Source organism: Polypterus senegalus, chromosome 3 (assembly GCF_016835505.1).
Source record: "Polypterus senegalus isolate Bchr_013 chromosome 3, ASM1683550v1, whole genome shotgun sequence".
In the NCBI taxonomy this organism is placed as follows: Eukaryota; Metazoa; Chordata; class Cladistia; order Polypteriformes; family Polypteridae; genus Polypterus; species Polypterus senegalus.
In genome coordinates, this window is record NC_053156.1 from 243,390,694 (window position 1) to 243,462,782 (window position 72,089).

Genomic DNA, 72,089 nt, shown 5'->3' on the forward strand with positions numbered 1-72,089 from the left:
CGCCCTGCCCGGGGTTTGTTTCCTGCTTTGTGCCATGTGTTGGCTGAGATTGGCTCCAGCACACCCCTGTGATTAGGATATAGCGGGTTGGATTGCCACAGAGATTAATATTAATTAATATTAACACGTCAATATTGCTGCAACTTCCTTGTCTTGTCTTTGCACATTGTCTTGTCTTGTTTGTGTTTTAATAAAAATTTTTTATTTTAATTCTATTTTTAATTTATTATTTACACTTCATGTTGTTACACAGTGGACTGTGAGCTTTGCACTTTCGTCTGTCTGTATACTTGTATATGGTTAAGATGACAATAAAGTTCACTTTGACTTTGACTTTGAGAATACATAAAAAGAAGGCATTCATATAAAATATGCAATTTGAAGGCATTGTTATATCAAGTGTACAATTTCCAATTTCAGCTGAAAAGATTGCTTGAAGTCTGATTTATACTGAATTTCACAAAGTGATATAATCTAAGAGAAAGTGGTGAAATAAGAAACTTAAGTTGAAATCACTTACCCCATTCGGCCACTTTGCTCGATCCTGCCTTGAATTTTCACAACGATGATCTCCTTGTGAGCTGCAATGTCTGCAAGAGGTAACAAAAAAGAGAATGTATGCATACAAATGCATTGAAAAGGAAACACAAGCAGCAACACCTTGTGTGACCAACAGGAGGTGCTGCCAGTATGTAAGTGGTGAATTCAGGATACTTGTTCAAGCATGTTACTTTATCTCAAGCTTTCCAATCTGTTAGAAGGCAATATATAGCTGTAGCGTTTCATGTCATACCTCCTAAAAGGTACTGTATAGCCCAGTAGGTGCAGTACGTCTGGACCTCACAGTATAACACCTGGAGCTACCAGATTGAGCATTACTCATATAGCAACGGGACTTTGTGTTATACAGGCCCCATTTAACTTTCATGTCGACAATCAGTGTGACCAAAAGGTAAAGGAATTCATGAACCTCCTGGACTCTTTTGATTTGAGGCAGCTCGTAAATCAGCCTACACATAAAGCAGGTCATACGTTAGACTTAGTGATTACTAAAGGACTTAAAGTTGATATAAAGCAGGTCACTGATATTGGTCTATCAGACCATTTCCTTCTACTATTTAATATAGAAATAAAGATAGAAAACGCTCATGAGAAGCATTTTGTTAAAAAACGCTTCTTTGACTCATCAGCAGCTTTAAAGCTTACAACTATTCTAAGCAATCAGTCCGTTTATAATGCCAGCTATAATAGCGAGGATAATGTAAATAGTAAAGTGGAAAACTTTAACTCTAAAGTAAGAACTGCTGTTGACATAGTTGCACCTGAAAAGACAGTTAAAAAATCCTCTAGTACTGTTATTCCATGGAAGACCCAAAGAGTGTCTGATTTAAAAGAACATGTCGTAGAGCTGAGCGTAAATGGAGGAAAACTAAACTAACTATCCACTATGAAATATTAAAAGTTAAAATAACAGAATACAATAACACTGTCCTTCTTGAGAGGCGCTGCTATTTCTCTAATATTATAAATAACAATTCTAGTAATCCCAGAGTCTTATTTTCAACAATTGACCGTCTGTTAAACCCAGGGAACACAAAGGAATGCCCCAGAATACTTCCAGTGAAACCTGTGAGAACATTGCTGTATTTTTCACTCAAAAATTAATGATATTAGAGATAACATAGTATATCTCCCCAACACTGCAGAACCTCCAAAGCCCGGTACTCCGTTATAAACAAATTAAATGCTTTCACCAGGATAGATTTACCTGAATTACATAGTATAATCTCTCAACTGAAATCCTCCACCTCGTCCTTGACCCAATACCAACCAGGTTTTTCAAAGAAATATCAGGCGTTCTAATTGACAATATTCTGGACATAGTAAATTGTCATTAGATACGGGGTCTTTCCAGACTGTCTTAAGACTGCTGTAGTTAAACCCCTTCTTAAGAAACATAATCTTGACCCCTCTGCCTTTGAAAATTTTAGACCCATTTCTAACCTGCCCTTCTTAAGTAAAATTTAGAGAAGGCAGTCATTATGCAGTTAAATGACCACCTAAATAAACATGCTATTCTTGATACTTTTCAGTCAGGCTTCAGAACAAATCACAGTACAGAAACTGCACTTGTTAAAGTAGTAAATGACTTATGGGTAAATGCAGACAGAGGCCATTTATCTGTTCTCATCCTCTTAGATCTGAGTGCTGCATTTGACACCATTGATCATAATATTCTTAGAAATCGCCTTAGTCAATGGGTGGGCCTCTCTGGCAGTGTCTTAAATTGGTTTGAATCCTACCTGGCAGGGAGAAAATTCTTTGTGAGTTGTGGTAATCAAATCTCAAAGACACATGATATCCGATATGGTGTTCCACAAGGCTCTATCCTGGGTCCGCTGTTATTCTCAATCTATATGCTTCCGTTAGGTCAGATTATCTCAGGTTACAATGTGAGCTACCACAGCTATGCTGATGACACACAGCTGTACTTATCTATAGCACCTGATGACTCCGACTCTTTCGATACACTAACACAATGTCTTACTGGTATTTCTGAATGGATGAATAGTAATTTTCTCAAACTAAATAAAGAGAAAACTGAAATTTTGGTAATTGGCAATAATGGATTCAGCGAGGTTATCAGAAATAAACTTAATGCACTAGGATTAAAAGTTAAGACGGAAGTAAAAATTTAGGGGTAACCGTTGACTGTAATCTGAATTTTAAATCGCATATTCATCAGACCACTAGGACAGCATTTTTTCATTTAAGAAACATAGCTAAAGTTAGACCTCTTATATCATTGAAAGATGCTGAGAAATTAATTCACGCTTTTGTTTTCAGTAGACTAGATTACTGTAACGCACTCCTCTCAGGACTACCCAAAAAAGACATAAATCATTTGCAACGAGTGCAGAATGCAGCTGCTAGAATCCTAACTGGGAAAAGAAAATCCGAACACATTTCTCCAGTTTTGATGTCACTACACTGGTTGCCTGTGTCATTCAGGATTGACTTTAAAATACTGCTTATGGTTTATAAAGCCTTAAATAATCTCGCTCCATCTTATATATCGGAATGCCTGACACGTTATATTCCAAATCGTAACCTTAGATCTTCAAATGAGTGTCTCCTTATAATTCCAAAAGCTAAACTTAAAAGAAGTGGTGAGGCGGCCTTCTGCTGCTATGCACCTAAAATCTGGAATAGCCTGCCAATAGGAATTCGCCAGGCAAATACAGTAGAGCACTTTAAAACACTGCTGAAAACACATTACTTTAACATGGCCTTTTCATAACTTCACTTTAACATAATCCTGATACTCTGTATGTTCAATTCTTCATAATAACTATTCATGGTGGCTCTAAAATCCGTACTGACCCCTACTCTCTCTTCTGTTTCTTTTTCCGGTTTCTTTGTGGTGGCCTGCCACCACCACCTACTCAAAGCATCATGATGCTCCAACAATGATGGACTGAAAGCCAGAAGTCTACGTGACCATCATCATCAGGTCCTTCCATGAAAATATGATGATTTATGTTAGGTAGAATGCCCAGAGGGGACTGGGCGGTCTCTTGGTCTGGAACCCTACAGATTTTATTTTTTCTCCAGCTTTGGAGTTTTTTGTTTTTCTGTCCACCCTGGCCATCGGACCTTACTCTTATTCTATGTTAATTAATGTTGACTTATGTTTATCTTTTATTGTGTCTTCTATTTCTCTATTCATTTTGTAAAGCACTTTGAGCTACATTTTTTTTGTATGAATATGTGCTATATAAATAAATGTTGATTGATTGATTGATTGATACAGTTCTTACTAAGACATATCTAAAAGCATTAAGAAGCCAATATTTAAGAGTCCTCTCCATCAAAACTGAGCTTAGATTTTGGAATGGAACTTTTGGCAAGGGCGCAGATGATAGAAGGAAAGAAGGAAAGCAGACCTGGGTGTGTAGAAAGTGTTTGTTTTTGTGTTTAAGTAAGGGTAGCAGTGGAGTGCTACACAGATTATTTGCAAATGCTCTGTGGGGCATAAAGTCTTTTATGATCTTCTTTTTTTCATACATGTGTATTCTTTGTGTTTGGTTAAACTTCCTTTATAATAACCCCCCTTGCATTGTTATAGCTTGAACTTGAATCTTTTTTGAGTTCGGGAAATAACTTGAGAGTAGTCTTAAAAATCACAGCATATCTTGCTCACTTACTAGTCATGTTTATTTTAGTTGTGTGTGAAACCACTGCTGCCAGGATGGGATGTAAGAAATACAGGAGTAGCAAAAGAACTGGACATTTAGAAAGTAAAAGAGCTCTTCATCACTAAAACAGATGTAGAAATGTTCTTGCACTGAGCTTAGCATCCAACTGTATCATCAGTCAGCACTGCTGGTTAGAAAAGGAGCTTGTAAGCGTTTATGTGATAAAGACGTGTATGTATAACTTGATTTTTGGCAAGCACACAGGGAAAATTATGTAGGGGGTGGACAGGCCTACTTTCCCTAAAACAATACTATATATCATTTTGCTGGTATATGTTAATATTACTGTGGTGGGCTGGCGCACTGCCTGGGGTTTGTTTCCTGCCTTGTGCCCTGTGTTGGCTGGGATTGGCTCCAGCAGACCCCGTGACCCTGTAGTTAGGATATAGCGGTTTGGATAATGGATGGATGGATGGATGGATGTTAATATTATTTAAACTTCTAGATTCTCTGTAATACTAAAAGTAGCATAGGTACAGTTTAAGTAGAAACATTTTAAAAGTACTTGCAACAGTGTGTTTTGAGACTCTCAGATGGCTTAGAATAGTAATTATCATTGATCCCCTTCTGTATGTAGAAATCACCTATTGTACTATGAAAAACTCCAGGATGAAAACCAAGAAAGACAGCATTGATGGTATACCTCAGGAAGTAGAATCCAGATGTTCATTATAAACTTAATAGTCAGGAGACACAACAACAACATTTATTTATATAGCACATTTTCATATAAACAATGTTGCTCAAAGTGCTTTACATGATAAAGAAAGAGAAAAAAAGACTAGATAAGAATTAAAATTCGGGAACACTAATTAATATAGAATAAAAGTAAGGTCCGATGCCCAGGGAGGACAGAGAAAACAAAGACAGCTGGAGAAAAAAAAAATCTGCAGGGGTTCCAAGGCCACGAGACCACCCAGCCTCCTCTAGGCATTCTACCTAATTTAAATGACCTTAATCAGTCTTCATGGCATTCAGGATGATGATGGTCATGTGGACTTCTGGCCTTCAGTCCATCAATGTAGGGATATCATGGTGCTTTGATCAGGTGGTGGTGCAGATTGCCACCACAGAGAACCGGAAAAAGAACAGAAGAGAAAGTAGGGGTTAGTGCGGATTTTGAAGCCACCATGAATAATAATGATAATTAATTGAATATACAGAGCATCAGGATTAAACTAAGATGAAGCTATGAGAAAGCCATGTTAAAGTAATGTGCTTTCAGCAGTGTTTTAAAGTGCTCCACTGTATTAGCCTGGTGAATTCCTGTTGACAAGCTATTCCAGATTTTAGGTGGATAACAGCAGAAGGTTGCCTCACCATGCCTTAGATAAGTATAAAATAAGTGTAAAATATTTTAAATCTCCAGAACTCAGAAACAGATAAATAAGGAGAGCAAAAGAAGCAGTTTCACTTCTTCTTTTGTTGTTTTGCATTATTTAGGTGTTTCTATGGTTTTGCATCATGAATTTGGTTGATCTGTGCTTAAATGATCTCTTGCTATCCCTAGCAAATAAAAAAAGGTTCACACTTACAATCTACAGAATAAGACCAGGGGCCTTATGTTGCGTAAGAACGTTTCTACGTTCAAATCGCAATGTATAAAACCTAAACTTGCCGTAAAGCTACACACATTTCCACGGTACCTCATACCCTGTCGTATGCAAGTTCTTCACTCTGTTTTGCAGACTGGTGGCACCCAGCGTCAAAGCAGTGCTACTGTTCCTGTGTGGTTTATCTTTCTTTTTCAGATCCACATTACTGACGCGGCTTTATAAATACACTGAAATTAAGTGCATATTGTTTATTAGATAGATAGATAGATAGATAGATAGATAGATAGATAGATAGATAGATAGATAGATAGATAGATAGATAGATAGATACTTTATTAATCCCAAGGGGAAATTTACATAATCCAGCAGCAGTATATTGATACAAAAAACAATATTAAAGAGTAATAAAAATGCATGTAAAAACAGACAATAACTTTGAATAATGTTAGTGTTTTCCCCCAAGGTGGATTTGAAGAGTTGCATAGTGTGGGGGAGAAACAATCTCCTCAGTCTGTCAATGGAGCAAGACAGTGACAAAAGTCTGTCACTGAAGCTACTCCTCTGCCTGGAGATGACACTGTTCAGTGGATGCATTGGATTCTCCTTGATTGACAGGAGCTTGCTTAGCGCCCATCGCTCTGCCACAGATGTTAAACTGTCCAGCTTCACTCCTACAATAGAGCCTGCCTCCCTAACAAGTTTGTCCAGGTGTGAGCCGTCCTTCATCTTTATGCTGCCTCCCCAGCACAACACCCCATAGAAGAGGGCACTTGCCACAACCGTCTGGTAGAACATCTGCAGTATCTTATTGCAGATGTTGAAGATTGCCAAACTTCTAAGGAAGTATAATCGGCTCTGACCTTTCTTACAAAGAGCATCAGTATTGGCAGTCCAGTCCAATTTATCATCCAGCTGCACTCTCAAATATTTATAGGCCTGCACCCTCTGCACACAGTCTCCTTTGATGATCACGGGGTCCATGAGGGGCCTGGGCGTCCTAAAATCCACTACCAGTTCCTTGGTCTTGCTGGTGTTCAGGTGTAAGTGGTTTGAGTCACACCATTTAACAAAGTCTTTGATTAGCTTCCTATACTCCTCATCCTGCTAACTCCTGATGCAGCCCACAATAGCAGTGTAATCAGCAAACCTTTGCATGTGGCAGGACTCTGAATCATATTTGAAGTCTGATGTATATAGGCTGAACAGGACCAGAGAAAGTACAGTCCCTTGCAATGCTCCTGTGTTGCTGACCACAATGTCAGACCTGCAGTTCCTGAGACGCACATACTGAGGTCTGTCTATAAGATAGTCCATGATCCATGCCACCAGGTGTGAATCTACTCCCATCTCTGTCAGTTTGTCCCTAAGGAGGAGAGGTAAGATGGTGTTGAAGGCAATAGAGAAGTCCAGAAACATAATTCTAACAGCACCACTGCCTCTGTCCAAGTGGGAGAGGGATCGGTGTAGCATATAGATGATCCGCTACCATCTTCTCCTGGTATGCGAACTGCAGAGGATCGAGGGCTTGGCGGACCTGTGGCCTTAGGGGGGGTGCAGCAGCCGCTCTATGGTCTTCATCACATGTGACGTCAGAGCAACAGGCCGGAAGTCATTCAGCTCACTAGGATGTGATACCTTTGGGACTGGGGTGATAAAAGATGTTTGCCAAAGCCTCAGGACTCTCCCCTGTTCCAGGCTCAGGTTGAAGATGCGCTGTAGAGGACTCCTCAGTTCCAGTGCACAGGCCTTCAGCAGTCGTGGCGATACTCCATCTGGACCCGCTGCTTTGCTGGCACGAAGTCTCCTCAGCTCTCTGCTCACCTGCGCTGCTGTAATTGTGGGTGGGGATGTCTCTACTATGCTGGTATCAACAGAAGGATGGTTGGAGGATGCAGTACTCCGAGGTGAGAGTGGGTTGGGGTGGTCAAACCTGCTAAAGAAGTTGTTCATTTGGTTTGCTCTCTCCATGTCTCTCTCGATGGTGGCACCCCACTTCAAGCTGCAGCCGGTGATGATCTTCATCCCATCCCACACTTTCTTCATGCTGTTATTCTGCAACTTCTGCTCCAGCTTTCTCCTGTACTGCCTTGCCCTGAGCTGGACTTGGAGTTCCTTCTGCATGCGCTTGAGCTCATGCTGATCACCGCCTTTAAAAGCCCTTTTCTTCTGGTTCAAAAGGCCCTTGGTGTCACTTGTAATCCATGGCTTGTTGTTAGCATAGCGGTGTATTGTTCTTACTGGAACTACAATGTCCATACATCAGTTGTGCATTCAACAGCCTCTTTAATGTTCTCACTATGTGACCCCAGCAATATATCCCAGTCTGTAGTTCCAAAGCAGTCACTCAGAGCCTGCTCTGCCTCAGGGGACCACTTCCTGAATGAGCGTGTGGTTGTAGGTAGTTCCCTCACTCTTGGTTTGTAGTGAGGCTGAAGCAGAACCAGGTTATGATCTGCTTTCCCAAGTGCAGGCAGCGGGGTGGCGCTGTATGCGTCTTTAACGTTTGCATACAGTAGGTCAATAGTCCTATTTCCCCCGGTGTTACAGTTCACATACTGGGAGAAGGCAGGTAATGTTTTGTCCAGCTTCACTTGGTTAAAGTCTCCAGCGATTAGCACATGCGCCTCGGGGTGCTGCGTTTATAACTTAGCAACTGCGGAATGGATGGCGTCACTCTCTATCTCCGCGTTCGCTCGAGGGGAGATGTAAAAAATGACAACAATGACGTGTCCAAACTCTCTGGGCAAGTAATAGGAACGCAAACTTACAGCCAACAGTTTGATGTCACTGCAGCAAGTGGAGATTTTAACGTTTACATGTCCTGAGTTGCACTTTGTATTGTCATAGAGAGCGACACCCCCTCCTTTCTTCTTCCCGCTGGTATTTGCGTCTCTGTCCGCTCTAACTGTGCTAAACCCGGGTAACTCCATGTTAGCATCTGGAATGGTAGTTGTTAGCCAAGTTTCACTAAAACACAGCAAGCTGCATTCTCTGTAGGTTTTGACATTTTAGTTTAATATTAGTTTAATGTATCTGATTGTAATTAACCTATAACAATATAATGGTCCACGGAATGGTCAAACTATTCCAAAAACCATAGCTGCTTTAGCGTTGTTACTCTCACTGCACCTTTTTCTTCATCTTTCAGCTGCTTCCGTTAGGGGTTGCCACATCGGATCATCTTTTTCCATATTACTCTCACTTCACCACTTGGAGCAGCTGATCGGAAAGAGAATTATCGGATTACAGCTTCAAGCACACGCTGCCTCAGCCATGCTTCCTATTTGAACTGCTTCTCACATGGTAAACGCTTCAAAAAGAGTTTCATCCCAAAAGCTCTAAATGCACTTTATCAGTCCATCAACTGCTCCTTGTAGAACTGTTTGTACTTATAAGTACAATTACCTCACTGTAAACTTGCGATACAGTTATAATATTGCACAATCTGAGCCACTTTATAAAGCGCATATTTACATATGATGACGATATCATTTTTAAGATGAAATGCAGCAAAATATGTTTATTATATTATACAGATTAAACTCTAACTTCATTTAAATAATCTATACAGTAATCCCTCCTCGATCGCGGGGGTTGCGTACCAGAACCTCCCGCGATAGATGAAAATCCGCGAAGTAGAAACCATATGTTTGTATGGTTATTTTTATATATTTTAAGCCCTTATAAACTCTCCCACACTGTTAACATTATTAGAGCCCTCTAGACATGAAATAACACCCTTTAGTCAAAAGTTTAAACTGTGCTCCATGACAAGACAGAGATGACAGTTCTTTCTCACAATTAAAAGAATGCAAACATATCTTCCTCTTCAAAGAATGCGTGTCATGAGCAGAGAATGTCAGAGAGAGAGCGAGAGAAAAGCAAACAATCAAAAAATCAATACGTGCTTTTAAGTATGCCGAAGCACCGCGATAAAGCGGCATTTTGTAGAGAAGCGTCCGTATCCTCTAGGCAAACAGCCTCTGTGCAAACAGCCCCTCTGCTCACACCCCCTCCGTCAGGCAGAGAGAGTGAGAGAGACACAGAAAAGCAAACAATCAAGCACTGAGCGGGAAGCATATCGTATATCATTGAGGAGTTTTATTTAATATGTGATACATGCTCTAAATTGGGTAGCTTCTAAGCAATCCGCCAATAGCGTCCCTTGTATGAAATCAATTGGGCAAACAAACTGAGGAAGCATGTACCATAAATTAAAAGACACATTGTCCGCAGAAATCCGTGAACCAGCGAAAAATCCGTGATATATATTCAGATATGCTTACATTTAAGTGAAGTGATGGAGTGAAGCCGCAAAAGTCGAAGCGCGATATAGCAACGGATCACTGTATTGCTAATAATTAAAGGACACGGTGTCACTACACTAGCAATGATCTGGCGCTCCGTTCACAGAATGTTCCTGCCTCACACTTTATGCTTTACTGGGACTGGCGTGAAGGATAGAGTAATTAAACATGTACCACGAAGATATTTCAATGCTCCTTAAAAGTTTTGAAGAATCGGCGTTCTAAGCTTACAGATGGCTTAACGTCTATTACAGAGCTGATTGTGTGGCGATTGGGTATTTGGAGAAAGAAAAGGAAGGACAGGAATTGGAGATAAGTACGTACTGCTGCAATAAATTATTTCATCGAAGGTTACGCACAATCTGTGCGCCACCATGTTTAATAACATGCTTTAACTCCTATCATCATGAAAATGATATCACGTATACATCTCAGTATTTTATTTATTCAGAGAGCTGTAATATCACAAATATAATGGATTTTGTGTCATGTCGGAGGAAGAGAAAGCCTGTTTAAGAAGCACATAGTGATTCACACACATAGAGCACATAGAAGATCAAATACATAACAAAGCATTTAACGTGCTACTTTAGTTAGGATGAGATTTGCGAAACTAATAAACAATTTTAAGATGAAGTTTATGATGATCTACATTAATGACAAAATAAACTATGTGATTAAAGTGGAAATTTCGAGATTAAAGTTAACATTTCGTGCTTTTTTCCCACTGTGTGCCTATTTTTTCTCAGTACTCTAATAAGCTTTTATATTACACTCAGATGGTGGGCTACGACTTGCCTTTTCACGGCGACTTTGATATCTGACAACTTCTTTTTTTATTTCGGGCACTGTGTGACTTTGTGAACTTGAGCTTTTGAGTTTCTCCGACACTCTGTCACTCGATCAACTTCCTTTTGTTGTTTATACCACTGTTTAAACCAACAAATAGTAAATTTTTCCTTGCCTCCACTTGGTATTCGCTTAAATTCTTATATTTTCACCCGTGCTTTTCCCATTGTCTTTTCACAGCACGCTGAGCTTAAGGGCTATTTATATTGATTTGCATATTCAAAGAGGCGTAATTCTGGGAGGAGTTGGGGTGGGACAGCAGGCGTGTGCACGAGTGTTAATTTTCACACTGACCGGGATTTATGCAGAGGAAGAATGTGAAAGTTGGCGAACGCACAGATTCCTGCCTCTGGAATTTTTTGTGCATAAGCACATTTCGGCTTTTGTGCTTACGTCATGTTATAGTGCAAATTCTACGCACGGTGTTATGCATGAGGCCCCTGATGACCAGAACAATAATTAAAATACAACTCACATATTATGCATTTTGACAAGTCAAGACATTGATTTAATTGCTGTAAAATGATTTTAATAGCTATTTATAATGACCTAATAAAAATAGCATTAGTTATGTATGAAAACACATTTACCAGCTATTTAGAGCTTCAAGGAGGGACAACGCAGTAGCAGTGTAAAGTCTCACCAATGTTTGGTTTCGCACTCGCTAGTCAAACTCTGTTCTGGAAGCCTGCAAGTCAGAGTTGTTTCCCCAGGGGTCGATACTGAGGGGTTATTGGTCACTGCAAAGATAAAAAGATGAAGAGAGTTTTGTTGAGTTTCTGTCATATACACAAATAGTTTAAATTCATAGTTGAGTGACTAAAGTTCACATAATAACTTGGCAAAAGAGTGAACAAGTAACGTCTAGAAGCGTAGAATGCATTCATGCACTAAGATGTTCACACATGGTGCATGTCTCTGTTTTTCATGATTGGTAGTCCCAAGAAGACATGCATAAGGATTGGCCAGGAGGAAATGGCTGACTATATAAAACTGTGGTCAGGTCACTAGGGGTTGTCCATTGACTGGTCTTCAGGCTACTTGGTGTTCTGAGCTGTGCTAAACATTTATACCAGTTAAGAATCAGTGCCTTATTTTGTACATACTGTTATATACAGATTTACTTCTTTTTGGCTATATTGCTTTTGTGTCTGATTGTACACTTTTGGATTTTTGTTTTTTTTTTCTGTCCGTTCTTCATGAACTGTGTAGGTGTAAAGAGGAAGAAAAAAAATTGCTCATGTTTCTTTTTTCATCACCTTTGATTTGGATCCACTGTAATTATTGTAAATAGCACCTGCACTTATTTTTGCTGGCATTCTTGCAATGAACTTTGCATATAATTGCAAGACATTGCATTTGTAAATATAATAAACACATCTGGAATAAAAATGGAATCTCTGTTTTTGAACAACAATTTTGTCTGACTTTTTAACCAACTGGTCACACAGTTACAACTCCAGATGCCCAAAGTCTGAATCTGTGCAAAGGTGCCATTGCAGAGGCCATCATATGCATCAAAATCAGAAAAACAAAACAAAATATTAATCTTCATCTTCTGGTATCAATACATTATAACCTCAGTAAATATTGTATATGTGAATTTTGCTATCTGAATGTCATTTTTTTTTCCTCACACATGAATAGCATTTTGTGTATTTAACAGTTAAATATAACAGAGCACTGTGTGTATTAGTAGGTTTATTCTCAGTCACGTAATGACTGATAGCAAGCCTTATATTCACATAGAGCGATTAATTTTGTATAGAATAAACAGAATTTTGATTATTGCGTCCATCCTAAAAATCAGTCATGTATTAATGCACATTACCTCTTAGCTCACATTAACATATGTAAGCAAGGGAATGTTTTTTCCGTCATAAGCTGTTGCAAAAAAGATAGTATATGATTAAAATTGAAAGAACAATTGCTGCAATTTACAAATAGAAATTCATTATTGTGCAAAATATGTGCAATTTAATGCAAGTGAATAATAAAACTGAACAAAATATCCACTCCTCATGTTGAAAACATTTTTCTTGTGAGAAACCAATGCATTGGGGACCTGGGTAACCTAATTTTTCACTTTTTCCAGGACAAAAGCTTGTACCAAATATCATTTTCAGTTTCATATTAAATAAAATTAATTGGAACTGGATTAACCATTAATATCTTTTATAATAATAAGCCTTACAGCTTACAATCAGTAGCTTCTAACAAGACCAAATGGATTGCACTGGTGTAAAATGCTAAAATTTGTGTAGTTTTGTGATTGCCAACAAGTGTTAAAAGTCAATTGTTGAAAATGAGGTATACTCAAGAATGATGCTGTAGTTAGCGAAAGAAAAAATCAGGGAATCTGTAAATTTAATCTGTGCCAGTGCATACTGCTCAATCAGCATTTCATATATTAGGTTTGTAAATATATTGTAAACAGTAACAAGTACTGAAAAGGAGAAACAGTGCAATTAAAGATTGCAGTAGGAGTGTGATTGTCCTCTTACACTGTTGTAAGGTCCAAATAAATCACCTCCAATCCGTGAGGAAGATTTACTGTAGCTAGCTGTAGGTGTGTTGAAAACTATAGCTGCCATGGGCTTCTGTTCTACACAGTGGTGAAAATAAAAGCAGTGCAGGCATAACTTTGAGGAAAGATGGACTGGGTAATTTCAACAATGTCTAATGAGGGTCACTTAAACTGCTCAGAAATTAAATAAAAAAAAATTAACTTGGATATTAGTTATTGTGAACTTGTATGGATTTTATAGTTTACGAATAAAGTTAAATAAACATAACCAGTTAAAAGCTTGTCACATTGATATTTTAAAGTACGAATTTAGTACTTGAAGAATCTTTCATTATCTCAAGTAGTTGCATGAGGGTATGACGCCAAGTTGCAGAAAAAAAAGTCCTGAGGAAAAAGTATTTGTTTTATTGATATTGAATGTTTTAATTGATTGAGACTATATCACTTTCAATGAAAGGTACTTAAAATGTTATTCCCACAGTCAAAGAAACATTAAAAAGAGCAATACTACTGTACATGTTATTTATTATATGGTGGGCTGGCGCCCTGCCCGGGGTTTGTTTCCTGCCTTGTGCCCTGTGTTGGCTGGGATTGGCTCCAGCAGACCCCCGTGACCCTGTAGTTAGGATATAGCAGGTTGGATGATGGATGAATGGATGGATGTTATTTATTAATCGAGAGATACTGGCATTTAGTCATCTCACAATACCACATGCTCATTTGTTTGAGAGATTATTTGAGTAATAATATTCTTGGAGTTCAACCTCATGTCTCATGCCAGCAAGAAAGGCAATATTCAGTGTTAGAACATAAACGGAGAGTCCTGAAATTTACCTGGTTCAGTTCCAAGTCTTTTTTGCTTTCCCAGATTACCTTGGCCCATTGCTGTCTTTCATATGCAGTTGGCGTCCCCACCTGCTGTGCTATAAAAGGCAGTTCCAGAAAAAGTGCTTAAAAATGGATTATTTGAAAACCACAACACTGCTGGGTACTAGCTCTTAAGCAAATGCTGTTTCTCACATGTGTCCAATTATTTCCAAGTTGTGTTTATTCTAACCGAGTTTTGTTGGCAAATTAATATTTTTAAAGAAAATGCCCCCAAGACCAACTGCTATGTTTTACTATTATCTTCGTGGAGAAAAAAATATTTATCTGTTGGAACCTGCTGATTCCAAATCCATTAATCATTTTCTGAATGGCATTATTTTTTCACACATGTAATAGTGTGGATTTTTCTCATGTATAAGTTTGATAGCAGATGCCTTATTCAAGTAGTTATGGAAGTTGGACAGCTATAAAGTTCCACCTGGATTACCTAATTTTTCTCTAAAGCTTTCATTGTAAGACTCCGATGCATTCCTTTTAAAACAAGAAGCTAGGCCTGGGGCTGAAAGGCTACAGTTTTACATAAGAATTTTAAACTAAAAGAACAGTTTCCTTTGGGAACCAAGCCACTAATATTTATTCCAAAAGCAAGTTAGTGCAGTGTAGTGTGCCAAAATAAGTGCTTGTGTTTTCATTTTATGGAGATGCTGCTAAAATGTATTTGCATTCAGTTGCTGGAAATGCAACTATTATACCGTATTGTGATCTCATTTGCCCTGTAGAGCTTCATGTGATGGCACGTGCTGCTTATTGTGTGATGTAAAACTGACCGACTGTTGAATTGTTTAGTTGTTTAAATGTATATGCATGATAATTGCAACATACTTTGATATACTAGTAAATAATTGTTCAGGGAAGCATTGTTGCAACCTTCTTTTTGATTAATGTCAGTGAAATGTGATTCATTCTACACTGTGCATCATCTAAGATCAAACTAAGTTGAAAATAAAAAAAATAAAACATGTTTACAGTGGCATTTTAAAAATAAAGCCATGCATGTAAGGAAAGTGGAGTTTGAGAAGTGATCATTAAAAAGTCCATGACTTATTTTTATTAACTGGCAAATTACCCATTTATTTGTATTTATGGAAAACAAGCAGGTTGAATTTTAAAGGAAAACATGGAAACTGCTTTTCAGAAACCAGCTGGGTTATTACACTTGTGTAACTGCCAATCACACTCTATATGCATACACTGCTGAAACAAGACTGTTAATTACAAACTTTTGCTGGTGCCAAAAAAATGTGTAAATAGTTGCTTAACTTCTTGCTTATGTTTGAGGGGCTGCAAATAAGTATGCACTTCAACATGGCTTAAAGTGCAGGAATAGGAGCATACTGCAGTACATGCCGGGGCCATGACGGTGCTTTTTACAGTGCAAGAAAATGGTGACTGTTTATCAGGTTTATGCCAAAAATATTAAAGTACTGGTTCTTCATGTATTTTGATATAGTGTAATGCATCAAATTACATTTTAACAATGAATTTGTATGTAATTAACTCTGTTTTAAGGATTACATTTATTTTATTTTATTTTTCTTTCTAATCCATCTTTCTAAATAAATAAATTCTAAATTGATGACTGATGCTGAAGTCACTCTTTTTAAGAATTGCAACATTTACTTTGAAATGTTATCTTGTAAAATCCCATAATATTCTCTTGTAAAATGGTCTCTGAATTTTTCATCCAGTATGTTCAATGCCAGCCATGCACAGTAACTTACAACTTTTGCATCTGTCACCAAGTAGCATGCTAGCACAATTCTCTAAAATGTGTTGTCATTTAGTCTTTTGTACTCTTATATTTTACCTCCAGTCCCTTGTTCTTTGTTTGCGTACATTTTTTTGCATTATTTGCAATTTTGCCCATACTGTCCCTTGGATGTCATATTTCAATTAGAGTGTGTGTTCCGGCTTCTGTTTATTCTTTTTATGTGTCTCCTTCATTTATTTTAAAGTATGATTTTTCATATTTTTTGTTCATTATGTACTATGTGTAATGAGTTGTTCTCCTCTGTACCTTGTATTTTGTGAGTGGAACCCAAAGAGGTGATAGATAGCTAGATAGATAGATAGATAGATAGATAGATAGATAGATAGATAGATAGATACTTTATTAATCCCAAGGGGAAATTCACATACTCCAGCAGCAGCATACTGATGATATAAAACAACATTAAGTTAAAGAGTGATAACAATGCAGGTATATCAGACAATAACTTTGTATAATGTTAACTATTAACCCCCGGGTGGAGTTGAAGAGTCGCATAGTGTGGGGGAGGAATGATCTCCTCAGTCTGTCAGTGGAGCAGGACAGTGACGGCAGTCTGTCTAAATAATCTGTGGGACCACCCTGATGTCACTTCTGAAGGACTGCCGCTAGCCTTTATAAACTGAGTACAGATTCTTCAGTGGTCCATTGAAGCTCTTCAAAAAGTACATTTAATTGTGAGTATTAGATTTTCTGTTTCTGATTTTGCTCCTCTTTTTGGTTTTTTACATTTGTGATTTGTGGGTTTTTTTTTCTGTTTTGCTTTCATTTCATTTTTCTTTGTTAATGTAAAGTATTTTGATGCCAAAACCACTTTTAGTACTTTGTAGCCTAAAGCAGATCACTGGGTTTTTGGATTAAGCAGCCTAGGGTGAGGTCTAGACTAAGTAAGCTAGGAAAGGCCCAGCCAGGTTATACGGGTCCTTTTTGAAGCTTCACACACTTTTTTCTATGTCTGGGACTTCACATCATAAAATAGGATTGTTTATGGCTTTCAGATTTGCTAAGGCCTTCCAATAGCTTCTTAACAGGGTTCATTAGCACCTGTTGTTCTCATTTTTGATAAGTTTCTTGGTTCTTTCACCATTTAATTTTTAATTTTTTTTTAACTTGGCTTGGATTGTGTTTTTTCATACTAGGACTTAAGCTTTTGTTTGATGCATTTTATATTTTGTTCTCTTTTTGAATTTTGACATACATTTTTAGGAGTCTGAATTCTTGCTTTCTTTGATTTTTTTAGGCATGTCATTTTTTTATGTTTTTTTGGTTCAGAAGATGAGTTGATAATTACTTTCTCTTTTCCTCCCAACACCAATGGCTTTGTTATAGCATGTCACTTGCTACAAATATTCAGTAATTGGCATGTGGCTGTTCACCTTTTATACACTGTTAAGGAATACATTTATTAAAAAAGCTGGACCCTAACATCCCTCCTTGAATTCTTCCCTTCAATGGATCCAAGATTCACACTGTAACGGCAGTTAGTCTTAGTGCACAGCAAGTCTTAAACCACTGCTAAAGCCAACAGAGAGTCTTGGTACCATGAATAAGTACTAAGAGAAGATCATCCTGGGATGTGCCAGTGCAGAATGCACACTGTAACTGATCCACCACATGAAGTCTTTATTTTGAGACATCATACCAAAGGCCTACCACATGTGCAATGTACAGTAAAACTGAGCCTCCAAAACAGTTGGAAGTAATGTTTAAATTTTAATTGTTATTTAATTAGTATGAACTGGAAACATGTAAAAAATGGATTAAATACAGTATATTAAGTAATTTAAGAAACTGGCTAACCAAATATATGTTTGTTAACAATAACAACAAAAAAGAACTAAAAGAAGCAATTTGTTTTTTGATGTATTCCAGTCAATCTTGTTATTTTTAAAGTGCATCTAGTTAATGTCTGTACTTTACTATTATAACTGTAGTTTTTTCCCAAAGCAAAAGTCAAATCCATACATAGAATACTGATTTCGAAATATATTACTCTTTTCTGAAGAATGAAACAATATAACCAAATCACCTTGCTGATAGTTGTTCTTGAAATTTTATTATTAATAAGAACTGCATAGAAGATTACACCAGAGCAGTCTGTTAAATCATTAAGTCATAAATAGTAAAACACTAAATCTAAATAAATATTCTAGTAAATTGTATGTTTTCATTAAGATAACAAATAGTAAACAAAATATATTTGAGTGCAATACTATATAAGCCTATACATATGCAATATCCTCGAAATCCTAACTTGTTTCCCATGAGCCCAATTAACCATAATATCACCTGATATTTTTTCCCCTTCTCAAATCCACAATAGAAATTTTCCAGATGTCCTTTTTAAATCCCAGTGTTGATCTGTGAATGTCTAAAATGTATTTTTATTCTGAACATTTACTAGGCTGCTCAATGAAATGAAATTTTAAAAAAGGAGTTTAATATTGACAGTATATCACACCATGAACTGTATGTTTGTAACCTTGTATTTCATATATATGGCAAGCAACTGAATCCTAAAGTATGTCATAATAGTATATTTTTCACTTTCATCATACAGATATATAAGTGTGTGCCCAATGGCTCATTTATCAAAATAAAAACATTTGTTTCATGTTTAGTCTTTCAAATGACATAATTGTCAGGACACATAATAAAGAGCCTGGACTCTCACTTTTCAAAGATTCTCTTTTTGGATGTTGGTTTGTCCTTCCTCCCTACCCAACTCCAATTCCCTGTTTGAGGTGAGGTGACTCTTTTTATACTAGAGCCAGAAGTATTTCCACCATGTAATACTGTGGTTCTGCAAGTATTCTCAGGTCCAGCATACAATGAGCAACCTCACCTTCATCAGGGAGTTGGTGTTGGATGTGGAGGAAGGACAAACTTCATCTGGGAGAAGTGGAAGTGCAGAAAAAGAAAGATAAAAAAAGGATTGTGTTGTTTATGGAGAAGAAGGGACTTGTTGGATGGTACTTTGTTGAATAAATAATTAGGTAATTGAACCCATGACTATTCTGCTGTATTTGTGCCTAGGATTTGGGGCTCAGTGACATCCCCCTACAGGCCACACATGAAAACTAAACATGATTAACTTACTCACTTTTCTCACTTAAGAGTTCTATAAGTACATATTGCATTAAGAAGTGTTTGAGACACTTCTGATCAACTTACAGCTTTTGAAGTCAGCCCCTAACCACGGAAGTGATCATAGGTTTTGGTTCAGTAGTAAACCCATGATGAATGTCAAAATCCCCTCCATTCTGTGGACATCTTAGCTTTAAGATGATAAGAGAGTCTAGAAAAATGTAATTGTTGAGGAAAACAGACCAAGGAATGAGAGGGGGCTAGAACAGAGAATAAGAGAGGAAATTTACTTCACCCCAAAGAGAATGGAAGGACAGAAAATAGTTTTGTTTTTATTATTATTATTTTTGTTAGGTACTCTTTTTATACAGTAATCATGCCTTCATTGTTGTGTTTTGGAAAATACATACAAGGCTTTGTTATTTTTCGATTCTGAATGTGAACAGATGCAGGGGAAGAACTCATCTCATATATAATACTAATATATTAATAAATATGTATATTTGTTTGGAGATACATGTACCAGAGCATACAGTGTTGAAGAGAGTACTACAGATTTAATTTAAAGTGTTTTCCCACGATGGATGAACTGTCAGCTCACAAGGCACAAGTCAACAGGACTAGAAAAGGAAAAAGGCTATGTCAAAACCATGGGCAAAACAAGGAGATACAGGCAATATTTGCTGCAAACTCAATTTGTAAAAGCAAAACTTGAAGTCCAAGAAAACACACAAAATTCTTGGATATTAAAAAGTTTTAGACACTATCTTTGGAGGAAGAGCTTAACACAATATTGCTAAAAATTAAATTAAGGTTCATTATAAAAATGAATACAAAAAATACGAGCAAAAATGTATTCAGCATGTTCAAAAAACAAGCAAATTGTTAAACAGAGCAGAAGCAGTGGTCTCTGCAAATCATTTATTTAATTTGCATTAGTGTTTTGGACGTTTTTGCATAGAATTCTTTCATGATACACTCACATTCTCACTTTCTGCGGTAAGACTTTATTTGCAGTGTGTATTTCAGATGTACTGTATATAAGCATTGCATTATATTTTGGTGACATTGCACTGTTTACCTGAAGATTAATGGCATTACTATTCTCATCTCCTCAGTAGGCAGTATGCAGTATAATGCCCTGTGTAGGAACATGCAGAATTTCATTATCTACAGGGCCTGCAAGGTCTCCTGCTCAGTGACATCTGGAAGTTTCATGTGCCAGGTGATCTTTGCCCTTGCTGGCAGCAAATTTAGAAGTTGTAGTGAGTTTTTGTTTCTCAGTAGCCAACATGCAACACTTGGGGATGTGTGATCTACTGTATACAGCACAGCCAGAAGTGAAAATTATCTGATGGGGGAGTAATAGCACTTTCCTTTGCTAATCAACTTTCTTCAACATTATCGTAACACACATTGCATAGCAAACAGTAAACCTTAAGAGAGGAATGGAATACTGTAATACCATATTGTAGTCAACATCGATGCCAAATTTCAAAGTCCATAACTTTATTTGGACAGCAGTTTCTTAATACCCTGTCATTACAAATTTTAAATTCTAAATAGACAGTTAGGCCTGGATTTATTTCTGAAAATACAACAGGATAAAGAAGAAATTCAGGGTTAAAATGATGTCCTCCAAATATATATTCATAAAAGTGGCACTAGATGTTTCCATGTTTGTATTGACTATTTAAGTATGACTTCTACTAAAATTAGTAGAAAAAGCCTTGATGTTTGTAGCTTATTACAAGCACTTAAAGATTTTAGATTTATACAGGTAAGACTGACTTACAAGGTACAGTTACTGCTGCAATACACTGTGTGCTTAAGGTAAGCACGCTGAACAATATGCCACACTTTACCTAGTAAAAGATAATGTTTGGGTGTCATAGGTCAAAGTAACTTTAAATTCAATTTTGATTTTATTTTTTCTATTAGCTGCTAGTAAATTCACTGCCTATTTAAAATTAAAGTAAATAATTTTTTGCATCATCCAATTAGTTATTTCTGGCTTTCAGGAACCAGATAGATAATTTAAATATTCAAGTTTTTTTTCTCTTACAAGATGAGTAGGGAAGCATAAAAGCTATTGGTACTGTACCTGATATAAATCAATAGTTGGGATAGGTGATGACTTTGAAGCAAACTGTAACCTTAGGCCATTGATCATGGTCTCATTTGGTGATCATATTTTTGCTAATTACAAGAACTGACACCCCCAGCACAGCTTCTTCCCACCCATCCCAGCAATTTGTATTAGTCAAGAGCCATATTGCAGTCAACTTGATGCACCATCCCACTGGGCATTAAAATGACTAGAAAAAAGAAAAGTTAGAGAACAGCTATCAGTGATAACAGAAAAATTTTAGGTAAGGAAATGCTGCATTATGCATTTCTACCAACAACTGATCTGATGTTAATAGGAAGGGGTTAGGTTAAGAAGTACAGGGTGGAGCAGGGAAACGGGAAATTTTGCAACTAGGTGTTGGTGGCTGTGGGGCGTTGGCAGTTGTTGGCAGACCAATGTAAGCCTCGTTTAGAACCCCTTGACATTAGTTATAATGGTGCACTGGAGTGGTGAGCAACAAGCATTCACTGTGATAGCCTTTTATAAGAATGGTGATAGTGTGACTGCTGCGCAAAAGGAATTTCCGCATCATTACCAATTAGGACGTCATGATCGTGTTCCGTCTGCTCATGCGATTACAACATGGATGCGTGATTTCGAACAAACAGGTTCAGCCTTAAAAAAGATGTCCTCAGGTGGGGCCAGGTGGAGCCACTTCACATACTGCCCAACAATCGTTGGCAGCTAATCGACAGTTGTTTGGAAGGTGCATCATTTCACACAACTGTGACATTCCATGGCCTCCCAGATCTCACTGCAACCATTGCTGAACTAAAAAGGAGGATTTAAGAGGAAATCGCTGGCATTCCTCTTGACATGTTACATTGAGCAATGCAGAATTTCCACAACAGACTGTCAGAATGTGTACAGAGAAATGGACAACACCTTCATGATGTTTTCTTCAAATCATAAAATGAATATTGACTGTATATTGATTACCATCATTAATTGCATATCCTGTACAATACAGTATATTTCATCATTAAATGTATTTTGTAATGTGTTTATTCGTGCATTGAACGTCAATTGAAATTTTCCCGTTTCCCTGCACCACGGTAAGGTAACAACATCAGTATGTGCAGTTTAAAAAAAGAACTAACTACACACATATTTAATTTGTGTAAACTGATAATTAGTGTTCCTTTATGAATATCTAACATTTTTGATGATAATGTCAAAACAACAAAGACCCACTAATTCTAGGAATATTGATTAGTTACACAGCTGCAATTTAAGAGCAGCAGAAAATAAAGTACATAATTAGGCTTTCTGAGGTGGGAATGGAGTTTGCAAAGAAGCTTTGAAGGTTTTCATTTTCCAGACCTTTCATTCCATCAGGGTTGCTTGTTTAGCTAAAAGATGCAGGGGCCTAGTTACAGAGATCCCACATGTTCATTATACGAGAAGAAAAATAAAGAGGTGCAGAATCTGAAAATATTCAAGGGCAAAATATGACAAATTGTCTCACAACAACAACAACAACAACATTTATTTATATAGCACATTTTCATACAAACAGTAGCTCAAAGTGCTTTACATATTAAAGAATAGAAAAATGAAAGACATAATTATAAAACAAAATAAATCAACATTAACATCGAATAAGAGTAAGGTTCAATGGCCAGGGGACAGAAAAACAAAAAACTCCAGGCGGCTGGAGAAAAAATAAAATCTGTAGGGATTCCAGACCATGATACCGCCCAGTCCCCTCTGGGCATTCTACCTAACATAAATGAAGCAGTCCTCTTTGGATTTAGGATTCTCCCGGAAGGGCTTGATGATGATGACGGTCACGTAGATTTCTGCCTTTTAATCCGTCCATCATTGTTGGAGCATCGTGAAGCTTTGAGTAGGTGGAGGTGGCGCAGGCCACCACCACAAAGAAACCGGAAAAAGAAACAGAAAAGAGAGTAGGGGTCAGTACCGATTTTAGAGCCACCATGAATAGTTATTATGATGAATTGAACATACAGAGTATCAGGATTAAGTTAAAATTACGATTAAAATGAAGTTATAAAAAGGCCATGTTAAAGTAATGTGTTTTCAGCAGTGTTTTAAAGTGCTCTACTGTATCAGCCTGGCGAATTCCTATTGGCAGGCTATTCCAGATTTTAGGTGCATAACAGCAGAAGGCCGCCTCACCACTTCTTTTAAGTTTTGTTCTTGGAATTCTAAGGAGACACTCATTTGAGGATCTGAGGTTACGATTTGGAATATAAGGTGTCAGACATTCCGATATATAAGATGGGGCGAGATTATTTAAGGCTTTATAAACCATAAGCAGAATTTTAAAGTCAATTCTGAATGACACAGGTAACCAGTGTAGTGACGCTAAGACTGGTGTGATGTGTTCTGATTTTCTTTTCCTAGTTAGGATTCTAGCAGCTGCATTCTGCACTAGTTGCAAATGATTTATATCTTTTTTGGGTAGTCCAGAGAGGAGTGCATTACAGTAATCTAGTTGACTGAAAACAAACGCGTGAACTAATTTCTCAGCATCTTTCAGTGATATAAGAGGTCTAACTTTACTTATGTTTCTTAAGTGAAAAAATGCTGTCCTAATGATCTGATTAATATGTGATTTAAAATTCAGATTACAGTCAACAATGTCTCAATGCTCGGGTGTAGCCAGGCAAGACAAGTTGCGGAGTCAGTAAGATGTCACTATTAAGCAATGACCAGTGTGTTTGTGTCTTTTTGTAGCTAGATCGATTATGTAGTTTTGTGTCACACAAAAAAGAAAAAAATCTGTACTTCTACTACTGTGAAGTATCATGATGTCATATGCTGTATTTATTTTATAGTGTGTAAGTATATAATTACTTCACTGCAACAGAATTGTGCTATTTGTGGACACCACCATTTCATTGCACCTATTACTATGATGTCATGATAGGTTCCTAGGAGGTGTTTCCCGGAAGTGTAACATCATGTCATTGTCCCATGATCATAAAATATGTTGGCATGGGTTCCTCTTCTTCCTGGTACTTAGATAAAACATCAATTGATATTCTTTTTAGTTTGTGCTCTTTACCTAGTTCCAGAATTTTGGCTCAGTATTTTTGAACATGATTTTTGCCGTTCATTTTTGATTTGTTGCTTTGTTCCTTGCCTTTCTGGTTTTGACTTCCTTCTGTTTTTTAAATATTTGTACTGCCACATCTGTAAAACGTCAGGCCATGTAAGTAGTGAATAAGGGACATGGAGATAAAAAAAAGTAATGACAGAATGAGTCAGAGTCAAAAACAGGAGATCCATCAATGAAGTCATTAAAACCAACACACTAAGGAAGAATCGTACTCAAGGGTTCAGACCAAAGGTTTGAGTGCCGATAACTAAACACAAGATCACACAGAAAAGTTTATTTGAATATTCTATAAACTTGGATGAAGAACAGCATGCCAAGCTGGTTTGTTTATCATTGAGCTGATGCAACTTCCAGGACACTCCCCCTAACAACTCATCATCAAATCAAAAATACAGTGTGCTACAATATGGCAGCACTCACACAAAACAATATTAAAGGCCTCCATAATTAATTATCAGAAGCCTAAGAAAAATTTATTGACTTCAGAAAAAAAAGTCTAACAAATCATAACACTATCAAATTATACAATGTTTTAAATAATACGGAAGAGATTGTTTCTGTTTTCATTTGTTCATTTGTTGTTGTCTAAATCAAAAGATTTAGAAAGGCTCACATATCGAGAAATATGTTTTAGTAGTCAATGTTGCCATTCATACTATTTTGTAATCTCATTACTTATTATTTCTCCATTTAAGGTCTACTTTTAGCCATAGGTGAATTTCTTTTTGAATTTTTAGATAATGATACTAAAGACTGTTTTAGAAAGAAAGTGAAGCTGTATGTGATCTTTGTTATTCTCAAGGTTAAGGTATTAGTTGATTCATTATTGTAATTTATCATCCTCTTCTAGTTTTAATCTGTGCCTATGCTGACATAGGCAGGAGCAAGTCAATTGTAATTAGTACTTTGTGAGAGTTTCAGGGAGGCACCATGGCAAAGCAATTTGTGATGTTGCCCAGCAGCTCCAGAGTTCTAATTCTGGCCTTGATTAGCAGACTATTGATGCATATGTGATTAAATGTCATGTGATATCTCTAGACGAGAAGTTGTTAGCCTTTTTCCTTGGTGTTCCCCTCCAGGAATTGAAATGTTTTGGAGTACCACCATATTTTGGTGTTACATTGTTAAGTACTGAACTCTTATAACTAAAAGGGATATTTGTTTAATCTCACCTTCCTAATATTACATTTTGGAATTTTACCAATAGATTACTGATGCTTTTTTTGTGGGCCTGTACTTTTTAGTGTACCATGTATACACCAAATGCCTTTTTAATGAATTATTTTCAGATATGGGATTTAAAAAGCTTAAAGTCTAAATATTTCATATTTACAAAAAATTGTAAAAGGATAAAAAACAGGATTGCGACCCCTTCTTGTTCCTGCTTATAATTTCTGTTTCATGTCTGTGGCTTTGTTAAAAAGATTCCTTTTTTGGCTTTCTGGTAACAACTTCGGTTATTTTTTAGATCTTGAAACAACTCGCAGTTCGGTGCAGTTACAACAATTTCAATACCAAGGTCTCAAAAAAACTGTCCAAGACTGTTGTACATCACATTTACTTAAACACACAGAGGCGTTTTTATTTACTCACAAACTAAACTGCACAGATTTGAGATGTGTGAGTAAAGTAGAGTACCTGAAGAGAAAAACACACTTGTCGACCAAAGAAATGTTGGGGTGTGAGCTGTGTCGCCTGTTTTAATAACTAAGAAAACCAACAAAATAAACAGGTACACGGTGGCGCAAACAACACAAAACAAAAAGAAGGCAGTATTGCCTGGTATGGCTCAAGGCTCTTGTATCGCAGTCACGGGGTTAGATTGGAGCTCTATCCTGCGGTCAGCTCTACCTGAACTCAGAGTGTCTCGGCTTTATAGTCGCTGGACAGGAAGGGGCAGAGTCAGCTGCCCTCATTGGGCAATTTCTTTGAGTTGTGGATGGAAAAAAAGAGACAAAACTGTCAGCAACAGCATCTCTTTGTGCCTTGGAGTGGCAGTGCTTACCCCTGTTGAGTGTGGAAGGAAACCCTCTGATGCACATGCATGTCAAAATATATAGAAAACATTCAAATCCCACAGACAGTGTCTGTAACAGAATATTTACCAGTTACTCTAGACCTGTGAGGCAGCAACACTAACTGCTAAGCAACTATGTTGCTCATGAATTCTGTGGATTCATGTGTATGCGGGATATTATAAAGACATAAACACAATACTTACCAAGGTATTCTATTATCATTCAAATATGATGAGTTTTGATTTCATAAGAGGATTTTATTAGGTTAAAATGTAATTTCCTTATAATATGTTTAATTATACTGATTGTTTACACTGAATTTCTACATGCTTAATTTTTTTTTTTTGTTTTTTATTTTGCCTTATACAATTTCTTGTATTAGGAATTTGTTCGTTTTCGCATACCCCTTGGGGTCAGCATGCAGGGTCAGCCATTGTACAGTGCCCCTGGAGCAATTACAGGTTAAGGGTCTGGCTCAAGGACCCAGCAGAGTAGGATCTCTTTTGGGCGGTGACAGGGATTTGAACCGGAAACCTTCTGGATACCAGCACAGATCCTTAGCCTCAGAGCCACCACTTTGAGCATATTACAAAAAGAACAATAATTAGAATATAAGAACGTGAAATCCTTGCACTGAAATCTTATTATGAACAGTTTACTAAATAAATAAATGCAAATCTGAGCATTTCTGAACATGAAAAATTAAAAAAAAAACAACTGTTTATGAATTGTTTCAAACTAGGTACTGGCTGTTGTTAATAATCCCAGAAAAACACTGAATAATATGTGTCCATTCCCTCTAGCTGTTGTATATTCATAGGGTAGATCAAATGTGATGCCATGCTGCAAGAAGATTCTCCTGAGGCCAGCTTTCACATCAGACCAGAAGAAACCAATGCTGTTTTAGACATGTTAGTATTTTCCAGATGTCACAGTTTTCTCAAGTAGTCTTAAGTAAAGCAGAACTCAAAAGTACAGTGAAAGGTAGTTTAGTCCCTTTTGGACTGGTCATCTGTGTATAAAGTTAGAGCTTTTGAGATTTGTGTTAATATAGAATTTTTCAAATGATCTCTTTCCATTGCTCTCCATATGCAGCAACATTTGTAAGTATTGTATTTTTCCAAGCCACTAAACTGGAATTTGAAATTTAAGCCAGATGGAAATAGTCAGTGAAGTGAGGAAGCATATGTTGTGCTGGAAGAATGGTGGGATGCATACATGTTTCATGTACCCGGTGAGTGCAAAAGCTTGCTCCAGCTATGTACTGATTGCAACTTGTCCTGGGAGCATCCCAGAGGGAGACTTGGGGAATAACAAAGGCACATTGGAGATGAATAATTCCACCCAGTGTTTGGCTTTAATATTACATTTTCGAGAAATAGATGGCAGTCACATTTATTAATGCATAATTCCTTATATTGCCATCTGTCAACAGATAAAGGAGGTGAGATTTAAGGATTTTAAAATTAAAATAGTATAACCCACAATACAGTTTTATAAGAAAATAGAAAACAGTTTTTCTGCTTTTCACTTAGTACAGTTGTTATGTTGGAGGTGCTAAAAAAGTTACGTAAGTAATCATTTTTGTTACCTTGAACATATAAAAGCATATGTTTTATTAAATATGTTATATCCACATATGGCCTATTAGCAATTTATGGCATAAAAAATAGATTTTTTTTCAAAACATTCTGAAATAGTAAAGGCTTCTAAATGATTGTATATAGGTTATTTATGTGCACACTGTATAAAAAATGAAATGCCTTAGAATATTTATTATGATTTTAATATTATATTATATATGTAACATTTTTAATATTTGAAAAAGATGAATGACAATTTATTTGCTACATACAGTATATTTTCATGGCTCACCCTTCCTTCTCATGAAGTCAGGGCTGGAAGCACAAAAGAAACCTGAGAAACTAGAGAAGGAATTCTTGATGCCTTAGAGAATGTTCGTCCTCATATCCTGAGATGATTATGCTGAAGATAGATACAGGAAACTCAAGGCTCAAGAGCTCATCATTTCGTTCACCTAATGACCCACAGACTAAAGATAAAAGGGATGACCAGAATAAGTGTGTGCATTTTGCAATGAAAGAGCTGTGTATTTCACCTTGGCATGGGTATAAAAGGGAGTGGTCCCAAGAACCTATTTGGAGGAATCAGATTCTGGTCGACAGCCATTAGGCTAATGAACTGAACTAACAGTGCAAGGCTTTCTTTCTTTCCTAATTGAAGTATTTATTAATTAGATATTCGCTAAACAAGAGAGTCTTCAAATGCTTCTTAAACACACTGAGGGAGTCAGCAGTTCAGACGGAGGTGGACAGCTTGTTCCACCAGATCAGAGCTAAAAATAAAAAGAATCTGGATTAAGATTTCATGCAGCGTAGTTGTGCCATCACCGGATGTTGTTCACTAGCAGATATAAGTCGTGAGAAAGAATATAAGGATTTCATGAATGTCTTCATATACATGGGTGCTGACCAATCAACCACTATTGTAAGTAAACTTTAAGGGTTTTAACTTAATATGTGCTTCTAAAAGAACCCAGTGTAGTGACCTGAAAACAGGAGTGACAGACACCCAATATAAATCATTTATATACAAAAACTGATCGGTTAAAACGTGGGTTCTTTACATGGGCAACTGAGCAGCACAAACTGGCCGCAATATGTTTCTTTTCTTTAATTGTCAGTTTTCATTTGGCTTTTTCAAATTTTTTTTATATTGCAGCCTTATGCTAAAATCATTTTAATTCATATTTTCCCTCATCAAGCAACACTCAATAACCCCAGAATGACAAAGTAAAAGCAGTATTTTAGAAAGTTTTCTTTAAGCCTTTTCTCAGATTCCAAATTGGAATCTTTGTATAACTGACATAACAAGCTTCAAACACCTATAAGAGAGGCACCTAAAGGACTCTAAGACTGTGAGAAACAAGATTCTGTGTTCAGATTAAACCAAGATTGCAACTGTTTGGCTTCATTTCTAAACATCACGTCTGGAGGACATCAGGCAGCTTCACAGTACCATTCTAGTGGTAAAGCATGGTGGTGGCAGTTTATTGAAATGTGAAAGGATTTTGTACCACCATGCCTCTTACTTGAAGCCTTTGATGTTTTAGGTCCATCTTTACTAGCCATTATCAATGGTTCTATTAGTGAGGGGGTTGTGCCCTCATTTTTTAAACATGCTACGGTGCGTCCCTTTGTAAAAAAGGCAGTATTAGATCCTGGAGTTTTAGCCAATTTTTGCCTAATTTCCCAATTGCCATTTATGGCTAAAATATTAGAAAGAATTATTTATAATCAATTGGTTGATCACCTTAACTCCAATAATTTATTTGAGATCTACCAATCTAGTTTTAGGTGTTATCATGGTGTTGAGATGGCCCTCCTTAAAGTATTCAATGACATCTCTATTATTACTGACTCAGGTGGCACTGCAGTCCTTGTCCTTCTGGACCTGACTGCTGCCTTAGACACTATTGACCATTAGATATTAATGTTGCGGCTTAAACATCTTGTTGGGCTTAAAGTGGCTGCTCTTAACTGGTTCAGATCATATCTAATTGGTAGACACTTTTCAGTGACTTTAAATTCCTCTTTTTCGTCTACTGCGCCTCTTAAATGTGATGTTCCTCAAGGATCCATTTTGGGTCCTAGGTTATTTTCTGTATACCTTCATTGGAGCTATTTTTAGGAAATGTAACATTTCTTTTCACTGCTATGATGACGGTACACAGGTTTATATTCCCGTCTGCAACTCTACAATGATCAACTGCACAACTGTCTTTCTGAACTAATATCCTGGATGGATAATAATTTTCTTGATCTGAATCAAAATAAAATGGAGGTGCTTATAGTGGGTCCATCAGCTAAAGCCCAAATTGGTCTTGAACTTCTCGGCTCTTTCTCTGTCTTTTGAAAACCTCAAGTCCGCAATCTTAGTGTTATTTATGTCAGTTTCTCTTTTGAGAAACAGATTAATTCTGAAGTCAAGAGTTGCTTTTTCCAGCTTCATCTTTTAGGTAAGATCAAGCCTTTTTTTATCTTCTAGGGATCTTGAGAAAGCTACTCATGCTTTTATCTTTTCTGACCTTGATTACTGCAACTCACTGTATTCTGGGATTAGCAAATGCCTGATACGCAGGTTACAGTTGGTCTAGAATGCTGCCGTTCGCTTTCTAGTTGGGGCAAGAAAGTCTGATTTTGTTTATCCAATATTAGCTTCTTTACAACTGGCTGCCTGTCAGTTTTCGAATTGATTTTAAAATCTTGTTGCTAGTTTTTAAATCTTTACATGGGCTTGCTCCTGCAGTTTATCTGAATTGTATGCTTTACACCAGCCATCCAGAGTGCTTAGATCTTCTGGTCAGTTGTGTCTTGTTGACCCTCGTACCAAGTGTAAAACTAAGGGGGACAGGGCTTTTGCAGCTGCTGCCCCTCACCTGTGGAACTCTTTACCTCATTACATAAAGGAGTCGTCTACAATTGAACTGTTTAAAACAAGACTAAAGACTCATTTCTATTCACTTGCATTCCATGACCTTCAGTAATACGTATGGTTTCCTCATTGTGATTATGTAACATTACTTCTATTTATTATTTATTTTATGTTCATTTATTTTATTTCTATTTATGTTATTTATGTTAATTGTATGTTTTTTTTCTTCTTTTATTGTAAAGCACTTTGGCCACAGCATTTCTATGTTGTTTTAAATGTGCTATATAAATTAATTGACATTGAATACTTTATGAATCCACTGGATACATTTTTTCAAGAAAAACATAAACTCTTTAAAATTGTTCTCATTTTACTTTACTCATTTTGGGACAGCATTGCACCAGAGTGATTAGTGTGGACACTTTTTCTATAGTATCGTTTCTTGTGACTAAAGACAGAGAGATATAATTAAAGTTAGTAAAAAATCTTTTATTAATACACACCAGGCAAGGGTAAGATGACAGAGAAGCACAGTCCTTGGACACCTGCCCTTCATCTGCCCCAAGGGGTCGGTGTCCCAAATCTTTTATAGGGCAAAGCTTTGTCTTATGACTTTAGTTGCACAAGAATTTCAAAACATTACATCTTTACAACAATTTGCTTGGATCAGCATTTACAACATTTTTAAAGTTCATCCGTTGGTCACTTGTGGTTTTTTGTCTGTTCGGTAAAACAGGAAGTTGCACTTGTCATATGCACTTATAGACAAGACAGGCCTTGTGTGGCTTTTGCCACGTACACCAGATTGATTAAACTGATATTATATTTCCACATTAGCACTGCTAATTCATAACTCCAGAATCTTGTGATCAAATATCAGCCTGAGAACTGTGCAGATTGAATTTGTAAGTTCTACTTGTGTCTATGAGGTTTTTCTCCAAGTATCGCTGTTACCACCTACATGCTAAAAGTATACATTTCAGGCTGAACTGGCAATTGTATTTAATTAATTAACGAAAAATTGGTTTGGTGCCTTTTTTGACACTGTGTATGTGCAAGTGTCCTATAGGGAACGATACCGTCCAGCAGACTACTATGACTCTTGAGTAGTTGATCTTGGTCTCACAATATGCTATGCCAGATGTTAGAAATCTGGGTGAAATCTTTGACTGTGATTTAGATTTGACAAACAAGTTATTTCCATTGTAAAAGATTTTTTTTCTAACTTAGGATAAGATAATTCCTCTGTAGTAATGGTCATCCATGCCTTTGACTCCTCTCAATTAGATTATTGTACTTTGTTATATTTGTATTTGAGTTAGTCTTCTATTGTCCATATACAATTGGTTCAGAAGAACGCAGCTAGACTACTCACCGGTACAAAGCCAATAGATCATATTTCTGTAGTTCTAACTTCCTGTTTCTTATTGTATTCATTTTAAGATTTTAAAAGATCACTGCGATCATCAGATCAGCACCCATTGGTGGTTCCACAGTCACGGATAACAGCACAGGGCGATAGTGTTTTTTTTTTTGTGTACTACCCAAGTTATCAGATCAGCCTCATTAATTACACTTTTTAAATCTAGATTTAAAATCTATTGTTTCCTATGGCTTATAAATTATTTGTTAATGTGTTTTTATGAGTGTATTTTCTACTTGTGTATTATTTAAATTTATTTTTTACTTAATTTATATAATCCTGTACAATACTTTGTCAACTTCTGCTATTTTAAATTGTGTTTCATAAATAAAACTTATTTACTTACTTACCCTGTATTAGAATAAGCATGTATTGAAAATAAATGGATCATTCAGCTTTGGATCTGAATTATTTATATTAATTGCATTTTCGAATCATTCACTGCTCCCTTTAAGTTCGTGTTCATAATCAATTCCTTTCTGCCCTTTGCCCTCCAAGGTTAGACAATGCAAAAAAAACATGACCCAGAGGATCACACAACTTTCTTTATACTCTGATGACTCTATTTGGTAGCACATCTTTACTCTTTGGCTTAATTTAAAAAGATCAAAACCAACTTGTGTGCCTACTTGACAAAAAACAAGCATGAAATAAATATCCATTAAGTGCAGAAGACTGAAGATTGATGAGGTATTGCTGAGTGCACAAGTTAAATCTTCTTGCCAATGATTTGAAAATGTCTTTCAATGCACAAAAACAGTTGAGAATTTCAAACAAATGCTTCAAATGTTTTACTTGAAACCACTTTCAGTTGAAATATTCCTCTGAGAAACACAGTTGCTGCTCCTTAGACAATAAATTCTTTCTCTATGGTAAACATAAAATGACAGCAGAAAGGAAACCTTTGGAAACATCAAAAAACTTTCTAAAGCAAACACTGCAATGTGTTTTTGAAAAAGGAACTCTGAGGTCATTGCTTGAAAAGAAAAAAAAAAAAGAAAGAAAGTCAATCACTAAACCAGACGTTATCAAGTACTGATGTTGTTCAAAACCAATGGGGCTCTACTATTTCAAGACTGTAATAAATGCCTTCTTTGATAGTGACATGTCAATCCATTCACAGGTTATGCATGCCAGAGATGCATGCACACACAGACATCACAACAAAAGTTGTCAAGGGGAGCATAGGGATTCTTAGAACGTGTGTTGAAATTTTAAGAGAATCATAATGCTTTCTCCTATATATCAAACATGGAAAAAGTCAAAATATGCATAAATATCCATCATTTTATAACCTGCTTCATCCTGAGCAAGGTTACGGGAGCTGGAGCCTAAAGGTAGGAACGAGGCCTGGACAGGCTGCAGGGTGAACACAGTCCATCTAAACTGCTTGTCTTTGGACTGTGGGGGGAAACTGCAGCACCTGGAGGAAACCCACATAGACACGGGAAGAACATGTAAATTGCCCACAGGGAGGACCTGGGTTGTGAACTCCGGTCTCCTTACTGCTAGGCAGCAGTGCTAACACTGTGCCACCTTGCTGTCCAATATTTATTTATTTACAAAATACTGTCATTTACAAAAGTGACAAGAATTAGCAAATGGAAAGGTGAAGCTTTAATGCTCTACTTGCTATATGAAATAAGAATTTACTGTCAAAACCCAAACTTTTCAGTTCAGTCATTTCCACACAGTGAAAACAGGGTGTTCTTAAAAGCTGAAGAAAGAAAGGATTTCTGTTGGTTATTTAAATATTATTTCAACTGTAAGAGCTGAAACTTGGCGATGAAATACTTTTGTTTGTTTTAGTTTATTAGCTTAAACTCCTTAAAAGTCTTCAGTAAACAATATTTTTAAGTTTCATTTTATTAAAAGCATAATCCTTTTAAGTATACCTCATGTTTCTTTTCAGCCATATGTCAGAAAGCACTAAACATTAAGTTTGTCATGTGCTATGAAAAATGTTTCAAGATCCGTTCTCTGGAAGAAATTGCTTTGTTGGCATTTTGCCTGATTCTATTCTGATACTTCTCTGAGCTCATTAGTGTGGCCTAATATAAACCCCTGTATAGTGTTTTGCTACTTGGAGACTACAGTATAACATGACTCTCACCATTTTTATATTAATGATTCTAGAGCAAATTTTTGTTTTGTATTTTCACAGTTCTGTTTGCAACAGTCCAGTGGTAATTTAATAGAGTTTTAAATTTGTATGTATGAAAACATACACGTGTGAATTTTTTTTTGTCTATAAAGAGAATGCATGAATTGAAAACAAAGCTATAGTTGTTGTGTCACAAGTCACTTTCTCCTTCTTGGTTTTTTTTTCAGACTCTTGCAGCCAATGTGTTAATTCATTACTGCTACTCAACAAAAACCAAACTGACATCTACTGTATCCAAAATATCTTTGGAACCAATCACATTTCTAAGACTCTTTTGGCCAAATCCTTTTAGATCTTACTATAAATGAGCAGTATGTAAATACTGTATGATCATACAGAAATACTGAATTGGAGAATGCAAAATAATTTGTAGTGTGCATGTTTTAGCTCTTGGTAGGCAGTTTCTCCCTCATCTGAAAAGCGTTCATGTTACTTTAGTTGATTAATCTAAACTGGCTTTGCATAAGTGAGTTCAGGTCTATCCTTGGGCACATTCTGTGATGTTCTGGCATCCCACTCCCAGTGCTTTATATGCTTTATGCTCAATGATACTAGGACAGGATCCAGCTCACTGCAAGCCTGCAAAGAAAGAAATATGAAATCTACAGAGAGAGATTTTTTAAGCTATGCTTTTAGGGTGGTAGAAGGTGGAGTAGCGGCTCTGAGGTAGGGATCTGCTCTGGCAATTTGAAGGTTGCTGGTTTGAATCCCATAAAATGCCAATAGTGAATCTACTCCCTTAACCTGCGATTGTTCTGTCCTGGGTATGATGTTAATTTGCATCAAGCCCTGCATGTAGGCCCTTCATCCCGCAGAGAAAAACCAGGGGGTTGGTGGCATAATTGGCACTCCAGCCACCATAAAAAAACTCTCACTTTTCCATTCCATCTGAACTAGTGTGGTGTTGAGGTGTCACCCGTTGCATGGCTACACTTGGGTCCTAATCTGGGATCCTGAGTTGCTTTGTCATGTGGTGGGTGCGACAATGCACTATATTAGGGCGTGCTACTAACCTTTCTTTAGAGTGATAATCCAGACACCCATTTATTCTCATTTTTGGAGAGTTGCACAACTAAACCACAATTTAACAACTGCATTAAAATTGAACACTTTTTCTCACATTATTACTTAACTTTTATATTATTTACGTAATTTTCTATTCTGTTTTTTAGATGCAAGAAGCAACACAATTATTGCAATAATATGATAAAAAGTATGTGTCCAGCCTAAATTTCTGCTTTGCTGCAAATCTCTTAGATTATATAAACTTCAGGTCAATAAATCATTTAAATTATACAGTATATATATATATATATATATATATATATATATACTGTATATTTTATGTCTATATTAAGGAAACAAACAATACCAAATGACCCCATGGAAAAAGATAATTGTTCAGTAGGTTATGACATCTTTCAGAGACCTTTCCTAGATATTGAACAGCGTCTTACAGCACTGTGAAGAAAATATGGCCTGCTACTCCTTGCAGAATTTCAGTGACATTTGTGCGTTTATGTGTACAACAGGGGAGCATCCTTAGAAGAAATTAAGAAGGCTAATTGATTCATTTTAAAGATCATGTTTTTCAGTACAATTCAAGGGAGGTTATGGCTAAGCTGTATAGCACACTAAGGAAGCCATACATGGAACATTGTGTGCAGTTGTTTCCCTCCAAATTACAGATGTGACAGTTATATAATTTGTAGTACGCTAATCCCAGCACTGAACAGTATGCGCTACAAGGAAGAAGTTGAACAATTTTATTTTAAGCAAGTGGAGGTTAAGAAGTGAGATGTTTAAAATTGTAAAAAGCTGGCAATGGTAAATTGTTCCTGTTTTTTAAAGTTAGTTTTTTAACTAGAATAAAGGGACAGAGGTGAAAGGTTGTAAAAGGATACATTTAAACTTTATTTTTACTAAAGTGGCATAGTGACATTTGCACACACACGTCTTTTATCAAACAAAGCTGTATTTTGTAATTTTATTTAAAACCATGTTAGCTAGAGGGCCTTACATGACATCTAAAGGATCAGCAGATCTAAAACAAAAACTTGAAAACTTATGAATAAAACTGGTTCTGTCAAATGATTCATGTTTTGAGATTGCACACCATTATTTAAAGAAGCTGAGGCTCCTTATCACTTCTTTCCTGCATGTGTGATTACTGGTAGCCTGAAAGCTAAATTTACAAAGTTACTTGTGCTGTGGTTATCCTGCTTGGGCTCTGCTTATTTTTTACCATGGAAAAATATTTAAACAAACAAGCTGTCATCTATACTACCCATTATGAAAGTAATGGTTGGAAACTATTTACCCTATTTTTCCATTGTTTTTCTTATTGGGTGATTCGGAAAAGGGCACTGAACAATAAGTGACTTGGAATGGTGTGAATCACCTCTTTAAAGTGTCTGGGTTATTAAATATTGATTTATTGAAAGTGTACAGTATACAGGTGATTTTTTTTTTGTTTTGACACCCTGTGTACTGTATATGCTGTGGATGATTTGGAAGGACACTCGTCACATCTAGAAATTGTTGGAGTGCCAGTCCCCCTTTTTATTCCAAAATAATAGCTTTAAACAAAAAGAACACTTGATGGCATTAAAACGGTCTGGAGTTGACTTGATTCTAAATTGTGCTTTTAGTCTTCTTGTGACGGAAATCAAAAGGGTTGTCGTCAGGAGCTCTGAGTTGATCATAACACGGGTCCGATCTGAGTCAACATTCTCCTGGCCATCTGTTCTTTTATAGACTGCTGGTCATTAGGGGCATTGCAAGTTGTTGTCAGTGGCCGTCTTCTCTCTGTTGACTATGTTAGTGACTGTGTCCCCTCTCACCCTGGGATGGTATTGCCTACCTCTGATAAACCTGGAAGGTGATCCTCCAACGCTCATGTGTGACAATGCATTTATTTATTATCTTTGCTGCATTGCAGTTATACTTTAAATATCTATTTCCAGATTATTCATAATTTCATGCCACTACTGCTTTCAAGTTTTTAGTTTTATAAAAATTAAACCACAACAGTCCTCTTTGTATTTATACTTCCATCAGAAGTAATAAATCCAAAATGCCAAAAATCTGTAATTAAAAATAAAAAAATTTGCCAATTCAAAATGGAAATACTATATTTGGTAAAGTCTAAGTCTTTTTCACATTTGAACAGGTGCCCCATGGACATAAATTGTAAACAGTGGCAGGAGAGGCAGTTTTGTATAAAATTACCATAAGCAGCTTAAGTGAAAACAAACAACATCTAGTGTGAATGATGGCATGTCAGTTTTGTGAAAAACAACTCTAACTTTAATGATACAGTTTATTCTTAAATGTTACAGAGTCATAAATATTTGTAATAAGCATGTAATAGATAGATAGATAAGATAGATAGACAGATAGATAGATAGATACTAAGCATGAACCATACATTCAGGAGGATGAATCTGCTACCAGGTAGGACACAATTTTGCCTCTACAACTGCCTGAATTCGTTTGATTAAACAATGTAATAGAAATAGTCCTTAGGATTTTGGTCCATGCCTACTCAAAACTATGATACTGTCCCTGCAGTTACTTTGGCCACACATTCATGCTACAAATCTGTGGTTCCAGCAACATTTATTTGTATAGGACAATTTCAAACATAGGATGTAAATCAAAGTGCTTTACAAGATGTGAAATATATAGCTACAAGAAAAGAAAAAAAAATAGACATTAGAAAGTTAGTGTCCTTATATGCAGTATCTTTTTTAAGTCTGTAACAACTAATCCAGTGATAAAGTCAGATGACTGGGTAGAACAAAAAAATATATAAAAAAAAACATGCAGGGTTCCAGATTTGAGGTGCTATGCAGAGGGAGCCACTTTATTTTGTGCAGGTGTTAAACCTCTAAAAAGGATCATTCTAACAGTTACATTTGGGGAACGGTTTAAATGAATAACGACAGACAAGTATAAAAACAAATATGATGTGTATGTATATACATGTATATTTGTGTGTAACATGTTTATAATGAATATCAGATGTTATTACAGAAGTATCATTAGAAATAGGGAGACACCAAGAGGTAGTGGAACCAAGTAAAGAATGTCTAAATTGCTAATTATATGTGATTTTGTTTATTATTTTTGGTTTTTTTTTGCCTTTGAATACATTTACTTGTTTTTTTTTCCATTCTTGCCAGCACTATAAAAATAAACATTTTTTCTGTTTGCACATGATGAAGCTATTGCAGCTGAGCTATTAGTTTTATTTTTTTTACTAGCAAAATACCTGCACTTCGCAGCGGCGAAGTACTGCCTTAACATTTTTATTAAGAAGACAATTAAACCTTTTTAAACTGAGGGAAAATATACCAATAATTATTTGTTAAGGATCTCTTTGTATACCACATTGTCAGTTCGGCCCTCCGGTTGTAATATGACCAAGCTGTGTGCTGAGCTTACTCTTGAGCATGCAACGTACAGTTGGCCATCTGAACAGTAATCTTGTGTCAAATCTCACAGCTTGGATTGCTGCTGTCATAATTGGTGTGAGTTTCATGGTTTGTTTCAATTACGACAGTATTTGCAGGACTTGTGTTGAAGGGACATTTGGCATCTGTCAAGCGTTGTAAGCATACAACCGGTTTCATCGATAACTTCACATCCAGCTTTTGAGAGTTTAAACATTCATAAACATCAAAGTGTCCACTACTGAAATCATCACCTGTGAAGCTAAGATGTTTAAGAGGCATTGTCGGTTGTCAAAAGGTGTAAAATATTTGGCCATTTTGGCACACTTGAAAGTGACAACCGAACAATTCAGCGGCAGCCATCAACTCACATGCAGAACCATTGGTGAAGGGCTTAAGCATTTCACTCTTATAGTGCCCCTGTGTAGTATAATTATCTCCTGTACATCATCAGTCCAGACCATGAACCTGTCCCAGTCATTCAATACGTAAGACACAATGTTCCTCCAGATATCAAGAGTGAGCCTTATATAGCCGTGCAATATGCAACAAAGAGAATGGAAAAGGCAGGAGCCATCTCTGGGCATGGAAACCACTCGGTAAGTCACAGTTCTTTGATCGATGGTGATCACCTCGATAGACATATTAATGGAGGTACAGTTGGAACTATAAAGGAAATGGGTACCTGAACAATGTAAAGTAAGTCTAAAATACCTACACAATAAATATAATCGTAATAAACAAACAATAAAACAGCGGAGAAGCCATGGATTAAATAAAAAGGCTGTAGTTATCAGCAGGGAGACGTGAATCCCGTGGCGAAGCAAGGAAGGGAATGTAGAGACCTGAGCGACGGACGGCCTTATATAGGCAGGCAGCCAACAACATGGGAGACGTTGGGATGGGGGACCCAACAAAGCCTCACACGGTGACTGAGCTGCAGGCTATGGACGTATATATATATATATACGTATGTAGGATTCAGTTAGCGTTGGGAATCCACGTACCAAATTTCTTGAAGATGGGCCCATAAGTAACAAAGACCGTTAGAAAGTTCAATATGGCGGCTGACAGTGGCATCATACCACTGAAATAAGTAAGTACATTGGTTTCGGTTAGCGCAGGGAAGCCGCCTACCAAATTTTGTGAAGATGGGGCCATAAATAAGAAAGTTCAACATGGTGGACGTTGTCGACTGTTATGACCGTTACGCATAGAATTTCGAAATGAAACCTGCTTAACTTTTGTAAGTAAGCTGTAAGGAATAAGCCTGCCAAATTTCAACCTTCTAACTACACGGGAAGTTGGAGAATTAGTGATTGAGTGAGTGAGTGAGTGAGTCAGTGAGGGCTTTGCCTTGCGCAGGAAGCCGCCTACCAAATTTCATGAAGATGGGGTCATAAATAAGAAAGTTCAACATGGCGGATGTTGTTGGCCTGTAATGACTGTTACGTGTAGAATTTCGAAATGAAACCTGCTTAACTTTTGTAAGTAAGCTGTAAGGAATAAGCCTCCCAAATTTTAGCCTTCTACCTACATGGGAAGTTGGAGAATTAGTGATGAGTGAGTGAGTAAGTCAGTCAGTCAGTCAGTCAGGCCTTTGCCTTTTATTAGTATAGAGTAATCCATCCATCCATTATCCAACCTGCTATATCCTAACTACAGGGTCACAGGGGTCTGCTGGAGCCAATCCCAGCCAACACAGGACGCAAGGCAGGAAACAAAGCCTGGGCAGGGCACACACACACACCAAGCACGCACTAGGGACAATTTAGAATTGCCAATGCACATAACCTGCATGTCTTTGGCCTGTGAGTGGAAACTTACGCAGACATGGGGAGAACATGCAAACTCCACGCAGGGAGGACCCAGGAAGCGAACCCTGGTCTCCTTACTGCGAGGCAGGAGCGCTACCACTGTGCCACCGTGCCACCTTTTTTAATTAATTCACTTATTTAATTTTTTTTAGAAATGCATGATAAATTCACCTGGGGTGGTACTGTTTTGTGGCAGAGACCATAAATTGGGAGAAGACGCCTGGTCATCACAACCATTTTCTTTTTTTTTTTTTAATAATTTTATTGTAATCATTCCATACAAATCAATCAATTTTTACAAAAAATAGGATTGAGATTGAAAAAACAACTCAACCCCCACCCCTGAGAGAGAGAGTATGGCCAACGGGGTAAAACTTAAGGCTTGTAAACATACCTAAATTGATGAGTTTAATAGACCAATAGAGATGAATGGAGAAGAAAAAGACATGAGGAGATAATTGCTTCCTCTGTGCTTTAAGAGCTTATTCTAAAATATTATTGATTAGATCACAACCATTTCCATATCTTATGAGTACAACTCTAGTGTTGGTCTTTATAATGGCTACTGCCTTTAGTTTGGGACTTGCTTGGCTGTTAACATTTGTATCACTCTGCTTTTTTAGATTAGACAGATTAATTTAGATTAGATAAAGTGTATTAATCCCATTAGGAAATTCAAATACATACAGCAACAGAAACAGAAAAAACAAGAATGCAGACTCACAGGAGAGATAATGCAGCCAATCAATCAATAAATCAACAAATAAACAAACAAACAAATAAATAATTAAAGAGAAATAACTTAAATTACAAAAGATGGAAGCATTGAGTTGCCTGATAGCAGTGAGCCTATGCCTGTAAGTGCTCCAAAAGAGTGCCTCCTAGAGAGAATAGAGGAGATTTTTCATGATGGCATCCGATTTTGCCATCATCGTCTTTTCCGCAACACCTGCCAGCGTGTCCAGAGTTTGCCCTGTGATGGAGCAGGCTTTCCTGATAAGTTTGTTCAGACAGTGTGCTTCTTTTGAGCTCAGGTTGCTTCTCCAGGAGACTACAGTGTAGAACATCATACTGGCTACTATGGACTGGTGGAATATTTTTAGCAGCCTGCTACACACATCAAAGACCTGAGTATCCTTAGCAAGTGCAGGCTGCTCTGAACCTTCTTGTACAGCGCTACTGTGTTGTCAGGCTAGTCCAGTTTGCTGTTTATGTAACCCCCCAGGTACTTGTATCTCTGCACCACTTCCACATCCTTCCCCTGAATGGTGACTGGTTTCAGAGGCTTCTTGCCACGCTGGAAGTCCACCACCAACTCTTTTGTCTTGCTGATTTTGAATTGCAGGTTGTTGTCCCTGCACCATACGATGAACTCCTTTTTCCATGGACAACACAGTTGCTATAAATGAAGTGGTACTATGATACCATATAAGAGGACTTTTTAAAACCAAATGAGTTGTTTTTGAAAAAGAGCTGACTTTATACTGTACAGAATATTCAGAAAGAAACATTCTGTCTTTTGTGGTATGTTTGGTATATAAACATCTTCTGCTCTTAACGGCATTAGAAAATAATTTATCATGACATTTAGGCATTTTAGACATCAAAACATTTTTTGAAAATTTGCTCTTCAAAAATATACAGCATTCTCTTCCTCTTTTACATAAACAAAACTAAGCTTGAAATTGTTTATTGAGTTCAAAGTTTATCATAGCAACACAATTTGTTTGAAGTTAATGCTACTGATTTTTGTTTGACATTCACTTTTTATCTAGGAATTTATCACGAGGTGAGCTTGATATACAAAACAATGACATTAAGTGTAATGGAACAGTTGGGCAGTTAGGTACTTGATAACATGCCCTGCATGAGACTGACAATAAAATATTGTCTCTGAGAAAACGGAAAGAAATTGAACACACATTGAAACATAAAAAGCAAAGTTATAAAAAGACTTGTGGAAAAGTAAATGTGTGCAATGAAGTATTAAAAAAGGGAAAAATGGAACATAATGGAAAATGCAACATACTGACGCTGAAGTCTATCAGTATGTGAGCCCCACAGCGAAAATATGCCATTGAACGTTCCCAAGAACATGTGTACACAATATGAAGATAATAAAAAAAGAAACATTAACCAAAGTCAGAATATAAAAAAGAACAAAAAAAAAAAGCAGAATGTATACAATTACAGGCAAAATCCCTTTTGATATATGTTAACCTACATGTAGTTTCTAAGTTGTTCATTTTTCAAAAGTCCTCTTTAACTGTAAATGTCTTTGTTTCTTCATTTTTCTAGGATGATGCACAGGTTTTTTAGAAAGCAAATCATATACATTTTTAGGTGACTATATCCTGTTTTTTTGCTTTTATTTATCATTTTATTAAAATTATATTTGCAAGGTTTGGGCACCACAAAATATTTAATGTTTCTGGAAAATATGCCATATGTTAAAGAATATACTTCATATGCTTATACTGTACAGTATGTGCATGCACGTTTGCTTGAACACTTCACCTTAAATGTATATAATGTGTGTTAGCCTCTATTTATGGAAAATATTTCTTAATTGTTTTTTTTATAAAAACGTCTCTTTTTCTATTTGAACTATTTTTGTATATCTGACATTGTCGTGTACTGAGACCCTATCTCATTACTCCTTCTCATCCCCATGACCCCAATGGCATTGAAATGTAGCACTGGGGCTGTCTTGACAGGTGCACCATGGGATGGCATGACTGCTGGCTGTCAGAGTATCATGCTAATTTTGAAGCATGTAACAGATGTCCCTGTATCCAGATGGTGAACTGTACAATTTACTGCAAAATAAGGTCAATGAATGTGTGAGGAGAAGAACAACACATGATGGCCAGAGGACTGTTTTCTCTTATCCTAAAATAATTGAAAGATGGTGTAAGCTTTTATCTTTCCTATAATGATGGTCTTGAATTCTAAGTACCCATTCTATGGTCACGGTTGTACAATCACACATATAAAAGGTATCAGAGGTCATGTCCGTAAAATACCCTTGTATTTCATTTTATGGCTGCAGTAAAGGTCTTAAGATTTCCCTCTTGCTAAAATGACCTCTTTTTCAAGAAACATGCCATATGCCTGACTTATGGAGTACATTAACATGACGAAAAAGCCAAGGTCATTGTGCTACAGTCAAAGATAAACCTTTTTTTTCTTTTCAGGATTGAGGGGAAACAAAGTCTATAATTAAAAAAAAATGTTATAGGGTATAAAATGCAAACCCCTAACTTATGTTTCCAGAATTACGCTTTGTGCACATCTTTTCCCTTTTGGTACAGGTTTGAAAATAATTTCTTATTCATTACATTTTTCATCCCTCTCTGTACAAGTGTGCCCTGTGAAGATGTTGTCACCTTCATAAAAGAGACACATTACGCCTCTTTTTCAGTATTGAGCCTATACCTTGTTTTTGAGTTTCTGTGATTTAATAGGCTAATATATTTTCTACTCTATGTTTGCAATAAAGAACACTGCACATTTAACTGTACGATTGAAAGAAGTATAATCTTTTTATTAGTGTCCACTATATGAAGAGGGACCCAAATTCCTAGCATTGTTAAAAAAAACTATTATACAACTTTACAGCAATTCTGTGTTAGCCATTGAACAAAATACACTCCTTGAGATGTAGTACACTTGTTGTAGAGCATCTTCCATTCCTGCAAACATTTTCTCTATCCGGTTTTATTGTGTCTAGCGTCTCCTGCGATTTTTTTCCAGTACTTTTAACACTGTAACAAAGTGTCCACCCTTCAGTCTCAATTTTAATTTTGGGAACAAAAAAAATCACAAGGAGTGAGATTTGATGCAAAACAACAACTACATTGTGTTTGGTCAAAAATTATTTGACTGATAAGTGTGTGCAAGTGTGCTGTCAGGGTACAAAATGCAATTTTGTGTGCAGTCCTGTGCCAGTAATGCTTTCCCACAGACGTCTCGGCAGTTTAGTGGAATGTTGCTGATTAAATATCTGTTCACTTGCAAACTCTTTATTAAAATATCAGTTAATGTTAAAAAAAACATGATCATCATTGTCTTGATATTCAATATGATCTGACATGTTTTTTTCAGTGTGTAGAAAATCAATCACCAAAGCCACCTGCACGATTGTAGAATAAATGTCAGAAACGCACACCCCGATTAATTTAGCGCAATGCTACATGACAGTCAGATTACCAGGACTGTAGGAATATAATAATTAGTGGCAGAGCTGATAATTACTCCTATGCTTTTGACCCATTCTGGGATTTTTTGCGTCCCTTCTCGTGTGTGCTATGCAAAGTTGCATGTATTTGTTTATTCCCCTACTGAATTCTGTGACATAATGGAATATGTCCCCTATGTACACGTTATGCTTTTGTGCATCTTGCTCATCTTCTAAGAAGACACTGAACTCTGGTTTTTGTTGAAAAAATTTTGTGGCTTGTATTTTTGAGCAGGTAATGTGCACATGCAAGTACTTCAAACCTTCTAAAAAACAATACTGTGTTATCAAATAATTGCTTGAACTGCAGAAAACAGCTATATAATATATTAAGTAGAACAGTAGTCAGTGTGAACTACAGTATAACAAGGATATAAAATGGCAGTTAACTATACTACATAATAGCAGACATGGTTAAATAGATGCCTTAAGTATCCCAGTGCTCTCTCCATGTCCTTAATTATTTAGGACAATTTGAGTCCAGGTCCTCTGTAATCATGCCTAGATTTTACTATTAGAAAACCTGCAGTAACATGAAATTGAATTCAAGCAAAAGTCTGCAAACTGAATGTAAAAAGCTTTTTAAACTACCCAGTTTAAAAAAGAAAATTAGAGATTTTAAGTATAGCCTACATACCTTGGGAAATATAAAAACTATACTAATCATAAAAAATGTATTTAATTTCCTGTAGGATATAAATATAATCAAATATTTCAAGATAGGCAGTTTGAACCTATAGCTCAAGAACAGGGGCTTCATGTATATCACCCTGCGTAGAAATCACATTAATATTGGAATAAAGACAAAAATGGAAATATCCAAAAAAATCCAGATGCACAAAACCATGCGTAAGCCAACTCCCATGCACTTCCACTCCATAAATCCCAGGCAGCATGAAATGAAACGTACTGTACATGCACATGTCTGCTGCTCCACCCCTACTCCACACAGAATTACAAACCCTTTGAATATTCAAATCAATATAAATAGCCCCTTGAGTTCAGAGTTTTGTGAAAAGACAATGGCAAAAGCACAGGGGAAAAAAAGAAAAATTTCAGCGAATGCAAAGTGGAGGAAAGAAAAAACATACTATTTGTTGGCTTAAGCAGTGGTGTAAACAACAAAACAAAGTTGATCGAGTTATACAGAATGTTGGAGACACTTGAAAGTTCGAGTTCAGAAAGTCGCACAGTGTCCAAAATAAAGTCACAGTGTAAAGGCAAGTCATAGTCCACTGCTTGAGTGTCATACAGAAGTGTATTAGGGTAAAGAGAAAAAAAAAAAAGGACAAATTGTCGACTTTAATCTCAAAATTTCCACTTTAATCTCGTAGTTTATTTTGTCATTAACGTAGAATACTGTAAACTTAATCTTAAAATCATTGTTTAATTTGTTAGTTTCTTAAATCCCATCATAACTAGAGTAGCACATTAAATGCTTCATATTATATGTGTTCTATGTGTGTGAATCACTATGATGCTTCTTAAATGGGCTTTCTATTTTGCAGACAGAAGCACACAGGCACTGATCTCCACACAAAATACATTACATTCATGATATTACAGCTCTCTGAACATTTTAGAATACAAAGGTGAATACTTGATATAATTCACATGATGAAATGCATTAAAGCATGCATCAAACATAGGCGCACAGTGGTGCAGTGATAGCAATGAGCTGGTGCTCTGTCCAGGGATTGTTGTTTCCTAATGCAAGATGCTTGCTGGGACGTGTGTGACCCTTAATGAAATAATTTATGGTAGTAGTACTGTGTCTGTCAAACGTACCAACCCTCAATTGCTGTCCTACCATTTTCTCTCTTCACATAACCAATCGCCACACGCTCTGTAATAAATGTCAAACCAAATGTAAGCTTAGAATGCCGATTCTTCAAAATTTTTAAACAACCTTGAAAAATATTCAGAATACATGTTTAATTATTCCATCTACTGTATCTATCCATCCAGGGTCATGCCTGTTCCAGCAAGCGTACAGTGCTAGGCAGGAGCAATCCCTTGACGGGGTGCCAGCTCATCGTTACCACTGTGCCACCGTGCCCCTACATGTTTAATTATTAACAGTATACGTTATTTGTATTAAGTTAACAATTTACCTGTATAATGTAATATGCATACTTTAATGCATTTCATCTTAAAAATCATGTCAAGTGTACATCTTATTATTCTAACAGCTCCAAGAGGATAGCCCTTGGAAATCTAAATCGATTTAGAAGCCAGTCATCATCATCTGTAAATATATGCACTTTCTACTATTGAACTGAATTGAATTCCTTTATTGTCATTGTATGGTACAATGACATTCAATATGCAAATCCTCCATAAACTTATTTTCCTGTAAAATGATAACAGTAATATTCACCATCATCATAATCATAATAATAGTAATAATATGATAAAAAATAATTTAAAATATACAATATAAAAGCATAAGTACAATATGCATGTAACAATAGTGCAAATGGTTCATGAAGCGGCCCAGGTTGTGCAATATTACAGTTGTAGTGCTGATTTACAGTGAGGAAATTATAAGTGCAAACAGTTCTACTGTGAGCACTTGATGGACTGATTGAGTGCGTTTAAAGCGCTTGGGATGAAACTGTTTCTGAGCCTCGAGATCCGTGCAGGAAAGGTTCTGAAGCATTTGGATGGGGGAAGTTTAAATAGACTGTGCACATGGCTGAGTGTAATCCGTGCAGATTCTAGTGGGTTTACTGAGGCAGCGTGTGCTATAAATGTCCTCCAAGGCTGGATGATGCATCCCGATAATCCTCCTGATAATAAGCTTGGCCATTCCATGCACCGTTATAGTGTTACAGGTAGATTACAATCAGGTGCCTTTAATTTACAACACAATATGAGATTGATTGCAGTATATTTAATAAAGCCTGTGTCATGCATGTTAATCTAAAAAAGTAAGGGAAACCACCCAGGAACAGAAGCATTGCTTTGAAGCTGGGTGGTGCCAGTTTGCAAAACCAACCAAGTAATGTGGGCTGCCGTGAGAATGTGCGTGGCATTATGCCAAGTTTAGTTTTTATATCGCAATGTAAGCACGGAAGTGGGCGTATGCAACATTTTTGTGCATATGCACCATTTATACATTAGACATATGGTCATACAGGACAACGCTTCTCACATCAGAGGACAACTAATGAACTCTGAATCTTGTCAGATTCCATTGTCATTATTAGTACATTCAATAGATGTATTGTTGACATCTGAAGTACACTCTTCATCCAAGTAGTGCTCTACTCCAGCAACTGACTTTTCATTGTAGCTGGTAATTCTAGCAATATAAATTGTACTGTCATTTTGAATGTTACTAAAGCTTATATAAAAGAAAACAGATGTATAACATTTTAAGTAAAATAGCTGTTTTTCATTATAATTAATTTAAAATTCTTTCAGGCACGTATCTGTAATCTGTGATCATAATGCCCCATGCTTTCTAGCAAAGATATGCACAGAAAAACAGTGATGCAAAAGTGAATACTGACAATTCAGAAGTAGACAACTATTTAAAGAATCAAAAGCAGACACATAGGCCTCGATGACAAAAGGCAAAATTTCTTTTACAAACTCTCTCATATGAAAAATGTTTCAAGTTTTAAAGCTTAGATTCCCTACAGTTGGCTCAGATTTTGAATGTGTAAAATACAGAGACTGTATGTGTTTTGCTCAGTTTCCTAACTTATATAAAGTTGTAGATCTGCATCCTCACAAACCTATTATAATAACTGAAGACTGAAAGGGTGTTCAAAAAATAAAGAGAATCTGTTTGACTTTTCAAACCTGTGAAGTATTGGTGTTCTGATTAATCAAAATTGATGTTTACAAATACTACATTCCTCAGCAAAAACTATTATAATGGAGTTTGACCTCTGAGCCTGTTACAATGCTTGATGGCAACATTCCCATACATAACAGTGAAAAACAGTTTTGTAAAATCACTTGTGATTCCAGTCCATGGCAAGGTTTTAGAAACAGCCCAGGGCTTAATCTCAACTGTGGGCGATAGTCAGTGCAGAAAGCGAACACAATCTTAATTAAAACAGTGTCAGATTTGGCTGTGGCTTTCTTCAATGGCAGAAAAATGAATCCAGGAGAGTATAACGGGGATCAGCTTGCAAGCCTGTTATGGTGCTGCTTTGGCACAGAGCGATGTTAGCTACTCTGGTTACAGATGTTTTAATTTACTCAACTAGTAAGGTCATTTGAGTAAGCAGTCTGTAGCAGAACTGCCAGTGTAAGGGTCAATTCCAGGTGGAGAAAGTCACTAAATTTAATCCAATTTCAGTTGCAATATGTGCTTCATGGTTTTGTTATATTTCATAATAAGATCTGCAGACAATAAAGTATGGATTATCTAATTAAAAGCACAATTGTTACTGACCATTTTTTTTCTATCTGTTCAAACATGTTTACATCTTATTTGTAAGGGTACGTGTAACCAGGACCTGTCTTCATAGGACCTTGTATAAGTGCACAGTCAGCTCTACATGCATTCATAGCAAAGAGCTTTGCAGCACTAGTTCGCTTGAGATCATCTCTTTTGACTATAGGAGGAAACCAGAGCTCTCTGAAGTAATGTACAGAATCACAGGAAGAACAGGCAGCTTCCACAGAGAAAGCTAAAGCACACTGACTCCAAAAGGAATTGAGACTCCAAACAGCACATGATTGATTTTTTTTTTTTTTGCATAAAAAATTATATTCTTTCTGGTATAGGCACAAAAACATCATTGTTACTTTCTTAATTTTCTTTAATTTTTCCTAATACTAAAATAGATATCAGTCCCTGACCAAAACTATTAGAACTGTTGAATCTGAGACTGGTCCAGACTTAACCAACCCTGAATAAAAACAGAAAGGTAAAACTACTTTAACTTGGGAAGTTAGCTGACCCAGACATAAATAGAGGAGAATCAGCAAGTAGTAGTGGAAATGTTGTTCATTAAGAGGTGCGACTTCAAATATATTATGAGCAGAAATGACGGTGGTACTCTTACACACCAATTAAAACTTAACACAAAAGACAGAACAAAAAAAAAATATTCAAATCTTGCCTTGCCAAAAAAGTGCTGGAAGTATTACATGGGAATTAAACAAATGACTTGTATATTTATTTATTTTTTTATTATTGTTAAAAGAGAATGTTCACAATAATAAAAGATTGTGAGGAAGGAATTTTAAAAAAGGTGCCAGGACAATATCCCTGGTGTATATAATTTTTTTTTTCAATTGGGTATAAGCCCACACACATGAAAAGAGTTTAACCATCTCCTACCTTGTAAAGTCATTAAATGACAGAATTCCAAAATATGAAAATAATTTAACCGTTCTTATGTTCTGCTGATGAAATTGATTAGGGACAACTTCTGTTGTAGCCTGAAAAATAATAAACAACGCATCTTAAGGCAGGTTTGTCCCATGTGGTCATGTGACAGATTTTTCTAGGGATGAAAAAAAAATGATCCCTGTCAAATTTCTCTGTAGATCTACCTAAGGCTTGACACTGAAGTTGTAACCATGCAAATGCTAATGCCACTGGCATGACAGCTGTAGACAAACAAGTCCAAAATGCCAATGGCACTTACATGCCAGCTGCACCAAGCTCTGTGTCCCCAAAGTGTTTACAGAATAATTGCAATACAGATCCATGCACATAAATCTCTGGTGGAATCTTGATTAATCATTTCTGATTAAAAGCCTACAAATATTACACAGTTTAGATGTTATTTGTAAAGAGCATCATATTAATACATTTATATACAGTAAACCTGTATCCATTACATAAATAAATATATTCTCCTTCTGTAGCAATAAACAGAAAACTGTCCTTTACTGCTTATAATGTCATCAAAGGTTTATAATACAAGAAAGGAAATTCATTTTCTGGTCCATAGCACATCCAGAAAACGTGTTTTTGTTATTAGAAGAATGTCACCAGTATATGGTGTTTGTACATTAGACATGTGAATCCAATTTGTTGCCCTCTGAACTTAGGAGAAAGCTGGGAAATGCAATGCATTTCATTGTGTTACTTGAAGATAAGCAGTGTGCATTTTTATTTTAAATTGAGTTTCTCATAAAGAGTAGCTGGTTCACATATTACTTTTTGTTTCCACTTTGAGGCCACCTCAATATGCACATCTGGTATTAGACAATTTTTTTCTTGATGCAGCTTTCAGGTTACAGAGCAACTCTGTATACCTAGATGAGAACCCTTGGGAGATTTCATCTCCTAGTCTATTTGTCTTTGAACAGAGAACATGTGACCAGTGTATGTACATGCAATTCAGTAAAATGTAAGCCCCAGAGCAATAAATCAGATTTTTAGTTGAAGATGAGGTGAAACAGTATCTTTTATAGCCGGAGTTATACATAAGACATAGCATTAAAGTACTATAGGAAGAAATAAATAGGGATTAAACAAGGTCTTTTGACTCATTTTTCTGTTTACTATAAAGCATATAAAGAAAAAAGATTCAAATGTTATTCACTGCTCCAAAATATAAATACTTTTAACTTTGTCAAAGAGAATTTATCAACAGTTTTACTAGAGCTGCACTGCTGTGAAAAATGGAAGGCCCCTCAAAATAATAATGATGAAATATATTTCATTAAACAGTCTGAACTTGTTCTATGAAAGGTGATATTATAGAGAAAGATATTTAAAGATGTTATTAAGCTCTTTTGACAATTCTAATTATAACATCTGATTTTTTCCCCCTAGTTGTCTAATACAACTAATAAAACTAATACAAAAAATCTTGACTTTATCATTATGTCATTTCTTAGGTAAGGAACACAATAATTTCAGGTCAAGGTTGTTGTTCTCACTAATCATAGCCCCGGGGGTAAACATTTTGCATATTGATTAGTACATTGCCACACACGTGCATTTTGGAAACAGTCGATGGGCTTGACTAAGTGTGTGATAATGCCAGACCAAGGGTTAACGGGGTGTATGAATGCCACTCTTCCTTCTTCTACAGATCCCCAGAAGCCAAACCCACCTAGTGACACTTCCAGTTGTTCCACAGAATGCTCTTCCGGTCCCGCCTCCAGAGAACTCCCATTCACTCCCAAGACTCTCAGCACTTCTGCTTCTGACCTCGGGGACACGCCTCTTCCTGACGACTCTCTATAAAACTGCCATATTCTTCTCAGTAGTGAGTCAATGTATGTTAGGCTCAGTCTTAATAGGCTACTCTGTTGCTAGACAACCTTCCTTCTTTTAAGTATATGGGGTGGACTCCCCCAAACCTTTCTCTTGTTTTCTTGTCATTCTTTCAACATGCAGGTAAAAATCTTACTGTACTCTGTACAGATAATTATAATGACCTTATAAATATATAAAGAAAATTAAAATAGTTTGCCAAAGGAGTTTGTAAGTGCAACATGATTAGGAATGAAATAAGAGTGGGCATACTGTATATGGCCTTCATCTAAAGATAAGGATTAGCTCAAAATCAATAAAACGCACAAAACAGGCATTACAAATAATAAAAGCAGTGAAAAATGTATATATTTGTGTTTGAACCAAATATGAGTTTTTACTGAATTTTGCGATTGTGAAAATGAAAGCGAAACAAAACATAACTGTTTTAATCATCACACATGCTTTTCTGAAAGCTATAAGCCATCTGCCTTTCTAACTAAAAACGCGTTTTGCAAACTAAAGAGACATTTAATAGACATTATACTTGTGACCGACACCTTCATGACATTCCAGAAATTAACAAAAATCAATATACACACAATGGAATATCAGCTACTGACTTGTCATTTTTATGTTTGGAAGATAGAAATGTGATCAAGTTGTGTGAATTGCAGTTCTGAGATATGTGAAACTTTTAAAATGAATTTTGTTTTTACAATTTTAAAAGGCAGGATATAAATTAGGCAATTAATATGTACTAGCCGACCCGCAGCGTAGCATATGCTGCATATAATTATTTATTGATGAGTGAACACTTCCTGAAAGACACAGTTGTCCAAATGGGGAGGGTTTGAGGATACCAGTGAAGTGTGTTTTTAAATGTGCGTTGAGATATCTTTGCAGGCGGAATCTTTTGAAACAAATGGTACATTGAAAGCCCTGTGTGGAATGCGTCTGTTCAGTGCAGTATGTTTTTAAATGTGCTTTGGGATATTTCTGTCCGGATATGTTGACCTCTGCTGGCCAATAAAGAGCATTACAAGAAGTAATTAGTGCGGTAGTTAGGCCAATGTTATGTTCTTGGACAGGAATGGCGGTATCTTTCTGAAAAGCAATGGAGAATTGAATGCGATGACCGTGCATGTGATTTGTGAGAAGATGTGAGTTTTTGAAAGAGCTTTTGCAATGTACACATTCAAAGAATGTGTCATGGTAATGTGTTTTCCTATGTTTGTTGAGAAGAAATGATGTTTTGAACGATTTAGTGCAGTGTTGACACTGAAAGGATTTTGATAGGGATGTGGAGTGTGTTTTTAAATGTGCGTTGAGAAATCTCTGTAATCGGAAGCTTTTGGAACAAATGGTGCATTGAAAGTCCTTTGTGGAATGCATTTGTTCAGTGCAGTATGCTTTTAAATGTGTGTCGAGATATTTCTGTAGTGTGAAGGTCTTGGAGCAAACGTTGCATTGAAATTCCGGTGTGAAATGCATTTGTAAATGTTTTTCAGTAACAGGATAGTGGGAAGGTGACGGCACATCAGTGTGGCGATGACGTGGGTGTGTATTTTGTGTGCACATACCGGCATTGTCAACAGATGGCACCAGAAGGTCAGCACGTGTGTTTGTGAGAGGCAGGAGAACTTCGTAATGCCCATGATCCAAACGACCGTTAAAGAGCAGGGATATGGAGGGACATTTGCCCGGATTGTAAACTCGAGGAGAGGCATAAGGATGTTCTCGGAAGTGAATGGTGATAGTAGTCGGAAGCATTTGGCACATCGCCACAATTTCTGTCTCACCACCATAAACCCCGTAAGTATTCATGTAGTCAGCGTATTGTTGAGCAGACTGTATGACTATGCTTCCGTGACTAAGAACAACGGATAGCACGTCGCCAAAGTTATTTCAATGTTGGCAAACAAAGGTTACAGCCATGTTGCGAAGTTCGAGAGCAACAGTTTCGTCAATGACCTTTTTCCAAAAATATCCGACTGATTGAAACAAACAGTTACCTGATGCAGAAATTTGTATAACATTGAAAGAAGTCTTGTTTCCATGAAATACATGTGAAGCGGTGGCCATGTTAGGAAATTGAACAGTCAACGTGGCTCAGAGGTGCATGTGGACCGTAGCACAGACCAACGCGACTCAGGATGTGTTTGGAAAATGAACAGTCAATGTGACTCACAGCTGTATGTGTACTGTACACAGATGAAGGCGACTCAGGTGAGGAGTTGGGGGCGGGCATATGAGCAGGCAGTGCACATGCCTCGGGGAGGAGGGTTAGAGTTGGCGGGCGTGGCTCTGTCTTGCTTGCCATGGACTTGTGTGCGTCTTGCTTGCCATGGTCTGGTCTCTGTTTTATGTGGCATGGTCGGCTGCTTGTGAATTGTTGGTGGGCAGGGCTCTGTGAGTTGGTGGGCTTGGTTCTGTCTTGTGTGCGTCTTGCTTGCTATGGACTTAGTGAATTATATATACAGATTTAACTCTTACAGTTTATGTACCTAACACATTTTCTGTATTACTAATTCAAATTAAAAAGAAAGTTGTTGTATGAAAATGCTTCCCAGACCAAAATGCTGCCTGTTGTTGCCTCCATCCACAGATTGTCCCTGCCTGCTAATTGGTATCATTTCATTATCTTCTTAATTTCTTACTTGGATTATTGAATAATACAGTATCGTGAAGAACATTTTTATCCTACTTGCTTTAATTTGAAAACCATTTTGTCTAGGATTTTGGTACACTGGACTGAGAAATTGTGTTTTGTGAAAAAAACATTGCCTTCCATGGGGCCACTCCTTAAAAACATGAACAATAAAATAAAAAAATCTGAAATCTTAAAAAGTTTCAGCATTCATCCTCACAGATGTCTTAAAACAACTCTGTCAGTTATAACTGCTAATAATATTTCTCATTTCAGTAAATTCTGAAGGCCCTAAATTTGATGTCATCACCTAATCATCTCTCCATATTCACTTAATTAGTTTTGACATTCCTAGTCTTGGGGTTGATACATATTGGTGGTTTTCTATTTATTTAGAAGAATAAAAAAGCTCAGGCATGAGCCTTTAATAATTAAGTCTCAAATGACCTAAAGCTAAGTATTACAACATGTTTTACTTTAATTTGATTGAGATTACATTCATACACAGTTTTAAATTCTCCATAGTCTTTAAAGTTTTCCTCAAAAAGATTATTAGAAAATAATCCTAATTCACTTATATTACTGTATTCTTTGGATAACTAATTTATTCCACGTTTTCCACGTTTTCCAAGTTAGGAGCACACCTAATGTTTTAGTTTCTGGTATCATTATGCAGCCATTAGCTACTAAGTATGTATAATTTCTTACCTGGAGGTTTGCCTAAAAGTGAGCTCTTTGTGAAGTTTATTTTAATTTGACACTTGGCCATTTTACTTTCTAAATATAGTATCTAATACAGCAAAAACATCTTATGTTATTTATAATGAACTGGAAATGTTTTAAAATGGTGAAAGATTTTCAGTTTTCTTGCACATCATTCCTATTATCAATAAATAACTGTACTCTCTCAGTTTGTGCTGAATTTCATCTAAATTGTATTTCCTGGATCTGAGTATGTAATTTGTATTTCCTGGCTGAGCAAGCTGCCAGGAAACCAAACACAAACCTTTGTTCAGAACTGAACTGTTTGCATGGATTACTTCATTCTTCCAGTTCCTGCCCATTTTCATTCCATTTATCTTCTTATCTGCTACACAAAATCCTGTGAGGCACTACTGAAGGACAAAAACTGTTTCTTTTCAGATATACTTGATGCTTACAATCCAAAGTTATTATCATTATGCTATTATAGCATTAATAAAAGTAATAACTCCATGTTTAATAGTTTAATTTAGAATGACAAGTACAAAATCATGCAAGATACTACTCTAGTTTTAAAAAGTAATTTCCGCCCATGTACATATTATACTGTATACACTGCAAAATGTAATTCTGTCCTAATGTAGAAAGAGATTGGATGGATGTCAAGTCATTAAAGGGTTAATGTTGATACTGTAATGCCAGGGCTCTGCTCAAGCTAGGAGAGGTTTCTTCTGTACATAAAGATTCATACCTTCTTATCTGTCTGAATGTATTTCATCCTAGTATAAGTCGTAAATCTTTTATCTCTTTGAACCTTTTTCAATGATCTGTGCCTTTCACATAAAACACCAAATAAGGATAGAATGTTCCAGAAAAGGTTAGAAATTAGCATGCATTTAGGTAGCTTCTGAACTGTATAAATTTGTGTCTGCCTCTTCGATTGGTAAAATTACCTGGCTGTTGCTAAGGGATTCTATGAAGCTTTGCATAATAAAATCCCTGCTATGCAATTTCCAAAACAGAGTGAAAACAATTTCCTCAATAATATGAAAATGTTCACTGCTCTAAAAAAACATATTGGTCAAGTTTCAAGCTATGGATGTCAATGCAGAGATGCCATGCCACTAAAGTAGCAAAAATGTTCTCTGCTTCATTTCCCCATTTTCTATCATTCCCTTCCTGTGCCACTACACTCCAATTAATAACATTAGTTGTTTCATAACTGGAGATGCAGAGTTTATAAATGTGTACAATAATTAAATATCATTGTTTTAAACATGACTATGGTCATATAAACTGCTAGAAAAGGTAATATAGCAATCTGACATTTTGATCATCTTTCTGTTTAGGACTTGACTAAATACAAATATTTGAAGTTATTACCTTACTGACCTGCATCAACATTAACTTGCAAATTTGATTCATGGTTACATACATGCATCAAAGCTTTTCTAAGAATGAGAAAGTAGCTGAGCATTTAAATAATAAAATTGCAAAACCACTCTGTTCCAGCCAGTTGTTGCCTAAGAGAGTGGCCTCTTTATCTAAGCTTAGAAGTAGACAGAGCACAGAGTTGTGGGGTGGGGTGACTGTACGTATTAAGGGATGAAAATGGATGAACTGAACACCTATTTTTACTGAAAAGTTTTAAGTTTCATTTCCGCTCACAAAACTCTTAAATCCTTTTTTGACTTACACTTATGGATCACTTGGCATCACTTTATATTATAATACCTAGTATGCATTTATGGATGAATATTTCAGATAAAACTAAATAAATACATGAATAAATACAGTAAATGTATTGGGAAATGTGACAATAAGAACAAAAAAAAAATAATATGTGAGCATAATAATTAAATGTTTTATGCAATATATTTTTGATGATTTCTTTATTTAATTGAGTATTTCTTCATTTATTTATTTCAGTGACACTGCATGCAACATAAAATATGCAGTGAAATCAAAACAGGCATTTTCACTCATCAAAGTTGAGAGGATGATATACTGTAAATAATGAATAAATGGGTTTTTTTTTAGACTGCTTATTACCAGTTCAGGGTTGTGGGCACCTATACCCTGTCCCAGTAACATTGAGCACAAGGCTGGAATTAACTCAGGAGAAGTGGCAGTCCCTGCAAGTTAGATTGTATTCATTAGTAGCTTTACTGTACAATAAACTCTTTTTATACCATTGAATGAAGAAACCAACTGCCAAGATTTCATTGCATCAGGTGCACCAGTAGAATGGCACAGAGGTGTCTAAAGTTTTATAGTAAACTTCCAGAGAAGAGTGAAGAGCGTAGTGAAAGTAGAAGTAATTCTGTACCCACCAATGTGTATACACAGAGTTGTACAAGAGTTGTAGGCCCTTCCCATTTGCTCAAAGTCCTGGAATCCAAAACTGCAAAGGTTAAGAAAACAAAGAGCTAGCCAGGGCAGAAACTTCAGGAAGCTAAAGGGCACGTGATGCAACAGGCACCCGAGATATCTGACCTCTTCTGTATACCACAAATGAGACCATTGTAGTAGATGGTCCATAACTGGAAAAACTAGGTCTGTATTATTTCTTTAAGGTAGGTAGTGACCTGGAATTTTAAGGCCAACTGAATGGATACAAGAGTCCTGCTGAAAGACGTTTTAACCTAATCTTCCTGAAGCAAAAGTAGGGTAACACTGACCTCAGATGTGTTTTGACTGAAACTAACTCCAAAAAAGGATTTAAAGCCTAATCATGGAAAACATGCCTTTGAGTCAATACTTAGAAGTAAATTTGGATGAAGACTCCCTGTTGGGAAAAATGGAGAGAGACAGAGAGAGAGGGAGAGTGTGTTACGCTCTCTGGTTGCTTCCAAGAGCCTCTTCAGCTTGTAACCATCGATAGTCATAGGCCAAGATAAGCCGGGGAGATGAACACACACATGTTCAACAAGTAGTTGGTGGAAAAATGTTTAAGTGCTTTTATTTAAAATCAAACAGAAACCAAACAGTGTTCAAAAAGTGTAGTGCTCCAATCATTAAATTAAATCATTCAATATGTTGGTCAGATCGGAAAAAAAAATGCCAAGTCTAGAGGCCATTGATCGTTATTAAGTTGCTTGTATTCTGCATGTTTAATGACAAGGAGAAACTCCATTTTCTCTGGCCATGGGTCTTGAAATCTCAGCAGGAATTTCGATGCTTCTGTGTGTCTGCCTTTGCTTTTAAAATTGAGCAGAGTGAAAAATGATGGCTGTCTGATTAACTGCGATTTTAGTTCCCTCTCCTTTCTCTTTTTCAGATCGCTTTTCGGAAGGAGGTCAGTTTTGTAGTTTTTATGAACAGTTCAAAAGTGCCTTTCCACATTTTCCTTCTTTGGAATGGCAATGATAGATTGACAGATCAGACAAAGGTACTTTGATTGTGACATTTTGAGAGAAAAAAATCCTCTTACAATTCCACATCCAGCCCATAACCAACATTTTTCTTTAAAAAATCCCTTCTTTAGTTGATATAAATTGGAAGGCTAACTAAATCACTTAGATAGCCGGAGTTTTGCAGTAGCTCGCGCGTTTGATCGTGCGTGCGGGATGGCTAGTGTGTTAGAAGAAAAGAGATCTCAGACTGGCCGCCCTATATGTCAATCAAGTGGAAAATGCCATAAGGAGGATACATGATAGACTAACATTTAAAAAAATTTTTTTTGAATGCAACGCAATCTACTTGCACTACCTTTCCAATCTACCAGTCGATGGCGATCGATGTATTGGGCACCCCTGGTATATAGCATGAATTACCAAATGACTTTAAAGAGGTGGGCTGGGATTCTTCCAGTTGAGCAAGATAAGTCTATGTGCTAGTAGCAAAGTAAAGGCAATTACACTTTGGTTGTCCTTCTCCACTTTAAGCCCATCTGGGAGCACACCAAACACAGCTGGTAATGGGTTAAGAGTGGTTGTGACACCAAGGCTGTCTGATAGGCATTTAAAAAGTTAATTTGGTACACGACCAAAAACATATGGCCCAATAAAGCTGGAGCTTGATTGCAACGTTCGCAGGTTGGATCTTGCCCTGGAAACATTTTGGAAATCATTTGAATGAGATAGATGTGCTGTCGCTGAGGACACCTAGGACGGCATCGCGCCTAGCAAGGCTATGCTGAGGAAGACTCCTTGGACAGACAGGAGGTGAGTTCCCTGCCCAACGGCAGTCAGCCCTGGGGGGCTGGATTTTGTTTGTGTTGCAGGCAGGGACTGCCCGGATTCGCGCCAGTGGCAGACGCGTGCCGATCCGTGGGGCTTTGTTTGCATGGCGGCACCAGGAAGAGCTGTGTATGAGGAACCGCTGCAGCTCGGAAAGCCGCGGCAGCTGCAGAGCTGCCCGGAGGCTCGCCACCGCATCAAGGGGCTGTGTGGCAAAGATGGCGGAGAACCAGAAGTCACTCCCCGAGGCAGGAAAGGGATTGGACAGTGTGTTGTTGCGTGCCCGCCAATGATTGGTCGGAGGCAGGACCAACGAATGTCCGTCCCGAGCCAGGGAAGGACCCGATTGGGCCGAGGAGATGGCCCCACAGCAGGCAGCCGGCAAGTAGGGCTGATCGACAGGTAAGCCCACCGCTGTCTGACTGTCTGTGCTTGCTGACGGCTCTGCGCGAGCTGGAGGAGTGCTTCAGCCTGCAGAGTTGCTATTACAGGTGATATGTGCCCTCCAGGGGGAATTGAAGAAGCTGGAGGGGAAGGTGGTCGTGTCCGTGAAGACGCTGCGAGAGTGGGCAGAAAGATGCAGCGGTGGATCCTCCGGCCGGAGCAGGACGGTGGGGCAGATAAGTGGAACCGGCCCCATAAAGAAAAAGGGAGACCCCAGCGAAAAGAACCATGATGATTCTCATCGGATTCAAGAAGCGGGTGCTCCAATAGTGGATGCGGCGGTGGTGACTGATCATGTGGTGAGGGCGGAAAGAGCGAGAGAGCAGTCTGATGAGTGCCGAGGGTTCTAGTGCCTAGTCATTGTAGTAAATGACAATATGTAGAGATAAACTATATAATGTATGAAGCCTGAAGTCCAAATATCAAAGAAACACTTTCACAAAAGGTACAAATATAACAGAATAAATGCGCATTTATTCTAAAGTGTAACTGCAGAAAAAAAGGCCGCAGTCTAAAACTCCACTTCACTCCCAGAAAATCAATCAAGGCATGAACTGGGAGAAGTTTGTGCATGTTCTCGGTGGGGGGATGGAATAGCCAGCTGCTTGCAGCCTGAGTTTATCAGCACATTTAGAGGACAAAGGACGCTGGCGGAGAGGTGTGAAGGGATTTAAGAAGCAATTTAAGGTGGGACAGATCTACGAGTTTTTTCGTAGGCTCTGGTAATTCTAGTGTTAAGGACAGCTTCTTGAGCAATTGAAGAAAATAAAAAAGAAAAGACAGATCATAAAGAGAAACGAAAAAACGGAAAAAAGGATGGTTAAAAGATGGAGATAGAAGAAAGGCAGGAGGTGGAGAGATCTGGTGCAGGTGAGCAGATGAGAGGTTGAAAAGGTGATCAGCTGGGAGGAAAGTTCCTCAAGGGAGTATGTGAATGGCACTTGAGGGCTGATATCCACTCCAGCTGATTGAGTTGGGAGCTGGAATGGCAGAAACATGGCTCAGTTGTAGTGACTCGCTGGAGAGTGGCAGTGCAGCTGTACTGGAGTGGGAGGCTAAGAGAGGTGTTCTGTGGGTGGTGCCATGGACCACAAAGATGCAAGCCTGGCAGCAGGAATTGGAGGTTAGATGGGGTACCCTGCCTGGACCCAGAGAGGGCTACAATGGGCCCGAGCCTAGGAGCAGCACTGATTCAGCGTGAGCAGGAACACTCAATAAAACTGAATAAAAAAAAAATCAAGTGACGGTGAGATATGAAGAAGGCAGATTCACAACTGTTTGTGTGTCAGCTTTTATCCCTCCAGATTAGAGAATGTCCAGTTCCATTGCCTGAAATACCACTCACATCTACAGTTACTCCCAGTTTCAAATGAAAACTAACACCGTCAGATCCCTAGGGCAGTAGTATGTATCGTGATCATGACTGAGAGAGTATAAGTGAAAAAAAAGGTACCTTTTACAAGTCCTATAAATGTACACCGTCTGTTACAGATGCAAACCAAATGTATGTGTGTACTGTAAAATATTAACAATAAGAGCAGCTCACTACTGAAAACAGCAAATATAGGGGGCAGTTGGGATCGAACCAGGGACTCTTGATTACATCCATCCATTCATCCATTATCCAACTTGTTATATCCTAACTACAGGGTCACGGGGGTCTGGGACTCTTGATTACAAGTGAGCAAATCTTACCTCTATGCCACAGAAGCTGTTGTATTGTTCTTGAACCTTTTGTGAAAGTGTTTTATTTGATCTTAGGACTTCAGGATTCAAACATTATATAGTTTATGCCAACATTTTGTCATTTACTAAAATATGAAAAACGTTTCTGTTTTAACAATGTGTTTGCACAGATTATTGTAGAAACGGAACACACATGAAATGTATGTGTTTCAAATAACGATCTATTATTTCTACTCTAAAACTCCAGCACTTCACTCCCAGATAATCAATCAATGCATGAGCTGGGAGAACATTGTGCACGTTCTGCGGCAGTGGGGGGATGGGATACCAGGCTGCTTGCTGCTTGTCTTTATCGGCACATTTACAGGATAAAAGACGCTGACGGAGAGGTGCGATGGGATTTAAGGTGGGCCGGATCTACAAGTTTTTTCGTAGGCTCTGGTAATTCTAGTGTTAACATAAGCACTGCACTTTTTGAACACTGTGTGAATTTTTTTTAATAAAATCACTTAGCACTTCACACCTTCCCCTTGCTTTGTGTGAGTATCCTCATTTGTTGGCTGATCCCTCGGGAACATTATCAGTGGTGGCGGGGTCAAAAATCTCCCTGTGAACTGTTGGTTCTGAACTCATGTTGATACTTAACAGTCTTAATAAGGCAGTACCTTATTACATAAGATAACTTTAACCTTAATTTCCAATTTTTCCAGGAGTAATGGCTATGAGGTCTGTTGTTGTATTGGCACTTACAATTCAGGAGGTAAAAAGGATAAATTAGAAAAAGCTTACTCTCTTTCTCCAATGCCCCAACCCATCCTCCCACCCCCCATTTTGCCTTACCAAGTGATGTTCGAGCACAACTCACCAAGTCCTAGTCCTCTGACATGCCTAAGGTCAGAGTATGTCCAAAATAAAATAAGTCCCAAAACACGTTGTACTCTCTTTATTTCATTTTTATCAATAAACAAACTAAAGTTTCAATACTTTTGGATTCCTTGGAGCTATCCCTGGTGTTGGGGACTGCCAAAATTGGCTCTTTCTTATCACACCTTTCAAACATAACTTTATTTATATTTACCTGGCCAATCTATCACTTACAACATATTGGTTTAATAATGCTTTTAAAATTAAGTATAACTTACAGATTGCATATTGAATAATGTGGTACACAACAGTACTAAATAAGGCAGGTGAAGAAAAACATTAACATCAATTATTTTATTTCGTGAAGCAAAGGCATTCTTAAAAAAATGAGGAAATTGATCCATGAGGCTTTCTGGCCCCCATGTTGAAAAAGAAAAATGTATTTATTAACTCTCTGCAACAGTTCAACCTAGGCAGTGTTACAAGGTGCTGGAGAAATTACCAACAGTAACAGTATCAATAGGTAAATCACTAGATTTTTGCTGGGGTGGATGCCAGTTCATCGTATTACACAATCATTGATCTTGGCTCAGTTCTAATTTGCAAATCAATTTAACAGACTGTGCCCAGTGAAAATCCACTTGTATCCTAAGAAAACATTCAAACTGTACACAAAGTGCACCCCAGCTAAAAATAAACAAACACTGCAATTGGACTACACCAGAAGCCAGAGCAACAGCATGTCACTTCTGTGAATACATTTCACTCATAAAGCGACTAATAACAGTGAAGCAAATCTTAAAATAAGATGGTACCTATTGGGCCCTCTTAATTTGCTAGTATTTAAATTTACTGACAGCAGGTCTGTCTACTTCTTTCAGTTTCAAAGCACAAAAATACAGCCCATTAATTTAATTTGTATAATTACATACATAATTGAACCAGACAGGCTTTAAAAAATGTGGTACTACATAGTTTCGTTCAAATAAAAGGTACAGAAAATCATAAAGCAAACTAAACATTGTTCTTGATTCTAACGCTAATAATCTTCAGTTAAAAAATTCTGAAAAAAATGTTAAGCATTTTGAAATATAACACTTTTCACTAGCTTCAAAATATTTTTTACCACTCTCCACAATGCATGGCACAAGATACACCCTTTTTTGAAGATTTGTAATTTGATCCTTAGTTTATAATTTGGTGTGATGACCATGCATTATTTTTGTTGTATCTACTATCTTATTTAGTAGGTAGTCTGCAGTTTATGCAGACACTGCCTTCAAAAACTGCGTCAGTCAATCTGTCAAGTGTGGGAAGAGAACAACATTAACAAGGTATGTGTAGAAATGAGCCAACAAAGCAGATTAATTTAAAAGCACATTTACTTCCAGAAAAGTTCATCCATGAAAAGCTGAAGTCTAATATGATTAAGCAGACAGAATGTAATTTAATGAATTGTAATTCTGTATTCAACTAGTAAATTATTTCTACGATGTGTAACGAAGTTAGGTCCTTGGAAAGAGAATCTGTGGTTACAACTACATACTAAATAAAAATTATATTTGTTTGGATTAATATATAAATTTGGCACACATTTTTACATGTCTTATAGTTGAATGCACTAAAAATGAAATGTCTAAGTTTTCTTCCAGGATGATATATTATTAAAGATTCTGACGGATTTTGCCAAAAATTATTAGGCTTGGTAATCCTGTCTTAGCAATAAAGACGCAGCGAAACTGGTTACATAGTTTGCCAATGTAATGAGTCACAAATACATGTACAAACTATCTTTGCCATGGAATGAATATTTTATGTTCCCTTTACTAAGTACAGGACTACAAACTATCTAACAGTAATTCCTAATCTATACTAATAAAAGGCAAAGTTCTCACTGACTCACTCACTCACTTACTCACTGACTCATCACTAATTCTCCAACTTCCCGTGTAGGTAGAAGGCTGAAATTTGGCAGGCTCATTCCTTACAGCTTACTTACAAAAGTTGGGCAGGTTTTATTTCGAAATTCTACGCGTAATGGTCATAACTGGAACCTATTTTTCTACATATACTGTAATGGACTTCAGCTCGATGCCCGTGGGGGGCGGAGTTGCATCTGACATCATCACGCCTCCCACGTAATCACATGAAATGACTCTGAACGCAGTACGTAGAAAACAAGGAAGAGCTCCAAAGAGCACTGAACAGAAAACGCCATTTCACAATTGAGAAGGCAGCAAAAGATTATGAAGCGAGTGATGCATACAAGCATATTCATACATGCAGCTACTGCAGAAACAAAGCACGGTGTGAACCGTAAATTAAGTTTATAGACACACTCCCGCTGCCGTTTGTCATGCCTACGACGAATGTGGTATTCGCGAGATACAAGTTTAATGAAAAGAAACGAGGTATAAACGAGACTTTGGATCACTTTGTAATGGAGTTAAAATTGCTGTAGCAAGAAACTTTTAAGTCCCGGGTCTTAGCTAACATTAAATAAACCCGTTGACATCGCGAGATCACATGAGCACAGCAGAGAAGCTTCAATGCATGTACTCCGAGCGGCTCACGTCAACTGACTTTGCAGGACTGGAAAAGATTAAATTAAGTTCATACATACGCTACCGCTAAATGTTTGCAGGAAATTTGCACAACTTAATCCCGGGAATGCCTGTTGAACATCTTACATTGACGAGTACCGATTTGGGTGGTGAACACTTCGATGAATGAAACCTGTTATCTACAACGGTTGACAAACACGGAATATAACTTGAACACAACACATCCTCCAAATACGAACCTGATTGCAAGAAATAATGATAATCAAATCCTTGATGACAGCAACACTCATAACGGTCACAAAACTATTACTTTGACAATCATCTTACGTTATTTTTAAAATGTTTCCTTTTTTTAGCACAAGCACAGCTGAGAAGCTTCGATGCATGTACTCCATAACGTTAAAAAATAACGATTTAATCACATTTTGCATTCCAAGCAAAGGGGAACTTTTGTCAGTGCATGATTTCCTGGTACATCGATTACATTGATGCACACATCAGAACTACAAAAATGTTAGAGTCGGAATAAAGCGCGTTCCTATGACTGATCGGAGGAAAATTTCATTTCAAAAGACTACACGACGGAAGCCTTGATAAAAGCATGGTTATGTGCACACTGAACAGCAAGCAAAATCAGATGCATTACAGAAAGCGGACTTTGTGGCTCTTACTGGGGATCATTGGACTTCTGTGACCATTAGTAATTCTAATTACATCTAATTACAAAATGTTCAATGATCACACTGTTTTAGCCTAATGTACAAAATAATTTTGGCTAAGGTTACTCAGAGTTTAAAGGTGAAGCTGGTCAAATTTTTTTTGTTTCTGTTTTGAATTGAAATGCAGTTTAAAAGCATTTTTTTTTCAGAAATTAAAAGAGCTTGAGTTTACAATATTCATGTTCATGTCTATTATTTGATTCTGTCGCCCACTAAAACCCTTTTAAATTAAAAAAAAAAACACATTTGCGATTTGGGGCAAATTTTCATGTGTGATTACATACGATTAATCAAGATTAATTATTAAACACTCCCCATGGGCTCACCACCTATGGGAGGGGCCATGAAGGTTGGGTGCAATGTGAGTTGGGTGGTGGCCGAAGGCGGGGACCTTGGCGGTCTGATCCTCGGCTACAGAAACTGGCTCTTGGGACGTGGAATGTCACCTCTCTGAAGGGGAAGGAGCCTGAGCTAGTGCGTGAGGTGAGAGGTTCGGCTAGATATAGTTGGACTCACCTCGACGCACAGCTTGGACTCTGGAACCAATCTCCTTGAGAGGGGCTGGACTCTCTACCACTCTGGAGTTGCCCCCGGTGAGAGGCGCCGAGCAGGTGTGGGCATACTTATTGCCCCACTCGGAGCCTGTGCATTGGGGTTTACCCGGTGGGCGAGAGGGTGGCCTCCCTCCGCCCGGGTGGGGAAGGGTCCTGACTGTTGTTTGTGCGTATCGCCCGAACAGCAGTTTGGGAGTACCCACCCTTTTTGGAGTCTCTGGAGGGGTTGCTAGAGGGCATACCTTCTGGGGATTCCCTCGTTTTGCTGGGAGACTTCAATGCTCACGTGGGCAATGACAGTGAGACCTGGAAGGGCGTGATTGGGAGGAATGGCCCCCCCGATCTGAACCCGAGCGGTGTTTTGTTATTGGACTTCTGTGCTCGTCACGGATTGTCCATAACGAACACCATGTTCAAGCATAAGGGTGTTCATATGTGCACTTGGCACCAGGACACCCTAGGCCTCAGGTCGATGATCGACTTTGTGGTGTGTCGTGGACTTGCGGCCATATGTCTTGGACACTCGGGTGAAGAGGCGGAGCTGTCAACTGATCACCACCTGGTGGTGAGTTGGCCGATGGTGGGGAAGATGCGGTCAGACCTGGTAGGCCCAAGCGTGTTGTGAGGGTCTGCTGGGAGCGGCTGGCAGAGTCCCTGTCAGAAGTAGCTTCAACTCCCACCTCCGGCAGAACTTCAACCACGTCCCGAGGGAGGTGGGGGACATTGAGTCAGAATGGACCATGTTCCGTGCCTCTATTGTTGAGGCGGCTGACGGAGCTGTGGCGCAAGGTGGTGGTGCCTGTCGTGGCGGCAATCCCGAACCCGTTGGTGGACACGGCGGTGAGGATGCCGTCAAGCTGAAGAAGGAGTCCTATAGGACTTTTTGTCCTGTGGGTCTCTGGAGGCAGCTGATAGGTACCGGCAGGCCAAGCGGACGCGGCCGGTTGTTGCTGAGGCAAAACTTCGGGCATGGGAGGAGTTTGGAGAGGCCATGGAGAGCGACTTTGGACGGCCGAGGAGATTCTGGTCCACCGTCCGGCGTCTCAGGAGGGAAGCAGTGCAGTGTCAACACCGTATATAGTGGGGATGGTGCGCTGCTGACCTCGACTTCGGGCGTTGTGGGTCGGTGGGAGGAGTACCAAGACCTCCTCAATCCCACTAACATGCCTTCCAATGAGGAAGCAGAGCCTGGGGACTCTGAGGTGGGCTCTCCCATCTCTGGGACTGAAGTCACCGAGGTGGTCAAAAACTCCTTGGTGGCAGGGCCCGGGGTGGATGAGATCGCCGGAGTTCCTTAAGGCTCTGGATGTTGTAGGACTGTCTTGGTTGACACGTCTCTACAACATCACATGGACATCGAGGACAGTGCCTCTGGATTGGCAGACCGGGGGGGTGGGCCCCTCTTTAAAAGGGGACGGAGGGTGTGTTCCAACTATAGAGGGATCACACTCCTCAGCCTCCCTGGAAAAGTCTATTCGGGGTTCTGGAGAGGAGGGTCCGTCGGATAGTGAACCTCGGATTCAGGAGGAACAGTGTGGTTTTAGTCCTGGTCGGAACAGTGGACCAGCTCTTCACCCTTAGCAGAGTCCTGGAGGGTGCATGGGAGTTTGCCCGACCGGTCTACATGTCTTTTGTGGACTTGGAAAGGCATTCACCGTGTCCCTCGGGAATCCTGTGGGGGTGCTCGGGAGTATGGGGTACGGACCCCTGATAAGAGCTGTTGGTCTCTGTACAACCGGTGTCAGAGCTTGGTCCGCATTGCGGCAGTAAGTCGAGCCCGTTTCCAGTGAGAGTTGGACTCCGCCAGGGCTGCCCTTTGTCACCGATTCTGTTCATAACTTTTATGGACAGAATTTCTAGGCGCAGCCAGGGTGTTGAAGGGGTCGGTTTGGTGGACTCAGGATTGGGTCACTGCTTTTGCAGATGATGTTGTCCTGTTTGCTTCATCAGGCCGTGATCTTCAGCTCTCTCTGGATCGGTTCGCAGCTGAGTGTGGCGGCTGGGATGAGAATCAGCACCTCCAAATCCGAGCATGGTCCTCAGCGGAAAAGGGTGGAGTGCCCTCTCAGGGTTGGGGGAGAGATCCTGCCCCAAGTGGAGGAGTTCAAGTATCTCGGGGTCTTGTTCACGAGTGAGGGAAGAATGGAGCGTGAGATCGACAGGCGGATCGGTGCGGCATCCGCAGGGATGCGGGCTCTGCATCGGTCTGTCGTGGTGAAAAGGAGCTGAGCCGTAAGGCAAAGCTCTCAATTTACCAGTCGATCTACCTTCCTACCCTCACCTATGGTCATGAGCTATGGGTAGTGACCGAAAGAACGAGATCGCGAATACAAGCGGCTGAAATGAGTTTCCTCCGCAGGGTGTCTGGGCTTTCCCTTAAAGATAGGGTGAGAAGCTCAGTCATCCGGGAGGGGCTCAGAGTAGAGCCGCTGCTCCTCCACATCGAGAGGAGTCAGATGAGGTGGCTCGGGCATCTGATCAGGATGCCTCCTGGACGCCTCCCTGGTGAGGTGTTCCGGGCACGTCCAACCGGGAGGAGGCCCCGGGGAAGACCCAGGACACGCTGGAGGGACTATGTCTCCCGGCTGGCCTGGGAGCATGGGATTCTCCGGAAGAGCTGGAAGAAGTGGCCGGGGAGAGGGAAGTCTGGGCCTCTCTGCTTAAGCTGCTGCTCCCGCGACCCGACCTCGGATAAGCGGAAGAGAATGGATGGATGGATGGAATTATTAAACAGCCTCTAATTAATTAGATTAATTTTTTTAATCGAGTCCTACCCCTAATATATATATGTAGAGATATATATGTAAATTTGTATACATATATGTGTATATACAGTATATATGTAGATATGTATATGTATATGTGTGTGTGTGTATATATATATGTGTATATGTGTATATACAGTATATATCTGTATATATGTATATATTTGTATGTGTATATATATGTATATATGTATTTATATGTGTATATATATGTTTATACGTGTGTGTGTGTGTTTATATATATATATATATATGCCAGCAACACTCATGACAATGACAACACAATTACATTGTCAATCATGTTATGTTATTATTAAAATGTTTCCTTTTCTTTTTCATTACTTCTTTAACACACTACTTCTCCGCTGCAAAGCGCGGGTATTTTGATAGTGAATAAAAAAGTAAGGCACTTAATGCATGAGTGGGGAAAATCTGGAGCAACTGAAAATAAACAAGTTTGCCATACTGGGCAATTCATAGCAGCATTTGCATTTGAGTACGGAGTATAATTTTTGGAATACATTGTAGACTGTATGAATTTGAGTTCATAAAGTTTAATCGTAGAAATTTTCTATTGTTAGTAACTGGATGTGTAGAAGGCATCTAAGATAGCAGATTGTTTTAAAATGTGTAATGCTGTGTGTCCCATGATGCCCTCTTTCTTCACTGTTTAATATTTAGGTACAATAGCCATAATACCCAGCGTGACTCAATATGTTAAAGAGATGATTGTGTTTAATTATAATGTTTTATTTTACTGGTTTCAAGTATATACATTTTGAATGTATTTAAGTAATCCCTCTTCGAAAGACTTCTGGAATGTTCTGGAATGCAACCCCCGCGATAGGTGAAAATACGCGAAGTAGAAACCATATGTTTGTATGGTTATTTTCATATATTTTAAGCCCTTAGAAACTCTCCTACACTGTTTATAAATATTCTCTGCACAGTTATACAGTAAACCCTCGTTTATGGCGGTTAATCCGCTCCAGACAGACAAATGAATTTCCACGAAGTAGCATTCTTTATTTATAAATCTTTATTTATAAATATTTTTACAGTTAGAGCATAGAAAACCTGTTTACAACCTTCTAAATACATTTTTTTTTAACATTTTTAGAGGGCTCTAGAAATGAAACAACACACTTTAGTCAAAAGTTTAAACTGTGCTCCATGACAAGACAGTTCTTTCTCACAATTAAAAGAATGCAAACATATCTTCCTCTTCAAAGGAGTGCACGTCAGGAGCAGAGAATGTCAGAGAGAGAGAGAGAAAAGTAAACAATCAAAAATCAATAGGGCTGTTGGGCTTTTAAGTATGCGAAGCAGCGCGATAAAGCGGCCGCAATGAAGGGAGCAATGTGAAGGTAGTCTTTCAGCATTTTTTAGAGGAGCGTCTATATCTTCTAAGCAAATAGCCACTGTGCAAACAGCTCTGCTCACACCCCTTCTGTCAGGAGCAGAGAATGTCAGAGAGAGTCAGAGAAAAGCAAACAATCAAAAATCAATATGAGCTGTTAGAGCTTTTAAGTGTGCGAAGCACCGCGCAGGAAGCATATCGTATATCATTGAGGAGTTTTTTTTATTACATAGTTCATGCTCTGATTGGGTAGCTTCTCAGCAATCCACCAATAGTGTTCCTTGTATGAAATCAACTGAGCAAACAAACTGAGGAAGCATGTACCATAAATTAAAAGACCCATTGTCCGCAGAAATCGTCGAACCAGCGAAAAATCCATGATATATATTTAGATATGCTTACATTTAAAATCTGCGATGGAGTGAAGCCGCGAAAGTTGAAGCGCGATATAGCGAGGGATCACTGTTGATGTAAATTTTGAACTGCTAGTCACTCAGTCTGCAACAGTGCTGTGAGAAGAGTAGGCACAAACTTTCAAATGTTTTGTACTTTTTTAATATGCACGAGTATTTATTTAAAATTTATCCATATTATTAAATGTAATTTAAAAAATTTAAAGACTGGACTTTACACTTTTCAACTCCACAACAATCGACAATAATTTAAGTTCTTGGAATGGGAAAAATAAAGACAGAACTCTATGTCAATATGTGGTGTTTCCTTGCTGGGTGCAGCAACAAGCTATATCAGTGCATACCTCTCCTCCTTTTACGAACACCGGCAAAGCAGGATTTCTTATAACAGTGCAAGCCTGATTTTTATATTGTTCTACTACCTAAGCCACCTAATGATTGTATTATTTGAGTATCATAACTCACACTCTGGAATTTCGTTATGCAGCCATTAGATACACATTAAATATTTAAATGTTGCACTTCCAATCCGAGATGGCCACAGCAGACAAATCATACCATTTGATCAGTTTTCTTTCACCCACAATTACAGAACAGGGAGACAATGATTGCATAAATATCTTATTTGTGTAATTAGTTTAAAATTTCATTTAGAAACTTCAGTATAAAGACATTAAGAAAAAAACTTTGGTTCTTGTGAAATAATGAAGTACAGCAGAAATGCTTTCAAACATGATGTCATGGATAGTTTTTATAATCAATAAACATATTTGAAAGTGCAGTAAACTGAAAAAAATCCATAAATGAATTTAATATTTGGGGTGGTCACCCTTTGCCAATTCTCTTAAGTTTTGTTGTTTCTGGCTACATGAACTTCTGAAAACTTCTTTCAGACTGCATTCAGCAATTTATTTTCAAATTTTAGCATACTTTCTATTTTAAAGTTTTAACAATTAAAATTTGTATTTTC